This window comes from Nicotiana attenuata, chromosome 7, assembly GCF_001879085.1.
Source record: "Nicotiana attenuata strain UT chromosome 7, NIATTr2, whole genome shotgun sequence".
Taxonomy (NCBI): Eukaryota; Viridiplantae; Streptophyta; class Magnoliopsida; order Solanales; family Solanaceae; genus Nicotiana; species Nicotiana attenuata.
Genome location: NC_031995.1, coordinates 113,698,625 through 113,770,713, shown reverse-complemented (window position 1 = coordinate 113,770,713; position 72,089 = coordinate 113,698,625). Strand labels below are relative to the sequence as shown.

The 72,089-nt window shown below is 39.5% G+C and overlaps 2 protein-coding genes across 3 annotated transcripts; one reads left to right on the top strand and one right to left on the bottom strand.

Moving 5' to 3' along the window:
• Positions 42,040–45,936, top strand: LOC109229743 (protein ABSCISIC ACID-INSENSITIVE 5). Of its 2 annotated transcripts, none has more exons than XM_019395294.1 (5): positions 42,040–42,296; positions 43,808–45,004; positions 45,079–45,150; positions 45,319–45,348; positions 45,450–45,936. In XM_019395294.1, the coding sequence occupies exons 2-5, from the start codon at positions 43,886–43,888 to the stop codon at positions 45,540–45,542; spliced, it is 1,314 nt and encodes a 437-aa protein (XP_019250839.1). In that variant the 5' UTR covers positions 42,040–42,296; positions 43,808–43,885; the 3' UTR covers positions 45,543–45,936. The 2 variants fall into 2 exon arrangements, with proteins under 2 accessions (XP_019250839.1, XP_019250838.1); XM_019395293.1 differs by having other exon boundaries at positions 45,447–45,936.
• LOC109230634 (F-box protein CPR30-like) lies at positions 57,641–59,163 on the bottom strand. The gene has a single exon (XM_019396091.1). It carries the CDS (start codon positions 59,072–59,074, stop codon positions 57,944–57,946), a length of 1,131 nt encoding a protein of 376 aa, XP_019251636.1. The 5' UTR covers positions 59,075–59,163; the 3' UTR covers positions 57,641–57,943.

Genomic DNA, 72,089 nt, shown 5'->3' with positions numbered 1-72,089 from the left:
CAACAAGTTTGTTGAAGCTAAACGAGATCTGAGGGTCCATGCCAACGGAAGTTCCAAAAGTTTGCCGGTCTATTCGTTTAGAAGCCAATAAAGAAAGGGCCACAAAATTGGTCACTGTTTCGTGGAAGTACAAAATAAAGGATGTGGGGCATACGCGGCATTGACAAAGGCACGAATCCAACTGTGATTTCCTCTGATAAGCCGAACAAAGTGTTTCTAAGAAATCAAAAAAGGTCGCTAAGAAAGACTTGCTTCATGGGCAAAGCTGATAGCACCACATACACAAACTAAAAAAATGGTTTGATTTCTAAAGGAAACCGACAAAGAGAAGACTTTCTTTATAGACAAGGTTCAACAACACCTTAGACATCCGGTTACGAATCAGTCGGAGGCGACGTTAGAAAGCCAAAGTTTCCAGAACACGGTACAGAGCCTCCTAGTCGTTGGGTACCATTACTTGCAAATCAGTTCTCTAACAACGAGGTGGCCGCAGATTCAAACTGCCCAGGGCATGCAAGGCCACAAATCGACCACCATTGTTAAACTCACAAATATTTCTTTGTTTAAAGCAGGAAACAAAGCGGTGTAGAATTGAAGTTCTCAAAGGACGAATGTCACCAAAGGTAAGTTCTTCAAACTCTCAGCTTTTTCTTTCTAGATATGCCTATAATCGCATCATCATCCACCGCATTTTCCAGCATAAGGTACATCAGTCCTTAGTTGAAGTCCCATTTTGACATAGGGCACACCACTCCCTAGTCGCATGTTTAGTATAGGGTACACCAATCCCTAGCTGTATTCTCCAAATAAGGCACAACAATCTTCAGTGAGGTTCTATTTCCATACAAGGTATCCTAACCCTGATTATTCCTTCTTAGTGATATAGGGAGCCAACCCCTAGTTACATTCTTTCTCAGTGATACAGGGCGCCAACCCCTGGTAACATTCCTTCTTAGTGATATAGGGCGCCAACCCCTAGTTACATTCTTTCTCAGTGATACAGGACGCCAACCCCTGGTTATTCCTTCTTAGTGATACAGGGCGCCAACCCCTGGTTACATTCCTTCTTAGTGATATAGTGCGCCAACCCCTAGTTACATTCTTTCTCAGTGATACAGGGCGCCAACCCCTGGTTATTCCTTCTTAGTGATACAGGACGCCAACCCATGGTTACATTCCTTCTTAGTGATATAGGCCGCCAACCCCTAGTTACATTCTTTCTCAGTGATACAGGGCGCCAACCTCTGGTTATGCCTTCTTAGTGATATAGGGCGCCAACCCCTAGTTACATTCTTTCTCAGTGATACAGGGCGCCAACCCCTGGTATTCCTTCTTAGTGATATAGGGCGCCAACCCCTAGTTACATTCTTTCTCAGTGATACAGGGCGCCAACCCCTGGTTATTCCTTCTTAGTGATATAGGGCGCCAATCCCTAGTTACATTCTTTCTCAGTGATACAGGGCGCCAACCCCTGGTTATTCCTTCTTACTGATATAGGGTGCCAACCCCTAGTTACATTCTTTCTCAGTGATACAGGGCGCCAACCACTAGTTACATTCCTTCTTAGTGATATAGGGCGCCAATCCCTAGTTACATTCTTTCTCAGTGATACAGGGCGCCAACCCCTGGTTATTCCTTCTTAGTGATACAGGGCACCGGCCCCTAGTTACATTCCTTCTTAATGAATTTGGGCGCCAACCCCTAGTTACATTCCTTCTTAGTGATAGAGGGCGCCAACCCTTGGTTACATTCTCTCAAGGATACATGGTGTCAATCCCTGGTCATATTCTATCTCGGTAATACAAGGTGCCAACCCCTGATTACATTCTTTCTCACTGATACAGGGCGCCAACCCCTGGTTATTCCTTTTTAGTGATACAGGGCGCCAACCCCTGGTTATATTCCTTCTTAGTGATATAGGGCGACAACCCCTAGTTACATTCTTTCTCAGTGATACAGGGTGTCATCCCCTGGTTATTCGTTCTTAGTGATATAGGGAGCCAACCCCTAGTTACATTCTTTCTCAGTGATAGAGGTCACCAACCCCTAGTTACATTCTTTCCAAGTCTTTCAACCTCACTCGTAGGAGACGCACTTCCTAGTTTGGGCGCCAACCTTTGATTATATTCCCTCTTAGTGATACAGGGCGCCAACCCCTGGTTACATTCTTTATCATGTGATACAGGGCGCCAACCCATGGTTACCTTCTTTCTCAGTGATACAGGGCACCAACCTCTGGTTACAATCCCTTCAAGTCTTTCAACCTCACTCGCAGGAGACGCATTTCCTGGTCTAAACCTTTCAACCTCATTTGTAGGAGACGCACATCCTATTTTTGAGCCATTCTAGTAGGAGACGCACTTCCTAATCTAAACCACCAAATCCTAGGGGACGCTCTTCCTAGTACAAGTCTTGCAACCTCATTCCATTGGGAAACACACTTCCTAATCTGAACCATTAATCCTAGGGTACGCACTTCCTAGTCCAAACCTTTCGACCTCATTCGTAGGAGACACACTTCCGATCTTGAGTCAACTCTATTCAGTCTAATAGGAGACGCACTTTCTAATATGAATCATTACTCTTAGGAGATGCAATTCCTAGTTCGAGTCATTTAATCTCACAGTCATTCCAATGCTATCCATGGGAGATGCACTTCCTAGTCTGAATTTATCAATTCTACTCTTAAGAGAAGCATATTAGATTCAGAGTCTTCAGTATCACTTTTTGCATCTTTCAAATAAAATAAAGCTGATTTGGAGCTTTACCCAATAACTCAAAAAAATTTCTCAGTACCAAACTGGGGTAGAAAATTTTATTCGTTTTGTTTGTCTTTGGTGGATTTGCAGGCCCCGCCGTAGAGCACATGTTGTGACGATCAAAGCTTGAATTTTCAGTTATCATTAGAAGGAAGAAGTCTTTCGATCACAGGATAGTTGGAGTTTACTTTGACGATGTGTCAGTAACCCAGCTTCTCAAGATTCATCTTCTCAATTTCGGATCAGTAAATCAAGCAACTGAGATTGAGTCATAATCTTTTCTTTAAAAAAGAAGCAAGATCCAGTCTAAGGTCAACACAAGAGAGCAAGTCAAGAATCAAGATTTGACTCCAAAAGACACGTAGATAGGAATTTTGTACTCTTAGTTTGCAGACATATGTAGTGCTTTTCTCTTTTTCTTTCGATGTAAGAAGCAGTAACAGTAAGAGTAACAGCAACAGCAGCAGCAACAACAGTCTTAACTCCAGTGTCTGGTAGTCCCAGCTACCAAATTTTTCCAGAACTACACTGACCTAATTTTTTTACAGCCAAGGATATGTAGGCAACCTCGGAAGCAAGGTTCGGTCCCCCCTTTTTCAAAAACGCTTTCATTAGAGTCATAGGTGAGCAAAAGTTAGTCATGGCATTCACTATCTTTGCACAAAAACTCTTCATGTTCTCGAGCAAAGAGGGGCAGCTGTAAATGCCTAATTTTTGTTCTTTTCTTTTACATTGTAGTTTTGAATAATTATTTGGTGTGTATTTGGAGATTTTAGAATTAGACTTTTAGTTTAATTAATAATTAGGGGGTAAGGGATTGGGCTAGTTATTTTAATTGAAATTGAGACAAATTGGCCCAAAACTAGAGGCCCAAAGAGCCCAGATCCGGTCCCAAAAGGGGCTGCCAGGGGAGGGTCCAAACGACTTAGTTTTGTATCAAAACTATGTCGTTTTGGTTAAGTGACAAAGATCAATCTCATCCACCTATCTTGATTTGATCCAACGGTCCTAGTTTGATCTTCATCCTAGGTATTTAAAGCCTAAAACCCCCAAAATTTCCCCCAATTTTTTCCCTTATTTCCTCTCCTTCCCCTCTCATCACTCTCTCTTCTCTCTCCCCAGGCCGGCCCCACGCCGCCCCACCGCTGCCCATCGCCGCCGGCAGGAAATCGCCGCCGGCGGCGGCAACCCTCCAATCCACCCTAAAATTTCACCATCTCTTCCCCTCTTCCTCCTCTTTCTACCTATACCACTCATATCCTCGAAATCTCCACCAATCTCTGTAGATCTAAGCCTAACCGAAACCCTAGCCGCCGCCCATCACCCCAAACTCCGAAAATTTTACACCACCGGCCTCCTCTTCTCCCCCTCTTTCCATTACTCCAACTCAACCACCGCCGACAGCCACCCCCACTGTCGCCGTCCCGCCGCCGCCGTTTGGCCGTGTCACTGCCGCCCCTCACCCGCTGCCTCTCGTTTCTCTCCTCAAACCGGCCCCGATCAAGGTTGTGTCGTTGATATCATTGAAATCGGACTCGGATTCACCGGAGTTTTTGGTTTCAAGAATATCAACAATAGAAGCTTGCTAGAAGTCGTACCACTGCCTATCGTCATTTCCCAGATGCTCGTGTATATGGTAAAATCGTATTCCTCTGCCCCGTATTAATTTTCTATTTTTTTTTTTGGGTTTTAGTTAGAATTAGTTTCTGTCTTGTTCTTTATTTAATCCATTTCTGATTATGTTTATCTAGTTGGTTTTTTTTAAATCGTTTCAGCAATAGCGTGTGTTTTGTTTGGATTTAATAGTTAATTTTTGTTTGCTCATGTTGGTTCATAGTACATGTGTTGAAGTTTTAATTACATGTTTTAATACTTGGTTTAATTTGAATCAATAGGGTGATATTGGTGTTGTTAAAATCTGAAATTTAGATATTTTTGTCATAAAATAGGGTACTAGTAGCTTGCTTTTTAGTAGGGTGGCTGAAATGATATTTTGGCTCCTGCCATAGCAGATTTCAGGCTATCCTTTCACCTTTTGGACAGCCTTTAGCACACAAAGTCAGTCCCCTTTTTGGACAGATTTTTGGTGAACCAAAATCTGTCCAAAAAGGCTTTTCTTTGCCTATTTAAGGGCTGTCCATTCCTCATTTAATGGAGGGGGACTCCATCACACTTCCATAGACATTTTTAGAATTGCTTAAACACACAAAAACATAAAAAATTCAGCAGTTGAACATATGAAAAGTAAGCTGAAATGGTGAGCTTTAGGAGTGGATTTTAGAGGGCAAACTTTTAGAAAAGTATAAGTCCTCTTTAGAGTTCGTTTCTGAGTTTCTTCTTGAAGTTTTCGGGCTATTTTAACATGGATTTGCTGCTGGTTTTCTGCTGTTTTGCTGTTGTTTTTATGCTACTTTAGTTGCTGAGCTTCCATTCTTCGTTGTTTTATTTATTATTCTGCGACTCAGGTAACTCTCTAATCTTATATTGCAGATATTTTCACATTAACAAAAAGATTTGAACTCATCTTGATTGTTGGGATCATATCCATTTAAATAAATGAGTGCTTAGCTAAATTTCTTTATTGTTTAAATACATCTTGTTGTAGTTCATATGTAAAAAATAAATCCTTGGTTGATCAAACACTCTTTGTTCATGTGTTATTTGTTTTAACTATCTATTATAGTTTTGATGCATATAAAATGAGATGTTTCCAGTAGGTTGCAATGTGCTTAAAGACTCCTTTTGCACCTTTGCAATTCTGGCCAGTTTATGATAAGCTATTCTGTAAAGAAAAATAACAAATGAGTCATGCTTGAAACCTTTATTTATTGTGATAAAATTCAGATTTTACATGTGACCATCTTTGCTAGGATTTTAGATTTTTTTGGTAGAAAGTGGCTAGATCTTAAATAGGTGTTTGAAACTGCTAGTTAAAAATAAGGGTTAATGGCTTAGAACAAAAGAGGCCAGACTCGCAATTTTGCCCAGGTGGGCTGTCTTAGTAAACCAGCATTTGAAATCTATTGGGCTTTCAGCTTGCCCATTTTCGGAGCCCAATAATGGGCCAAGGCAGATTCTGTCCAATAGGCCCAATGCCTCTAAGAAGTCTATAAATATTTTGTCAATTTATTTTATAGATGTTGGCCAAATGCCATAACTAAATAAGAAAATTGGCCCACTTTCTCAATTAATAAATAGCTGGCCCATCTTCTAAAATCCATTAGCTGGCGCATTTCTCCTTTTGACAAGAAGTTGGCCTAATTCTTCAAAATAGATTGAGTTGGTTCAACATTTATTTGCATAATTTTACCAACCATAAGGCTAGAAGATAATAATAGAAATCATATTTTTGTAATTAATTAATTAACACATTTTCCTTTTATTAGTTGAAGCGCTAGGCAAATTAGTAGGCACGCTTAAATCTTTTCATTCTCGGATTCTCTTGCGTGGCGTGATATTTAACATTCAATAATTTAATTCACTAATCTCATACTATATCTATAGTTTTAGTTAAATTTCTAATCCTTTCACCATACTCGCGGATTCGCTCGCGTAGCGCGATAGTAACTTTTTAATAGCAATAGTAACCTTTTAATAAATAATTTTCTCAAAGCACAAATATAGTAATTTTTTTTTGAAAATAATAGCGTGCTAATAATCCTTTGTCATAACTGCGGATTCGCTTGCGTGGCACTGTTACGATAAAATTAATAAAATTCGTTTTGGTCGTACGTTCGCTTTCATAGCGCGGTTAGGATAATTTTATACTATTTATATCATACTTTTTTTAACAGCCTTAATAATTAAAAGCAGATAGGTAAAACATGAAAATACATTTAAATCACAGTTTGTCCAAAATTAATTCAAGCCAAGTTTTAAGTCAATAAAGCGACCGTGCTAGAACCACGGGACTCGGGGAATGCCTTATACCTTCTCCCCGGTCAACAGAATTTCTTACCCGAACTTTGTTTTCGCGGACCGATAAAAATAGAGTCGAACTTTCCTTTGACTAGGGATTCAAATAAAAGGTGACTTGGAACCTCGAAAATCAATTCCAAGTGGCAACTCTATAAATAAAATAATCCCTACTGAAATTTGTCACTTTAATTGGAAAAACTCTTTAACCCACAACAATCCATACACATAATATCCTTCGGGGGGTAAAAAGGGGTATGACAGATGCTGAAGTTATTTAGTTCATTTGTAGAAACTTGAACACTAATATAGCTGAAGTTTTTTTTTGTCTTGGATTCATTAGTTTTGTCATAAAACTTTTTCAAAAACTTCAGCAGAAGATGCTGAAGTTATTTAGTTCATTTGTAAAAATGATCACGCCCAACTATGCCTTCTAAAAGACAAAGCGGTTGTTGAAAATATAATTCGGTTTTAAGTTCGGAGTTGAATCCACAGGGAACTAACCTATCTATTACAACTCTTTAGCAATGCTATTATCAACTCAACCAATTTCTAGATGCAAGATTTTTATCAATCAATCTTGGGTTTTGTTTAACTACTTCAAATAATATTGGAAATACAATATGCTAGATTAAAGATAACTCAATGGTAAAAAGGTCTAGGGCAGTGATTTCCCCAATTGCTAGTTTAGGTCTTGACTCTTTCGCTATAATCTCGCTGTAATACTCTATGAGGATTAAGAGCTATGGGTTATCGTAATTATCTCTCGATCAACTACAATAATTTACTAGAGCATTCTCTCGAACTACTCTAGCTGACAATATGTGCAGCTCTAATTTATCCCACCAAAGTTTCGTTATCTCTAAACCCACTTTTAAGTTCAAGTAATGAATCTCTTCAACTACCCAAAAGTGGTGTTGTTCAACAGCAGTCTACCCTAATATTCTTTCTCAAGCAATATGAGGTAATTAGACACGATTAATCAAGGGGCCATTCAATTAATCACCATACAAAACATAGTTGAACAGTCATATAATAAATCCGCCTCGATTATAACAAGTTCAGTCAAAACTTCAACCGACAATTGGTTCCATCAACCCCATATTTAGCTACTCATAACAAAATAAAATAAAACTACAAAGTTGTTCATAATGTATAATTGCAAGAATTAAAAGGAGATAGAAAAACTCTAATGTTTGGTTGATCTTCTCACACTTGTTCTTGCCTTCAAAGTAGTCTAAAAACAAGCTTACTTCTCTCTTGGGCGAGCTTCTAAAGTTTATAAGGGTTTGGAACAAGTTTTCCCCGAATTACACTTTGGTCCCAATTTTCTAGCAATTTGAATAGTTCACCGCGGCCGCGGCAAGACCGCGGTGAAGGCTGAACATTCTGCCTCACGTAATTGTCTGACGCGGTTCAACCGCGGTTCCACCGCGGGCGCGGTGGATTTCACCTCAGTCCATTTTTGCTTCTTTATGCTCGGGTTCTTCTTTATTGGGCGTTTTCTTCACATTATTGACTCCAAAACACTCCGTAGTGCTTCCTCACTTAGATTATTCCCTACAAAGCAAAAGAACACCGATTAGAGCATTTTGTTATCAATATTCCTATAAAACAACAATAAAGCATGGTATTATTAAGGTGTAAATATCATATCTATAGCCTAATATCAACACCACACACTTAAATCATTGCTAGTCCTCGAGCAATCCACCATACTCTATCAAAGTTCCTTCCCTGCTTTTCCCTTTAACGAATTACACCATGAACAATTCACCAAAGTTGCTCCTAGTAGTGAACAACCTTAATTTCAATAGTCGAATCTTTCATGCCATGCACTATTTGCACTTACTCAAACTACTCTATACAGAAGTCAAGACTTACCTTTCCTTTGTGAATCACATGCCCTCACATCACACAAAAGAGTAGTTCCACAATTTATATGATTAAAAACAATTAGGAACTCAGATGGACAAAATTCACTCACTCTCCAAAAGAACATTCACATGCCACAAAGATGCACCATAGGCTTGCCCGTAGTGTAATACTCTACTAATCGAGCCTATCCAGTCTAAGATCAATTAGGACTTCATTTGGTTGTAATGTAGGCTAAGAGATGGGTAGGATATATTTGAATATAGTGACTAACCTCCCTAAGCACTTTTAATACAAAACACATTAACATTCCTTATCATTCTTATGTCAACCAGACATTCCCCACAACTTATTTATAAAATCTCATTCCTTTAGGTGCATTTGTATCAAGTTACCACTTATCAACTACTACATGTATTCACAATTTTTTTTTCGTGGCGCTTCTTCTTTTATTCTTCAAAACTGCACATTTCCTCTATTTCATTGGCTCTACTCAAAACCAAACCACCACCCCACACTTTAAGTTTTGCATATGTCAAGGCCATTCAAGTGCTCATGGGAGGTAAAGAGGTTCAAACAGAAGGCTATTCAAACAATTGGGTAAGGTTCGCAATGTGGTTGCCAAAGAAACAGGCTTATAGGCTCAACGGGGTTAACTACGATGTATTACGGCCAGGTGGGTTTATGTTATATATCTGGCTTAACAAAGAAATGCCTATATCACTTCTAAGACTAAATGAAGCTACTATTTCGCTTTGCAAACACACAGGGCAAGTTTTAGGCATCAAATGTAAAGCATAGAATATAGTATAGCTCACACACACATGGCATATGAATCGCTCTAGATTGATTTATCAAGACATTCTCTTTTGAGTGTTCAAGTCAGCTACAAACATACAACTTTAAGGCACTTTAGCAAGAGTCAACCATTGAGACTAGGCGTTACACTCTAGTGTCGATTGTGTTCATCGCCAAGGGATTCTCTTTCTATTTCAGCTCGTAGCCCATAAATTCTAACTAAAACTAAAAACAAAATAAACAAAAACTACCTACACCAGGTTCAAGCTAAACCCTTGGAAAAGAACCGTGGCCCAAAGAAAAACAGAGGAGAGTTACTACACTACCTAAAAATAAAAAAAAATATTATATTCTATTTTTTTTAGTTGTTCGACCCATGTCCCTCAAGAGACCTGTCGAAAGGTATCCGTCTTTGGGCCAAGTCGAAGTTAATTACATGACCCTACCATACCAATCAAACAAAAATAAAGCAACATCATACAAAGTTGCACAATCTATTTACAACAACATCATACAACAACAGCCATCCCCCACCCCACACTTAAAAATATGGCATATCCCCATGTCAACAAATAAAGAGCAGAGTAAGGAAAGGGGACTTCCCTGAAGATCAATCCTGATCAAAGACGGTGCCAAGATCGAAGTGACATGCTCGTCCTAGCGCTCGAAGCCATCCCATAATATTTTTCACCGACTTTGCCTGTTGAGTGGTCAGAGTGTCAACTCTGGCGCCCAACTCAGTGATAGAAGTGCAGAGACCAGCCATTTCCTGCTCTGGGCTGTCAGGCGGGTACTACGGTGCGGCTGTGATGTGCTCGCCTCATCAACTCTCGTAGGTGGTGGGACCTCAGCTACCTCAGCATCATCATCATCAGATTCATCATCCGATTCATCAACACGCACCACCGGCTCTATCCCAATTCTGATTTTTCTTGCCAGGAACGGGGCTTTCAGTGGCAATTTCCCATCAACTCTTAGGTTTTCAGGGACTCTAACAGCACGGCACAGTTTAGTAACCAGAGAGGGGAAGTAGAAACCTTTTAAGTATCTTAGGTGAGCGAATGAACATCTCTTCATGAATGAGTTGGGCCACATCAAAATCCCAGTGGGCCATGAAATAGTAGATTGATGCCGTTCGTGGTTGATTGACATCAGTCGTATTGCTGGAGGGCAACAGCCGACTATTGATAATTGTGAGCCAACACTTAGCCTCCCAATTGAGAGACTAGGAGTTAAGTGTGATTCGGTGCTTTATCCATATGTATTCTCTGTCTGGCACACAAATAGTCTCAAGAAGAGTTGCCCACAAGGCACTTGATCGGCTATAAGTACGATAATAATCAGCTTCCCCCTGAACACTGGCAGCCTGTACACCCTGCGGATGGCCTCGATGGATGCATTTACCCGGGTATTGCGTACAGTGACAACCCCATTCTCATGTTCTGGGCAGTTTGCATAGAATTCCCTTACCATCTGAACATTAGCCTCCTCCATTTCCTCAAAGAAGATGTCCAGCTGACACCTCCTCAACTCATTGAAGATATTTGGGCATTCCACCTCTAAGGTTGCTCGGTCAATATTCACCTCATGTAACAATTTCTTAGCCTCCTTTGCATTGTACCTATCCTCTACCGGTTTGGAGACAAACCTAGAACAGCCAAACTGAGTCGCACTAGCTTGACCTCTAGCTCTTGAGGAGCTGCCCGGTCCACTAGCAGAGGATCCTGTGTTGCGTCGCTTCCTAGATGGATGCATTTTACCTGTCAAACAAAGAAACGCCTATCAGTGAGGGTGTGAGATGTGTGAACTATGGGTGGTTACTCAGACTTCACCACAGCCATATTCACATTAGCCCTTATTGTGAGCACGTGATTTTGCCCTATATGAATTATTCCCAGAAATTCAAACAAAATGATTTCTTTCATTATTTTGCAATTTGGTGGAATTTTGTGACATGTTGTAGTAATTGTTTGCATTTTATTTGTGCATGATAATTCATATTAAAAAGTACAAAAATATGCATTTGCATTTAGGAGTTTAATTTCACATTTTTTAGGTATTAATTTGTTTTAGAACGAAACATGAAAATCACAAAAATAGTTCACTTTTGCATGTTATTGTTTAATTGAAAAATGGGCACAAAATAGTTTTAAAGTAATTTTAGGCATTAATTAGTTTAGCTTAATTTTTATTTTTATTTTTTTGCATCTTTATAAAATCAAAATAACACAAAAATACAAGGGGAAAAAAATACAAAAAAAAAAGAAAGGGAAAATTAGATAAAAGAAATAAAAGAAAAAACAATCTAAGAGAGGGTACTTTAATAATACTCAGTTTTGGGCCGTTTGGTTACATTTTTACCAGCCCAAAAGAATCCCAATCAGCCCAAAAAACCCCTCAAAACCGGACCAAGCCACTGGCCCAAACGCCCTGCCCGGTCCAATTGCCCCATACTCAAAACGACGTCGTTTTGACGTTGTTTAATCATGACCGTCCGTTCCCCCAAATCCAATGGCCACGATTGATCCTCAAATTTAAATAAAACTGTCCGAAAATTATACAAAAAAACAAAAACACAATCCATCTTCCTCGTACTCCCTGTAACGCCATCGACACCCCACCGTCCGCCACCGTCTTCCGCCCTAGCGCCGCCGGCCGGAAATCGCCGCCGCCGGCGGCGATGCTCCGATGACCACCAAAATTATACTCTAGAACCACTGTTCTCCCCTCTTTCCAACCATGCCCTCAGCTCCCCTCGAATCATAGCCAATCTTGTCGAATATTCCATCTAAACTTTTCCGGCCATGACACCACTTCTCCCAAACCGGTCCAAATTAACACCCTAGGTCCCTTTCCCCTCCACCTATCTAAATCCCCCGGTTGGTTTTTCTCGAATCTGCCTCGAATTGGTCGAATCTCAGTCTGAATATTTTCCGGCCAAGACCCAAAGTATGCCAAATAGTCTCAAATTAACACCCTAGGTTCATCTGAGTCTCCTCTACCCAACCCTCATAGCCACTTGTCTCAAATCTGCCCGGAGCATTACAAATTTTAAATCCCAAAGTCCGGCAGAACCCTAACTCAGAAATCTTGGGGATTTTGGACCGTAATTTCCCTAATCACGTGTTTTCTTTTGAAAATACACGATTAGGGATGTTACATGTCAGGAATCCCGGAGGATTCAAACAACATTAGCTGGTCAGAGTTCGCCCCCATAGTCAGTCGAATGCTCAAAATTAGTAAGTTCTGTTCGATTCTGTTTTGATGCTGTTCAGTATGCTCTTGTTTAAATCTGTTTGGATAGTCTTTAATTCTTTAGGGCACTTTGATTTCAATTTTTTCTCCAGTATTTGATCTTTTACTGTTATTAGTGGTTAGTGGTAAGTAATTAGTTTAGTTTAGTTTAATTCAGTAATTGCATTAGTAATTCCATGTTCAGGATCTAGCTTAAGTTTTGTTCTTTATGTCAACATTGTTCCCAGTAGTCATATACGTTTTAAGTGGTCTGATTTTAGGTTCAGTTAGTCGACTCATAATTGTTTACTGCAATTTGATTTTAATTGTTCCAACCTCTTGATTAGCTGATTTGTCTATTGGTTATAGCTGATGGACTAGTTTAACTTGGTCAGTAATTTCAGGGGATGCTAAGGGTAGTTAAGGCATGGAAAAGGGTAGTTTAATCAGATTTGGTAATTGTTGAAGTAAAGTAAGGATAGAATAGGAATTGTAATGGGCATAGAACCTTCTAGGATGGACTATAGTGCAGATTTCAGTAAACTTAGGGTAGTTACTTGTGTGACACGTCAGAAAATAAAGGATAAAAATAGAATTTAAATAGGGACTAATGGGTAAAGGGGAAAATCTGAAATTGGACCCTAAGTTCACCTATAAATAGGCATTCATTTGCCTTGATTCACAAGTTTTGGAGGCCTAAAATCCCCCCCCCCCAAAGTGTTCTACAAGTTTTTACGGATCTGAAGTCTGAAATTCAAAAATTCAAAAAAAAAAACAACAACAAAAATAGTAGAAAAATCCATAAAAATACTGCTCTATTGGAACTCTCTTAGATTAAGTTTGAATTTCATTTGTAGATCAAGTTTCAATTCAACAGAGGGTAAAAAATGGTTTGAGTATCTTTTAGATCTTGTTTGGTTCAAGTTCAGGGACTTCTGGTTGAATTCGAGTGTATTTTGGTCCAATCATATCTGGTTTCATCTGCTTTTGAGTGTTTAATCTGCTGCTAGTCATTCCTGGGTTTGCTGTGGTATTTTGGATTTGAAAGTGATCTAGCTGTTTTGAATTTGGGCTGCTGTTCGTTACTGCTTTAGCTGACTTCCCTCTTCTTCACTTTTGTTCTAATTTCCAGGTATATTCTTAGGCTCAAGTGATGTGGAAGCTTGTATTAACATGCATGAACACAATTTGAAGTTGAATGATGAAGCTTTGCCTATTTGCACATATACTTTCCACTGTTGTTGTTTAGCTTAAGAAATCCAGTTTAAGTGAGTCCTTTGAACGATATTTTAAAGTGTATTAATTAGGACTTTATAGACCGTACTGAACTGCTGCGTTTTTGTCGAATTCTATGGTTACCCTGTTGAATAATATTAGATGCGATTAGTTCTAGTTTATTGCCATGTTTGAGATTTACGTTCAGGGTGTAACAGTGGCTTAATAGTGATGGTTTAGTGTTATTAAAAACATTAGAACATATTGCCTTGACTTGAATCTGGAAACAGCTTGTGTGTCTCTCACTGAAATTCAAAGTGTCATTTGTGACCATAAGGATTGATTACCTTAGTGTGCTTGTCATATTGATTAATTGAAATCAGAAATGAACATTGGAAATACATTCAGGTTTAGACCGTGACAAATTTGTGTTGAAAAGTACTAACCAGGGTTAAATGACTGCCAAAATCAGGAATTAATGGTATGCAAACAATTTTGAAATTTACGTTGAGTTTTGAATTCAAAACTGTTTATCTGTTAGCAAGTTGTGATTGAAATTAGAATCCAAAGGGCCCAATGAAGCTTCGTATTGGATCTGGACTCACTTATGAGCCAAATCTGACGGCCCCTACTCGGACCAGACTTGGGCCTGGAATTTGCTTGTACAGGGCCCATGTTTGGCAACTTTGTTCTTATGAGTACGACTGAATTTGTTTAGGGCCAGCTTTGAGGCCCAAGACACTGAAAGTACATCAATACTAATTAATTAGGGTCGTTTAGAGACAAGACTTAATAGAAGAATCATAGTTTCTTTAGGTTTGCCTTTTAATTAATAAAGTGAGATGAGCCTCGCCAATAAAATGTAAAATCACGGGGCCCTCAATAGATGTTATAAAATACTTAGAATTCGGGTGAATCATTTAGCGAATTTCATGGTTTTCCCCAAAGATAACAAAAGTGTAGTTGCTTTAGGCGCGTATTTCAATAATATTACCTTCCTTAATGCGGGTGCACATTTATGTGACCCAAATCTAAATCTCAACGAAGTTGGAATGCATCAAAAGCCACGGGCGCACTGGTGTGACGTGGTTCGAGACACATTTTCACGACGTTGCAATTCTTATTAAAAGACATAAAGTAAAAGCGGTTTAAATAAAGGCACATAGGTTAGAATATGTCTTAAAATCAGATAAAAAGCAAATACAACAGTTGAGCGACCGTGCTAGAACCACGGAATCCGGGAGTGCCTAATACCTTCTCCCGGGTTAACAGAATTCCTTACCCGGAGTTCTGGTTCGCGGACTGTTAACAGAGTCATAATTTCCTCGGATCGGGATTCGACCGGTGACTTGGGACACCATTAATCTCCCAAGTGGCGACTCTAAACATTGATAATAAATCCCGTTCCGACCGTCCTTTAATTGGAAAAACTCCTTTACACCCTCACAGGTGTAGAAAAAAGGAGGTGTGACAGCTCTGGCGACTCTGCTGGGGACAGAACCCGGAACTTTGGTTCAGGGTTCAGAATTTGAGCTTAGATATATTGTTGTATTTGGCTTTATCTGATTTTTCTTCATGTTTTATGCTAAATGTGCAAAATGTTGCTTTTTACCGCTTTGATATTATCTGGATTGTATATAAACTGTGGCGAAACCCTTCTCTTCTCACCTCCGGGGATGTGCTTACTGGTTGAGACTCCCTATTCTGTTAGTGTCAATACCCCGAAATAAGAAAGAGGCCGGACAAGTTACTAAGCCGGATGGCCTTTTGGTTCCCGGTACGTAGCCCCCTCCTCGACTCGAGTTGTCCGCTCGGGTACACAGTCTAGAACACATACCCAGGTTTTGAACCTAGAATAACTTGACTTCAGGCCGGATCCCTAGTAGGAACGTTTATTTGCATCACGTGCATTTTGACTTAGGGGACTCAACACAGGGGTTGGGTCCGTCTAGGACAGGTGTACCCGAAATAATGGACCATCCTGATGCATCCTACTTGTGCATTTATCTGTTTGGGACTCGCATGCTGACCGGTTTTGAATATCTGGAAAAATTGGAAAAAACCAAAAGAGAAAATAGCAGTGGAGAGAGTTAATTTTCTATATTAGAAAAACCAATGTCCAAGTAGTGCCGAAATGCTGCCGAATTTTTGAGAAAAATGAAAAATAGAAGAAAAGTTCTTTTTAGTTCGCCAATAAAAAAAAACAAAAAGAATTTTATTTTCACAATTAGTTTATTTTATTTGCCACTGAAAAAGAAGATATATAAAAAAAAATCTTGCTTTCAGAAATAGTGAATTCGCCAACAAAAAAAAAGTCTTGTTTTCAAAAAATAGTTAGATTTATCTGCCCGAACTACGCTGGTTTGATTCTCACCGGACGTGAGATACGTAGGCAACCCTCATCGGGTCCAACCTCCCCTTTTGCAAAAATAGCCAAAAATGCCAAAATTTTTAACTTCGTCATGAATAAGTCGGGTGACGCCATTCCTGTCAAAAATAAGCCAAGTGTCCCCAAAAGGGCGCCGGAAGGCTGTTTTTGCAAGAACAGCCACCCTGAGTCATTTTCTAAACGGTTAGCAGGCACAGCCTTAAAATCTTCTTTACGAAATGCTGAAAGGCCGTATCCGCAATGCCGGCTGTTTGTTTAAATTGGCAATTTGAACAGGGATTGTGCCATTTTTCTCTTTTAGGTCAAAATGAGTGATTAAAATCACCTTAATAAATGTGCAGGATGAGCACGACTCAAAATGAATTATGTTCAATCATAAAGTCCCTTTGGAGTTACGTTTGTGGTGGAACGATTTAGGCGGAGAAGGGCAAGATGCAGTCAAGAAACATTTGAAAGGGCTTACCGGTTTGCTCGATATTGCGCCCCGGGGAGATATTATTAGAGCACTGGTTACATGTTGGGACCCAGCACATAATGTGTTCCAATTTTCGGACTTTGAGCTTACCCCGACATTAGAGGAAATAGCTGGCTACATTGGAAAGGATGAGGTTCCGTTGAGGCACAGATATTTGGTTGCCCCCAGAGTTGTAGCCGTGCACAGATTTCTAGACTCTTTGAAGATAGTCAGAACCGTCCATAACACAGATCTGGCAAATGGCTTTTGTACTCTGAGTTTCATATATCATCGATATGGCCATATCGGGGGGTTCAACAACCCAGAAAGTAAGATACGTAGCAAAGGAAACCGCCAAAAGTGGGAAGAGCATCGACGTTTCGCCTTTATGGTAGCTTTCCTGGGGCTCCTGGTATTTCCAAGGAAGGATGGGAACATTGACATAAAAATAGCTAGGGTCGTCAGCACATTAATTACTCAAGCCAAAAGTACACTGGCACCTCTGATATTAGCCGACATCTTCCGTGCTCTTACAGCTTGCAAGGCCGGGAAAGCTTTCTTCGAAGGGTGCAGTCTATTGTTACAAATGTGGATGATCGAGCATCTGTGTCATCGCCCTCAGTTTTTGAGCTATGGGTCTCCAGAAAAAACATGCATAGAAGAGTTTTACACAAGGATTAAAGGGGCCGAATTGCCAGAAGGAGTCACGGGTTGGACAACATATTTTCGGTCCCTCACTGCTAGCCAAATTGAGTGGACACTGGGATGGTTACCCGTTGATGAAATCGTATACATGCCGGCAGCCCGACCGCATTTCCTTCTGATGGGTCTTAGAAGCATTCAGCCTTACGCACCGTATCGAGTGTTGAGACAGCTGGGGAGATGCCAGATAATACCTAAGGATGATGATCTCAGTTTGCAAGTGGTTGAGATTGGCCTTGATGGCCAGTTTCCTGAAGCAATGGTCCGCCAGGTCTGGAGCGAATGTCAATATTTGATGGCAAACACTTGTGTTAGAGATCGAGCCAAAGGAGAAGTGTCGCCTGACTATCAGGCTTGGTACAGAAGGGACGTTGCATTCGGAAGACCGGCCAAACGACCTCATATCCAGGAATTTGTTGAATCATCACGAGAACAGTGGGCTTGGTTAACTAAAGAAAATGAGTATAGGGCCCGCATAGGAGCATTGGAAAAACAGGTCCAAGACCTCCGATTTGAAAATAGCTTGCAAGCCGCGGCTGATGAAGGTGAGAAAAACCAATTGGCCAAAGAGAATGAAGCCTTGCGAGCCCGAATCCAAAAAATGAAGTTAGAGGCCGATAATCCTGTCAGGAGTGCCAAAGATGCAAAGCTTATAGCAAATCTAAGGCAAAAGGTGAACGACTACAGTTTTGACCGCAACAAGGCAGAAAAGGAATTAGCTGGGGTCCGAAAACAATTGGCTAAAAATGCAGAAGAACGGGCCCGCATGGTTAACCAGTTAAAGGAAGAACATGACAATGAGGTCACACGATTAAAGAAAAAGGTTATTGCCACAGAAAACCGTATGATCAGGCAGGCAAAAGAATTCAAAGTCGAAAGAGAACATTGTTACATGGCATTGGCACAGTTAGAAATGGACTTGCAACAACTCCGAAAACAAAGCCAAGCGGATGAGCGAACTTTGGAGGCCAGGGCCCAACAGATAGGGCGATTGCTTCAAGAGAAAGGAAGAATCCGAGAAAGAATCTTAACCGTTGCTCATTCCATTACTAGGAAATGTCAAATGTGCGAGAACATGACTCGTACCAGTGATGACATTTGTGAAGCAGATAATGAACGACCTAGACAGACTTCAAGGGAAACTTGCATATAGGCCCGCGGCGAGACCGAACGATGTCCCGCGGGCACCAGGAGCTTTAATGTATTCGTAATTGTCTTTGAGTCTACACTCTTTCTTCTACTAAAAAAAATTTTGTCTTCCGAGTCTGTATTTCTTTTTGGAGTTAGGTCATCTGGGTTTATATTTCTTTTTACCAGAGTCAGTGGATTGAGTCTGTATTTTGAATTAGAATAGGAGTTCTTAGAGTCTGTTAGTTGTTTTGAGCCTTTGTAATAGACAAGTTTGCTATCAATAAAATTGAAATTGCCAAAAATATCATGCTCCTACTTTGCATTTATTTTTCACGAACTACGCTTGGTCTGATTCACGCAGGGTCATGATACGTAGGCAGTCTCCATAGGATTCGACCATTTCCAAATTATAAAAACTAGAAAGGAATGATACAAACAGGGGAAAAAACCAAATGAAAGAAAACCAAAAGAGGGAGAGCAAAACAAAGTGAAAGGATGAGAGTGGGAACTAATTAGGCAAGAAAAGAAATGAAAGCCGGAATGACGCATATGAATGAATAGAGGCATAATAGAGGCGTTTGACTGCTTAGGTACATCCACCCATCAATGTGCGGTTATCTATTTGTTAATGCCCTAATCGCTAACCAAGTTGTTGTTGATGAGTCTAGATAGGTGTTTAAGCTGACTGGCATTCTGGCAACCCATCCTTACAACACCCGTTCCAAGGACAAGTCAAACATGGCCAATCAGGATTTGGAAGCAAGCATTATTGACCCATCCAGAGAGGAGGAGGCAGTGGACGTTAACACAATGAGAGAAGAGATGTATAAACTAAAGCAACAAATGGCCGAGATGTACCAGGCCTGGTCGAAGGGACATCCACCACCAGTCTATCCCGCCAACCCCAATTACCTCCCACCACCAGCTCAACCCCAAGATCCTCCCACAGTGAACTCATCTCCCGCTTGCCCTACTTACCAGCAGTATTACGGAACCACCTCTCAGACACCACCACCACCACCACCTAAACAAATTCCATGTCCTCCACCACCAATTGCTCCAGTATTTGTGGCGCCTCCACCTGCCACATTGCAGAGATCTTCCAGTGAGCCATTGTTTCCAACTCACGACAGCCAGTGCTACCCTCCCGAGCCTAACTTCAAAGCTCCTGAGTCGTATTCCTACACTCCTCGCTTTGAGTTCCCGGTGGAAATTGATAAGCCGCTTAAGGACCCGGAACAGGAAGAGATGTTTCGAAAAGTAAAAAGCCTGGAGAAATCCTTCAGGAACATGCAAGGATTGGGTGGCCAAGTCAGTGTGGCCTACAAAGATTTATGCTTGTTTCCCGATGTCCAGCTGCCAGCAGGGTTCAAGTTACCAAAGTTTGATTTGTATGATGGCCATGGTGATCCGGTGGCCCACCTGAGGGGATTCTGCAGCAAGATGAGGGGAGCTGGGGGAAAAGATGAGCTGTTAATGGCTTACTTTAGTGAAAGCTTAAGTGGAGCAGCGTTAGAATGGTATACACGACNATGTTCAGGATCTAGCTTAAGTTTTGTTCTTTATGTCAACATTGTTCCCAGTAGTCATATACGTTTTAAGTGGTCTGATTTTAGGTTCAGTTAGTCGACTCATAATTGTTTACTGCAATTTGATTTTAATTGTTCCAACCTCTTGATTAGTTGATTTGTCTAGTTTGATTAGCCCTAGAAATAGATTGTTTGGTTATAGCTGATGGAATAGTTTAACTTGGTCAGTAATTTCAGGGGATGCTAAGGGTAGTTTAGGCATGGAAAAGGGTAGTTTAATCAGATTTGGTAATTGTTGAAGTAAAGTAAGGATAGAATAGGAATTGTAATGGGCATAGAACCTTCTAGGATAGACTATAGTGCAGATTTCAGTAAACTTAGGGTAGTTACTTGTGTGACAAGTCAGAAAATAAAGGATAAAAATAGAATTTAAATAGGGACTAATGGGTAAAGGGGAAAATCTGAAATTGGACCCTAAGTTCACCTATAAATAGGCATTCATTTGCCTTGATTCACAAGTTTTGGAGGCCTAAAATCCCCCCCCCCACCCCGTAAAGTGTTCTAACTAAGGTTTTACGGATCTGAAGTCTAGAAATTACAAAAATTAACAAAAAAAAACCAACAAACAAAATAAGTAAGAAAGTAGAAAAATCCATAAAAATACTGCTCTATTGGAACTCTCTAGATTAAGTTTGAATTTCATTTGTAGATCAAGTTTCAATTCAACAGAGGGTAAAAAATGGTTTGAGTATCTTTTAGATCTTGTTTGGTTCAAGTTCAGGGACTTCTGGTTGAATTCGAGTGTATTTTGGTCCAATCATATCTGGTTTCATCTGCTTTTGAGTGTTTAATCTGCTGCTAGTCATTCCTGGGTTTGCTGTGGTATTTTGGATTTGAAAGTGAATCTTAGCTGTTTTGAATTTGGGCTGCTGTTCGTTACTGCTTTAGCTGACTTCCCTCTCTCTTCACTTTGTTCTAATTTCCAGGTATATTCTAAGGCTCAAGTGATGTGGAAGCTTGTATTAACATGCATGAACACAATTTGAAGTTGAATGATGAAGCTTTGCCTATTTGCACATATACTTTCCACTGTTGTTGTTTAGCTTAAGAAATCCAGTTTAAGATGACTTTGAACGATATTTTAAAGTGTATTAATTAGGACTTTATAGACCGTACTGAACTGCTGCATTTTTGTCGAATTCTATGGTTACCCTGTTGAATAATATTAGATGTGATTAGCTTAATAGTGATGGTTTAGTGTTATTAAAAACATTAGAACCTATTACCTTGACTTGAATCTGGAAACAGCTTGTGTGTCTCTCACTGAAATTCAAAGTGTCATTTGTGACCATAAGGATTGATTACCTTAGTGTGCTTGTCATATTGATTAATTGAAATCAGAAATGAACATTGGAAATACATTCAGGTTTAGACCATGAACTAATTTGTGTTGAAAAGTACTGACCAGGGTTAAATGACTGCCAAAATCAGGAATTAATGGTATGCAAACAATTTTGAAATTTACGTTGAGTTTTGAATTCAAAACTGTTTAACTGTTAGCAAGTTGTGATTGAAATTAGAATCCAAAGGGCCCAATGAAGCTTCGTATTGGATCTGGACTCACTTATGAGTCAAATCTGACGGCCCCTACTCGGACCAGACTTGGGCCTGGAATTTGCTTGTACAGGGCCCATGTTTGGGCAACTTTGTTCGTATGAGTACAGCTGCATTTGTTTAGGGCCAGCTTTGAGGCCCAAGACACTGAAGGTACATCAATACTAATTAATTAGGGTCGTTTAGAGACAAGACTTAATAGAAGAATCATAGTTTCTTTAGGTTTGCCTTTTAATTAATAAAGTGAGATGAGCCTCGCCAATAAAATGTAAAATCACGGGGCCCTCAATAGATGTTATAAAATACTTAGAATTCAGGTGAATCATTTAGCGAATTTCATGGTTTTCCCCAAAGATAACAAAAGCGTAGTTGCTTTAGGCGCGTATTTCAATAATATTACCTTCCTTAATGCGGGTGCACATTTATGTGACCCAAATCTAAATCTCAACGAAGTTGGAATGCGTCAAAAGCCACGGGCGCACTGGTGTGACGTGGTTCGAGACACATTTTCACGACGTTGCAATTCTTATTAAAAGACATAAAGTAAAAGCGGTTTAAATAAAGGCACATAGGTTAGAATATGTTTTAAAATCAGATAAAAAGCAAATACAACAGCTGAGCGACCGTGCTAGAACCACGGAATCCGGGAGTGCCTAATACCTTCTCCCGGGTTAACAGAATTCCTTACCCGGAGTTCTGGTTCGCGGACTGTTAACAGAGTCATAATTTCCTCGGATCGGGATTCGACCGGTGACTTGGGACACCATTAATCTCCCAAGTGGCGACTCTGAACATTGATAATAAATCCCGTTCCGACCGTCCTTTAATTGGAAAAACTCCTTTACACCCTCACAGGTGTAGAAAAAAGGAGGTGTGACACTTATAACTTCATTGGGGCAATTCCACAAACACCTTGTGGGCAAGACAATTCCTCACACATAAAACCCATATGGATATTTCAATGTTTCCCCCAAAACACAAGTTGTACTACACCATTACACCCCACAACAATTAGTTCAACACCCACAAACATACACCTCTCCACCACATTATATACATAACCCCTTCACAAGTGACTACAAAAACTAAATTACAAGAAAAAAGAAGAAAAATAACAAAAATCTACTAAATTACTACACAATTACAAACCTTCAGCTAGCATACAACTACAACAAAATACAAAAGAAAATGTAGGGGGGAAGTTACATACCTTGATGGAAGAAGGAGTGAGAGGAATGGAGATGGGGGGAAGTATTATGAGCGAAAAAGAAGAAGAAGAAGAAGAAGAAGAAGAAGAAGAAGAAGAAGAAGAAGAGAGAAGGAGGAGCGCTTGGTTAGGTTTAGAGAGAGAGAGGGATTAGGAAAGTGAGGGGGTAGGCGGGTGGGTTTAGTTTTTGTAATTAGGGATTAGAATTGTTAAATAAAAGAAGAATAAAGAAAGAAAAAAAATATTAAATAAAAAATACTTACCTGGTACCCACCGCGGTCGACCGCGGTCCCACCGCGGTTGCGGTGGGTTGGACAATTTCGAGGCAGAATCCTCGCCTCTCACCGCGGTCCTGCCGCGGTCGCGCCGCAGTCGCGGTCCTGCCCATTTTTTTTATAATAACAAGTTACATAAGAAACACAAACTATAACATTCGTGGGTTGCCTCCCACGCAGCGCCTGATTTAACGTCGCGGGCACGACGCAGGCTTAGAGCATCACTCCTCATTCACGTACTGGGGCTCTTCCAACATTATTATCTCTCTGTCCCATTTCTCATTTGCCATTCCAAGGTAATATTTCAACCTCTGACCATTTACAGTGAACTTATTTGTCCTATCCTCTGATTCAATCTCAAAAGCTCCACTCGAGAATATTTGCACCACTCTGAAGGGTCCTGACCATTGGGATTTCAACTTACCCGGAAACAATCTCAATCTGGAATTGTATAACAACACTAGCTCTCCGAATTTGAAGTTTCAGTCCACGATGTGCTTGTCATGCATCAGTTTTATCCGTTCTTTGTACAATCTAGCACTCTCGAATGCCTGGAACCTGAATTCTTCTAGCTCATGTAACCCAGTGACTCTGTTAGTGCCTGCTGTCTCCATGTCCAAGTTCAACTGCCGCAATGCCCAAAGTGCTTTGTGCTCAAGTTCTACCGGGAGGTGGCATGCCTTTCCAAATACCAACTTGTACGGTGACATACCAATTGGAGTTTTGAAGGCTGTGCGGTATGCCCACAATGCATCATCCAGCTTCCTTGCCCAATCAGTCCTTGTTGCATTCACTATTTTAGTAAGGACACTTTTAATCTCCCTGTTGGACACTTCAACTTGCCCGCTTGATTGTGGGTGGTACGGGGTGGTCACCTTGTAACGAACTCCGTACTTCTCCAACAACCTTGCGAACGCTATTGCAGAAATGTGTTCCGCCATCACTGAGTATAGCTCTTGGGGTGCCAAACTGTGTGAAAATGTTCTTCTTCAGAAAGCCTATTACCCCTTTAGCATCATTGGTCGGGAGAGCCACTGATTCAACCCACTTGGAGACATAGTCAACTGCTACCAATATGTACTTGTTACCATACGAGCTGACAAATGGCCCCATGAACTCAATCCCCCACATATCAAAAACCTCCACCTCTTGAATTGTGGTCATTGGCATCTCGTGTCTGCGAGATATGTTGCTTGTCCTCTGGCATTCATCGCAGCTTTTGACCCAAGAATGGGCATCCTTGAACAGAGTTGGCCAATACAAGCCCGACTCCAACACCTTAGCTGTTGTGCGAATTCCTCCAAAGTGTCCACCATATGGTGAAGCATGGCAAGCCTGCAAAATAGAATTTTGATCTTTCTCGGGGATACACCGCCGGATCATGTTATCTACACAGATTTTAAACAATAGAGGTTCATCCCAATAGTAAGATCGACAATCACGAAAGAACTTTTTCTTTTGTATTGAGAAGAGTTCATAAGGTACAATACCACTTGCTAAATAATTAGCAATGTCTGCATACCACGGTGCCTCCTCTATTGTCATTGCTAGTAACTGTTCATCCGGGAATGTCTTTGTTATATCCTCAACCTCTACCTTCTTTTCAGCTCCTTCCAACCTTGAGAGGTGGTCAGCCACTTGGTTCTCTATCCCTTTTCTGTCACGTATCTCCATATCGAATTCTTGTAACAGAAGAACCCAACGAATCAAGCGTGGCTTTGACTCCTTTTTTCTATCAGGTACCTAATTGCTGCATGGTTAGTGTAAACAATAACTTTTGAGCCAATCAAGTATATCCTGAATTTGTCGAATGCAAAAACGACAGCCAACATCTCCTTTTCCGTCACGGTGTAATTGAGTTGAGCACCGCTTAGCTTTCTGCTTGCATAGTAAATCGGGTGCATCAGTTTATCTTTTCGCTGCCCCAAGACTGCTCCTATAGCATAATCGCTTGAATCGCACATGAGCTCAAACGGTTGCTCCCAGTTGGGTGCAACAATGATGGGCGTAGTCACCAATCTCTTCTTCAACTCCTCAAATGCCAACCTGCAATCATTAGCAAACACAAAGGGGTGATCCTTTTCAAGGAGTTTACATAACGGGTTAGCAATTTTAGAGAAATCTTTTATGAATCGCCTGTAGAACCCGGCGTGCCCAAGGAAACTTCTCACAGCCTTGACTGAAGTAGGCGGTGGCAACTTCTCAATCACGTCAACCTCAATTCCCTTACTGGACACTCGATGCCCCAGGACTATCCCTTCTTGTACCATAAAATGGCACTTCTCCCAGTTCAGCACTAAATTTGTCTCCACATATCTTTTAAGCACTCTTCTTAAGCTGTGAAGACAGTCCTCGAATGAATCCCCTACCACAGAGAAATCATCCATAAAAACCTCCATAATGTCCTCCACCATGTCTGTGAAAATGGCTAACATGCACAGTCGTCCGTGCATTGCAAAGTCCAAAGGGCATTCTCCGAAAGGCGAAGATGCCATACAGACAAGTGAATGATGTTTTCTCTCTGTCTTCGGGGGATATTGAGATCTGATTGTACCCCGAATATCCATCCAAGAAACAAAAGTGCGATCGCCCGGCTAGCCTGTCCAACATTTGGTCAATGAATGGTAGGGGGAAGTGGTCCTTCCGGGTGGCTGTGTTCAATTTCCGGTAATCCATGCAAACCCGCCATCCCGTGACTGTACGAGTCGAGATCAACTCGTTGTTCACATTTTGTACAACCGTCATTCCCCCCCTTTTCGGCACACATTGGACGGGGCTGACCCAATTGCTGTCAGAGATGGGGAAGATGATTCTCGTATCTAACCATTTAATCACTTCCTTCTTCACCACCTCTTTCATATTCAGGTTCAGCTTTCGTTGATGTTCTCTGGAAGGTTTGTGCCCTTCTTCCAAGAGAATCTTGTGCATACAGAAGGCTGGGCTGATACCCTTTATGTCTGCCATGGTCCAACCAATGGCAGTCTTACATTCCTATAGTACCTGTAGGAGCTGCTCTACCTGCACATCTAGCAAACCGGATGATATAATGACAGGCAAAGTAGAATCAGGGCCTAAGAAAGCATACCCGAGGTGAGCTGGGAGCGATTTCAACTCCAGCTTGGGTGGTTCCTCTACTGATGGCTTTGTTGGAGGTGTAGCCCTTTTTTCTAACTCAAGGGACTCGAACTGAGGTTCCCTTTTCCCGAATCCTTGGCCTTCAAGTTCCATGACCCACTCAGCTAACCCTTCACCATCCATCTCCTCTAAATTTGTCAGGCAGGCCTCCAATGGATCTTTAGCAGTCAGGGTCATATCATCTTCATGCAGGATTACATCCACTGCCTCCACTAAGGGTGTGCATTCGAATCGATTTTATCGATAAATCGAATCGATTATTTGTTATCGGTTTATCGATTTATCGATTTCAATTTCAATTTCGAAATTTTCCTTATCAAGTTATCGATTTCGATTTCGATTTTGTCCTCTTTGATTATCGGTTTATCGATAAACCGATAAGATATACTAAAAAGACAAATATACCCTTATTCTATGATACCCTTTCCTTTACCTAAGTCCCTAACCCTATTATTTCCTCTACCCATTCTTCATCGCCGACCTTTCTCCCTCTCTCCCGGGAACTACAAACCCAGCAGAGAAAGTGAAGTCCGACGAGTTCCGGCGAACTCCGGTGAACTCCGGCGAACTCCCCTAGTTGTACAGGCTGCAACACTCATAGTTATGAAAATCTTGATGCAAGAGGAAGGGCTGGACTATTGTTGTGCTTTTACTGAACGTTTTCTGGCAGTGATACAAGCCTTGAGTCGATAGTTGAAAAACTTTCCGTAAACCCTTGTTTACAGCTGCTATAATATGTTGTTCAATGTTATCTAAGTCTTTCGCAAGTATCAAGGTTAGGCGAGTAAAACTTTTTGTCCCTGCTGATGGTTATTTCATCTCTAATTATCCATTGTATTTTATGCGAATTATTGTTTGATCTTCTTTGTAATACAGGGTATGTGATGTATTGAGATACAATTTTCCTCCGCAGCTAATTGACAACACTTTTCACATTCTTCTTCGTGTGAGTCCATCAGCTTCTTTCCTCCACACACTTTTCTCTCTCCGTGCCTTTGTTACAATTTCAAGTATCAGTAGATTTCACCTCCGTATCCATTCCAAGAGACCTTCTCTCTCTGTCATTGACCTCTCTTCAGGTACCCTTTTTTCTTTAATGTAGAAACGGGTATTTTTCTTTATTTGCGTATTCTTTTGTAGTCATCATATATGCTTCTTCAACTCCATTTTGTCCATATTAGTTAGGCGTGTTTATAGCGATATTCTTTCCGTGGAATCCCACAAATTTTCTTGTTGGTGTAATTGATAACCGAATAGAGAAGCCCCAAAAATAGATAAATCGAAATCGAAAAAATCAAAACCTTGTTGAAACGATAACGATAAGCATATGTACAAATCGATAATCGATAAGTAATTATCGATAAGGGTTAAAATCGAATCGATAAATTGAATGCACACCCCTAGCCTCCACTAGGGAGCAATTAGAATATTCACTGGGTCTCCTCATGGATTGCTGAACGTTGAATATGACTTCTTCATTGTTCAGCCTCATTTTTAATTCCCCGGTTCCACAATCGATCAGTGCTCTCCCAATGGCTAAGAATGGCCTCCCTAAAATGATAGGTATCTCCTCATCTACCTGACAATCAAGAATAACAAAGTCTGTAGGGAACACAAACTTCCCCACTTGTACCAACACATCATCAAGAATCCTAGTTGGCCTTTTAACCGTGCGGTCAGCCAGTTGCAACAGCATCGAAGTCGGTCTAGCTCTGCCAATGCCCAGTTTGGTGTATATAGCCAGAGGCATCAAATTTATGCTGGCTCCTAAGTCACATAATGCCTTTGCAAATGCATAACTCCCAATAGTACATGGAATAGTAAAGCTACCTGGGTCACATTCTCATGATGAACCCATTACCTTCAATGGCACAAGCTTTCTCCTTACTCATTCAAGATGAGAAGCAACGAGAAATGAAACCTTCAAATCATTTAGCTGCAGAATCTGTTTCCCTTCATGTCAATGCTTCAGGAAATGCCAACAACTTTAGAAACAATAATTTCAGAACCAATTATGCTCCCAATGCTAACTTTCCAAACACTAACAGGACTAGGCCATTCTGTGATTATTGCAAGCGCCTAGGTCACACTAAGGATAAATGCTTGAAGCTTCATGATTACCCTCAGGCTCCAGGCCAAAACCAGAACTTCAAGTACAATAAAAATAAAAGGGTGCTGGCTAATACACATATCACTTCTCCTGATGAAACATGTGCTAAGGCAGATGAATTTGGACCCAAAGATGAAAGCCAGAATCTGAACTTGTCCAAGGAGCAAAATGGTCAATTACTCAGTATCCTGCAACACTTTCATGGCAATAGTGGAGGAGAAAGCTCAAAGAGTACAAATCATGGGGCTGGTGCTGTGAACCTTGCTGCAGGAGTCATGCCTTTTGCAGGTTTGATCACTTGTACATCCTCAATTGATTTTGGAAAACTATCTCGTAAATGTTTCGGAACTTGGATTGACACATGGATTTTAGATTCTGGTGTATCCCATCATATGACTTTCAATAGATCTTCCTTGCTAGATATTAGTGTATTACCCTATCCTTTGTTGGTTACTCTCCCAAATGGTTACAGAGTTAGGGTGACGGAAATTGGTAGTGTGTCACTTGCTCCTCAAATCACCTTGCATAGGGTCATGTTTATCCCATCTTTCAAATTTAATCTCATATCCATCTCTTCGTTAACTGTCCAACTCAAGTCTTTAATAGCTTTCACTGATACTAGTTGTCTTCTGCAGGCCCCTCCAATGAAGAGGCCTTTGGAGATTGGTAAGATCAGAGATGGACTGTACCTTCTTTGTTCTATCTGCTTGAAGAATGCTAGGAATGTTTCAGCATCTACTTTTTCTGTTTCTTGTGTTCCATCCCACACATGTGATAATAGATCTATCTGCAATAAGCCATCTATGTTCTGTGATAAGGACTCTTCACAGTGTGATTCCCTCTCAAGTGTACATAAATCCATTCATAATAAAACTCATATTTGTGTTCCCTTTTCTTTCTTGTCTCATGGCAATGATGTGAATCTATTGTGGCATAACAGATTGAGACATGTTCCTTTTGCTAAAATGAAGAACATTACCACCATCCTTGTTACCTTCTCTAACAAACAACCTTTTATGTGTTCTATTTGCCCAATGGCCAGACAGACCAGGTTGTCCTTTCCTCAAAGGACCAGCAACACCAAACAGATATTTGATTTGTTACATATTGATCTGTGGGGACCCTATCATATACCTACATATGAAAATTATAAATACTTTCTTACCATGGTAGATAACCACAACAGAACCACTTGGACTTACCTCCTATCCAGTAAGAGTAATGCCTTGCAAGTTCTCAAAGCCTTTGTTTCTTTTGTTAGAAACCAATTTCATACAACCATAAAGTCAATCAGATCAGACAATGGGTTAGAATTCACTAGTGTGGAAGCAATCTCTTTCTTTCAAGATCAAGGCATTGTCCACCAAAGAACTTGTCCATACACACCACAACCAAATGGTGTGGTTGAAAGGAAGCATAGGTATCTTTTAGAGACAGCAAGGGCACTCTTGTTTCAGTCAAAGTTACCTGTGAGGTATTGGGGAGAATGCATTCTAACAGCTACATATCTAATAAACAGATTACCTACTTCCTATCTCAAGAACAAATGCCCTTTTGAACTTCTATACAAGAAGAAGCCAAACTACTCTCACCTTAGGAGTTTTGGCTGCTTGTGTTTTCCTACCATACCAAAAGTACATAGGGAAAAGTTTGAGCCCAGAACTGTACCACATGTTTTTGTTGGATATCCTTTTGACACCAAAGGCTATAAAGTGTTAAATCTGGAATCCAAAAGAATCCACATATCTAGAGATGTAATCTTTCATGAAGATGTTTTTCCCTTTTGCTATTTCTCCTACTACTGGTTCCTTTCCTTCAACCATCCATTCAATTCCTTTCATCACTAACCTACATGATGATGCTCCTCAATCCACAACAGACAGTCCATAACACTACATCTGATGAGTTTATCCTTGATCACTCTGCAGGTTCTCTTTCAGAACCACAACCTTCTAGTTCTCCTATTGTCACCTCACAAGACTTACCTGACAACACTTTACAAAATCCTTCACCAACTCTAGAACCTAGGAGATCTGGGAGACAACACAAGCTTCCTACTCACTTGCAAGATTATGTTTATACAATACCTCAATTAAAATCCACTCCTACTTCTGTAGCTAATGATCAGTCAACTTCATCCACCTCTCTTAATGTCTTGTTTTCCATAAACAGTCATATCTCACCTACATTCTTAATCTATGATGGTCAATTGCTTGTGATAAATGTTTGCAATGACTGTGAACCATATTCATATGAGGAAGCTACACTTAATCCAGTATGGAAAGCAGCAATGACTCAGGAGTATGAGGCCTTACATGCTAATCATACATGGGATGTTGTACCCCTGCCAGGTGGCAAGCAAACCATTGGCTGCAGATGGGTCTATAAGATAAAACATAAAGCTGATGGGACAGTGGAAAGAATCAAAGCTAGGTTGGTAGTGAAGGGGTATACTCAACAAGCAGGCATAGACTACACTAAGACCTTCAGCCCTGTTGTAAATATGACAACAGTGAGGGCTCTTATAGCCATAACAGTAAAGAATCAATGGCAAATTTTTCAGTTGGATGTAAATAATGCTTTCCTCCATGGGGATCTCCATGAGGAGGTGATATGCAAATGCCACCAGGGCTAGAAACTGATACTTCAGGCCTAGTATGCAAGTTGAACAAGTCACTGTATGGCCTTAAACAGGCAAGCAAGCAACGGTACTCTAAGCTGACTGAAGCTCTATGCTCAAGGGGATATGTGTACTCCCTGAATGACTATTCCCTTTTTCTACAAGAAGACAGAGCACTCCACAGTTTATATAGCTATGTATGTAGATGACGTCATTGTCACTGGAACAGATCTTTCAGAGATTGTTCAGCTCAAACATTTCTTGCATGATCAGTTTAAGATCAAGGATCTGATGATGACTACATTATTTCCTTGGCCTGGAGGTTTTGTATGCAGCTGATGGTGTGATCATTTCACAAAGAAAGTTTGCCCTGGACATGCTTAAGGAATATGACTACCTCTCCTACAGTAATCTTTCCACTCCTCTTGATCCTAATGAGAAGCTGATGGCCAAAGAGGGAAGACTATTGTCAGATCCTACATTTTATAGAAAACTTGTAGGAAAGTTAAACTTCCTTACAAACACCAGATTAGACATAGCCTTCAATGTACAATATCTCAGTCAATTCATGCAGGATCCCAGAGAACCACATTTGAAGGTTGCCTTTCACCTGCTTAGGTATTTGAAGAGTGATCCCACTCTAGGAATTTTTCTGTCTAATGACTCTGACTATAGTCTGAAGGGTTACTGTGACTCAGATTGGGCAGCTTGCCCAAATTCTAAGAGATCAGTTACTGGATACATAGTCCTACTCGGGAACAGTCCAATTGTTGGAAGTCCAAGAAACAAGAAACAATTTCCTTGTCATCTGTGGAAGCAGAATACAGGTCCTTGAGAAAAGTTGTAGGGGAACTAACTTGGTTGTGCAGACTCTTTGATGAACTTACCATCTCTTATCCTAAGCCAGTCTCAGTTTTTGGTGACAACCAATCTGCTCTGCACATAGCCAGAAATCCTATTTTTCATGAAAGAACTAAGTATATCAAAGTCGATTGTCATTTTGTGAGAGACAAACTTCATGAGGGCCTCATTTCTTCATATCACATTACTGCTGGTGCTCAACTAGCAGATGTCCTTACCAAAGCCCTCACTGGTGTCAAACATTCTGCTCTCTTAAACAAGTTGGGTGTGAAACCTTCACCTCCAACATGAGGGGGGTATTGAGCTGTATTTATGTTTTATGCTTCTATGTCTAGATTTTACTATCTTGTACCTTTAGCATTACATGTTGTACAATTAGTTACATTTAGTTAGTGGCTCAGCTTAGCTGTCAATTAGCTATTAGTTAGAGTTAGTTGATCTTGTCTTGTACTCCTGTGTATATACACTGTTACAGAGCAAAACCAACATACAGTTCATTCTCTCATTTCTAAAATCAGACTTCTCCCTCTCTCTCACGCGAAGCTTCTAGAGCTCTTCAATGGAGTGCAATCGAGGAACAAATCACTCATTCATGGTGTAAATTGACACCCTTTAGTCGCATAAGTGATGATATTTTGCAACAATTATAGTAGCTACAAAAGTCTAATAGGTCATACCTAAAATAATTACTTCGCGGCGTAATTATTTATGTATTGTAGCTACTTTAGTGCCACTCAATGTTGGTTATGTCTCTACTAAAATTTTAGGTCGACAAAGTCATTATTCATTCGGCGACCTACATAAAATATATTTTCATGTGATAGCCATAATACATAGGAATATCATAAACATCATTTGAGCCAATCAATAATCATGTAGTTTATAATTATGTTCTGACATTCTCATACAAGCTCATTCCCATGTGCTTTTATACGCAAAATCGTTTAGTCATTTGTGCACTTGAAAACATTCAAAACGTGTGGACGTATCAACAAGTCCTCATGAGTGTATTCTGTCAAAATCGGGCTTGCCTAATTTTGTATGGCTAATCGAAACCGGGGTGGCAGATCAAGTCTCGTCCCCGCGTTGTATCGAACCTTGGCACGGAGCTGAATTGTTAAGCTCATGAATCAATGACCGATCAAGATCGAGAACAGCCGTGATCGAGACCGAAGCGAGATAGAGACCGAATGAGATCGAAGGAAGCCTACTAAATCGAATAATAGAAAGCTGAGATATCCGTGATCGGGCAAGGATCGTGGCGAAAATCTCGGCACGTATCGAGTCAAGATCGGACATTTAGCCAATCGTGAGATTTCCTTGTGTATTTAGAATTGTACCATAAGTAGAATTCCTCTACTACATAAAGGGGGTTCTAATCATTTTATAATCATCATATTCACGCACAACAAAGCAATACATTACATTTTCTCTCTTAATCTCTGTTGTTCAGTTCATACTTTTTATTAGCACACTCTGTTGGTTCGAAGACGATCTAGCTCGAAGGCCATAACTGCTTTTATATTGGTTTGCTTTATTTTACAGTTAATTTCTAACACTAATTCTCATATCTCTCAGTTTGTGCCAAGTGAAATCACATATCCTTAAAACCACTTATAAGTTTAATTGTTATCCAATTCTAAGGGTAAACAATTTGGCGCACACCGTGAGGCTAAGGATAATAGTGATTGCTTGGTACAAATTTTTCATAACACACACTATTTTACGCTTGTTCTTTGAAGTGTCTTTGATTACAAGATTAAAAGATGTCAAGCTCTCAGTCAGCACCTCAACACATTGACAATGATCTTAGCCACCACAGCGAGAATGAGGCACCAGGAAACGTTGCTGCCTCTACTGGCCTCGATGGAGTTTCGGCTGTAGACCCAATCGACGTCAGTTCACATATAATCATCAGTAGTACACGATCAGCTTCTCAGAATGCGCATGGTGGTGAAGATGGCGGGATCAGCCTGCGGGTAATCTTCGAAATGCAGCAAGCCCAACAAGCAGCAATAGCTCAGCTCCAAAATCTGAACCGCACGCCGAGCAGGGTCGAACTCAAGCCGTCCCAAGAAGTTGTGCACAGGATCGAATCGACTTCGAGAAAATCGAATGAGAAGGAATCGAGACAAATCCCGCTATCCTAAAAATGCTCAAATAGTTGACGAAGCGAATCGAGACAGGAGAAAATAAGATCAACGAAAATGATAAGAAGGTGGAAACATATAACTCCAGGGTCAACCAAATCCCGGGGGCACCACCAATATTGAAAGGTCCAGATTGCAAAAAGTTTGTACAAAAACTTCCCCCCCCCCCCCCGAGCGCAGCTCCAAAGCCGATCCCCAAGAAGTTCCATATGCCCGAGATTCCTAAATATAACGGGACGACCGATCCAAATGAACACGTTACCTCCTACACGTGTACTATCAAAGGAAATGACTTGGAAGACGACGAGATCGAATCCGTCTTGTTGAAAAAAATTCGGGGAAACTTTATCGAAGGGTGCTATGATAAGGTATCATAATTTACCGCCTAATTTTATTAACTCGTTTGTCATGCTTGCAAATTCATTTGTAAAGGCACACGTCGGGGCCATTAAGGTCGCAACAAGAAAGTCGGACCTTTTCAAGGTAAGGCAGAAGGACAACGAGATTCTCAGGGAATTCGTATCTCGATTTCAAATAGAACGAATGGATTTGCCACTGATCACCGACGATTAGGCCGTTCAAGCTTTCACTCAAGGTCTTAACGTTCGAAGTTCAGTAGCTTCCCAGCAGTTGAAGCAGAATCTGATCGAATACCCAGCTGTCACTTGGGCCGATGTACACAATCTGTATCAATCAAAGATCAGGGTCGAGGATGATCAACTGGGGGCTCCTTCTGGGTCCGTTTATCATAACTGGCCCGTGGATAGAATCAAGAGAGATATCGACCAAGAACCGAGGTCCAAAAGAGATCGATATCAACTGTATAATGGGGACCGCAGAAATAGCGGGTCTGGGCGAAATTCTACACAAAATGAGAGGAGAAATGATCGAGGTCAATGTTCACGGGGACATGGTACTGAGAAAGGTCACATTAAACATCCAAAATCCAAATGAAGGTATGACCCCATTTCAATTCTTTCTATTTTTCGACTAACACTTGCAGGTTATCGACAAGGAGTGGCACGAAGCTTTGGATCATAAAGTATGCATTGCACTCTTTTTCCATTGAATTGTTTTTGTCCCTGTTGGGTTTTTCGGCAAGGTTTTTAATGAGGCAACCGCGGATCATGCTAACTTAGACTCGAAGGCCGACCATGAATCGGTGTCAAAGACAGCATTTAATAGTATCCGAGGTTCCCTACAATAACCTCGAATATTAGGGGGCATTGCCTTTGGATCTCAACTTTATTGCAAGGAAATTACCTCATAATGACGGGGTATCGATAAGACCAAACGGTCGAACGAACCGTGCCCACATAGGTTGTTCGAGCCCTGGCTCAAAACATGTATGCATGTGTAATCATTTTTCTCAAGAATAAAGAGAAGTATTTTTCCTTGCAATGATCTCATGTCTTAAAAAACGTTTTTCTACTTTACAATTCCATGCTTTCAATCTATTATGGTAACGAGCTTAAGGGCCGATCTTAACCAAAGTTCGGATATTCACCCCTACACTCGGGGACTGTCGCCCGAAAAATAAAACTCAAACATATTGAACTATTGAGCGTCAATGGCATAAGACCTTTTAGGCAACCCTCGAATTTTAAAAAATTGCGGCCATTCCCACTTGGGGACTGTTATCTTAGGTACGCCTGGATAACTCGGGGAAGCAAGCTCACTAGGCTACACTTTAACACGGCTTGGAGACATCCGAAACTCATAACAAAATGGCCTCAAAAAAGACACAAAAGAAAGCAAAAATACGAAGGCCCTAGAGTTATTTTTACTTCGAGTTCGAGAAATCATTCTCACTCGACTACAAAGCCCAAGGGCTATCTTAACCCGAGTTCGAGCAAATTCTCACTCAGGGACTATATATCGAGCCCAAAGGCCACCTTATCTCAAGTTCGAGCAAGTCCTCACTCGACCATAAAGCCTAAGGGCTAGTTTGCTTCGAGTTCGGGCAAGTCCTCACTCAACTACAAAGCCCAAGGGCTACCTCAACCCGAGTTCGAGCAAATTCTCACTCGGGGACTATTTATCAAGCCCAAGGGCTACCTTATCTCGAGTTCGAGCAAGTCCTCACTCGACCATAAAGCCTAAGGGCTACTTTTACTTTAAGTTCGAGCAAGTCTTCACTTGACTACAAAGCCCAAGGGCTACCTTAACCCGAGTTCGAGCAAATGCTCACTCGGGGACTATCTATCGAGCCTAAGGGCCACCTTATTTTGAGTTAGAGCAAGTCCTCACTCGACTATAAAGCCTAAGGGCTACTTTTACTTCGAGTTCGAGCAAGTCCTCACTCAATCGTAAAAGCCTAAGGGCTACCCTCACTTCGAGTTCGAGCAAGTCCTCACTCGACTACAAAGCCCAAGGGCTAGCTTAACCCGAGTTCGAGCAAATTCTCACTCAGGGACTACCTATCAGGCCCAAGGGCTATCTTATCTTGAGTTCGAGCAAGTCCTCACTCGACCATAAAGCCTAAGGGCTACCTTCACTTCGAGTTCGAGCAAATCCTCACTCGACTGTTAAGACTAAGAGCTACTCAAACTCAAGTTCAAATGGTCATTCGGGGTCCATCGATCAAAAACAGTCGAGGGAAGTACTTATTATCGGTCCTTATCGTCTCAAACTTTGGACCTTAAAAAACAACTTCTTAATTTTATGCTAAGGCGCTTTGACCCGTACAAAAAGATAACAGATTCAGAAGCCATGGAAAGGAAAAAGTTTTATGTATTCATCAAAACCTTTTTACAAGGGCAACACGGACCGATGGAAGTTCTTTACTAAAGGCCAAAGTGGCCTCGACATAAATACAAAAACTAACTAAAAGCCTAAGTGGCCTGGTCACTCCGGGAGTGGCGTCTCCGCCCTCAAGGTCTTCTGCACTTTAAGATTCTCTCAAGCTTTCGGATTCATCGTCATCATCGAGATAAGCTAATTTCTCAGCCTCAGCTTCAAGCTTCTTAGCGCCCTCAATCTCGGTCGAAAGATCAAAGCCCCGAGCATGGATTTCTTCAAGGGTCTCCCTCCGAGACTAACACTTGGCGCGCTCGGCAATCCTCTCTGCTCGAATCTGAGCAGCCTTGGCAACCTCCTTTTCCCGAACCTGAGCAGCTTCAGCGTCAACCCGGTAGATAGCCACCACTGCATCAGCATTGGCCTTGGTCATTTCAACCTCTGATTTGGCCACTTCGAGCTCTGTGACCAGCTTCTCTCGATCAGAAATTGTATAACCCAACTAATACTGGAGCTCCTCGATTTTCTTGGCTTGCGCCAAAGTTTTTTCCTTTATATTTTGGAACTGAACTGCAGTCGAGGCCAGCTGGGCCCGGGCAGTCTCCTTTTCTGAGGCTAAGCGATCCATGTTCTTTTTCCATACTTCAGCCTCAATCCTTACAGTCTCTACCTCTTCACGGAGCTGCCCGTTTATGTCAATCTTTTGGTGGACTTGCGGGTTCAGATCGTTAGTCACAGCACCCGATTCATCTTCAGTAACTTCAAAGATTCTGTTTACCTGCTCAACCAGATCGGCATGTTCTTTTTGGGCCACCTCTAAAGCAGCTCGAAGGCTCTTAGCGTCCATTTCTCTTTACTCACTAAGAAGTTTGAAGGCATCCTTCTTCTCGGTGAGCCTCCGGATCTCGGCCTCATACCGGCTCAGCTCCCCTCGAAATCGAAGGAAAGCCTCGTGATGAAGCACCGAAGCCTGCAAACATAGAATGGAAAGTTATAAAAAGGAGAAAAATCTAAGTATGAAAATTGACAGGGAAATCAGGGATTACTCGGTTTAGAGCCTGTTGGGCTTCGTTGAAAAGACAAGGCGCTCCCACCTCGTCCATCTGGGCTCGGTCTTCTTTTGTGACCAAACACCGGAGGTAGCTGGCCACTCCTACGGAGGCAGCAAGAACCCTGGCATCCTCCGAGACCGTGATAACGATTGTTCGCTTGCACCCGGGATCGGCACAGGGGGGGGGCGAAAACTGATTGGTCAGTTTAAAACTCGAGGAAGCCTCGCCCGAGCTTTTCTTCGAAAACTCCAAGTCAATCATACCGGTGACATCTTCTACCCCAACAAAATAACCACGTAAAAGATCTTCCTCTCTGTAGGATCCTTCCCCGTGACAAGTTTCCGTGGCCTGAGCGTCGCGTATTATCGAATCGAAAACTGAAGGAAACAAAGGGGAATCCCCGATCTCTATTGCCCCAAGTGGGTCCTTTGAGGCATTGCCTCCATCTTGGGGAGCCTCAAGCCCGATTTCTGCACCAATGTCCACCGCCTCTTCAACGGTCTCTTTGCCCCGAGGTAAAGCATCTTCGGTTCCTCTTGGCTCGGGGACTTGGGCCGAAGTCTCCTCCTCGACCTCATCAAGCCTAGGCAGAGCAGTATCAACTCCCACCGGTTCCAAGGTTCTCCGAACCTCGGTGCCTCGCGCACGAGCCACCAGCCCAGAATCATCTTCATTCTCTTATTCTTCATCCTCTTCGGGCTCATCCAGTAGCTGACGGACTGAGTCCATTGTTAGAGGGATAACATTTCCCTTGCGATTTCGCCTATTTTTGGGCTTCTGCTCATCCGACTTCGTGGAGCTCAGAGACCCTCTCCTCTTCCGCTCTTTCTTCTGCTTCGGAGCAGATGTTTGGGGAAGGTTATCTTCATCGTCGGATGGGGGCTTTATTGGCACGTCCTTTCCGAGACCTTCAAAAGAAAGACGAGTAAGATCGAGAAAAAATTCGAACAATGGTCAAAATTGTCGAGTCATACGAAAATTTACCATGGTTTTGGGCCTACCATCGACCCTTCGCCAAATCACACCATGCGCGCTCAGCGTGTGTCAACTTCGATACTAGACTCCTGACCTAGTTCTCGAGTTGGGGAATTGCACCCGGCATCCAGGCAACGACTGCACCAAATAAAACACCGATAAGAAAGGATGAAAAAATAAAGACAATAAGCAGAAATTAAAGATGGATTTTTACTTAAGTCTCATATTCCATTTCTCCGGAAATGGCATACCTTCGGCCGGGATCAAGTCCGAGGTCTTCACTCGGACAAATCGGCCCATCCAGCCCCGGTCCTTGTCCTTATCTATGCTCGAGAAAGGTGCCTTGGAGGCCCGACGTTGAAGCTTTATTAGTCCCCCTCGATAAAGTCGGGGGCTATATAAGCGTATGAGGTGATCGAGGGTGAAGGGAAGCCCATCAACTTGGCTCACAAAGAGGCGGAGCAATATCACTATTCTCCAGAAGGAGAGGTGAATGTGACCGAGGGTCACTTGGTACTTCTTGCAGAAGTCTATAATGACTGGGTCCAGACACTTATAAACCCCTCCACATGTGTAGTAATTGACTCCTCAGGCGAGGGCACCGCCACGTGCCTGTCAACCCAGTTGCAGTCCTCTTTAACTTGGTCGAGGAGGTCACTGGTGATCGTGCATATGTACCTCGACATTGGCTCTCATCGACCCGTAACCGAGGGGATCTTTTCAACCTTGAAGTCGGAGTCAAGGACGCACCCCCCGGGAACGAATTCTTCAGGGCGAGGCTCCGGCGCTAGTTGCTCGCGGGCCGGCCGGGACGAGGAAGCAGCTTCCTTTTGCGGAACAGTTTTAGATTTTTTTGGCCATTTTGTTTTTGTAAGAAAAGAAGAATAGAGATTGGAATATTTGGTGTTTTGGGAAGAACAAACAAAGAAACTCAAAGACCTGGAGATAGGAAGCTCTGAAGAATGCAAAGAACTATGAAGATTAGAATGAAAGAGATTGAAAGTAAAGTTTGGGCAAAAGAAGAAAGATACATTTATAGGTTGAAGACGACGGTACAGAACCAGTAGTGGCCGACAACAACTGACAGGCATTTAATGCCTCGCCATCCGAACCAACAGGACGTTTCAGTGCCCACTTGTCACTGACGTCATGGTCGGGCTTGTTGCTTACGTCATGGTAAACCGAGGGGAAGCCCGAAGATTCAATTCGTTTCTTGTCATTATACTCCAAAAAATGAGGGGACTATCTGTATACGGTCAAAATCGGGCTTGCCTAATTTTGTATGGCTAATCGAAACCGGAGTGGCAGACAAAGGCTCGGCCCCGCGTTATATCGAACCATGGCACGGAGATGGATTGTTAAGCTCATGAATCAATGACCGACCAAGATCGAGACCAGTCGTGATCGAGATCGAAGCGAGATAGAGACCGAACAGGATCGAAGGAAGCCTGCTAAACCGAATAACAGAAAGCCGAGATATCCGTGGTCGGGCAAGGATCGAGGCAGAAATCTCGGCACGTATCGAGTCAAGACCGGACATTTAGCCAATCATGAGATTTCCTTGTGTATTTAGAATTGTACCGTATGTAAAATTCCTCTACTATATAAAGTGGGTTCTAATCATTTTGTAATCATCATATTCACGCATAACAAAGCAATACATTACATTTCTCTCTTAAGCTCTGTTGTTCAATTCATACTTTTTATTAGCACACTCTGTTGGTTCGAAGGCGATCTTAGCTCGAAGGCCGTAACTGCTCTTTATATTGGTTTCTAACTCTAATTCTCATATTTCTCAGTTTGTGCCAAGTGAAATAACATATCCTTAAAACCACTTATAAGTTTAATTGTTACCCAATTTTAAGGGTAAAACGGATTGATACTCAACTCACTATTTTATTACTTATGCATAGTACTTTATTACTTATCGACTATGTATACTTACATAATTAAAATCAAACGAAAAGTTCAAAAAATTAACGTCCCTTTTTTAAGTATCGTGTTTAGTGGCGGAATTAGATTGAGGGATGGGAAGCTGGGAATCGTTGAAAATGATTGCATAAATAGGCCAACAATAATTATTTTAATTGTATATCTTGATGTGGTTGTGACTAACAAGCTTTCTAGGTTGCGCAGCCAAGAGGAAGAATAAGCATTATATTTGTGCTTCGGAAGAGATCTTTGAGCCTTAGACGAGACCAATATATATTCAGTATTTGAACTTATTGCCGTCTTTTGACTGCAAGCCAGTTTTGTGTTTATTCTTAGTTGTGGCTTTCGAACCATCCAATTGCTTTCAAATGTTTAAATCATCAGATTTTAGCTTTCCAATGTTCTCTTTTGGTTACAGGTTATAGTATTGCTGCATACTGCTCTATGCCTCTACAAATTATAATAGATGATCTGATCTTGCTTTATTAAAAAGAAAATCAATTTTTTTATCCCTTTATATAAGTATTCTCGACTCCATTTGTTAGAGCCCAGTCAAGTATATCATTATATCCAAAGATAGTGAGCATATAGTAACTAATCTGAAGCCAGTAGATTTAGTCCGATTCAACCACCTTAATAATTTAGTTCAAACCATATTTTTATAATAAAAAATTCACTAAATATAAAAAAATTAAACTCAAAATCTCATTATTAATATCTAATATTACTAGCCTAAAATATAAAACTAACTGCGAATCCACCTTTAAAGCTAATAATTAATAACCCTAATAAAGCATGCATTTTGTGAGCAGAAAATAGGAAGGCAGAAGTAGGAGCTATATCCAGATAAGGACATTACCTACGTGAAATAATGAGGACATTCATTGGACGAATAAGGATTGTAGTACAGTGGTAAGTACTCATTCGTTCTTATGTAAAAATTTTGAATTTTGAGTATAGAGTAATTTTTATTACGGAACACTTCACCTTTTAATATGAAACTTTCCGACGCGAATTTAAATTTAATCGGACCTCAGTACGATTATTGAACGCTGAGAAACCTAAACAAAAAGACATGCATAGTACTAGAGAAAGTACGCAACAATTTTTAACCCAGAAAAACGAAAGGAAACAAAAGAAACAATGACTGACGCGTGGCACAACAGGGAGGGAAGAGCCAAAAGAGAGCGATTGTCAAGTCAACACCTGTCAAATACGTGTCGATACATGCATTGCCCAAGTTTCCTATCTTAGTATTGGGTTTGAACTTCTCATATTTCTATTCTAGCCTTTGTTTCAGTCCTTTTGCTTACATCTTCCAAATGGACCCCACCTTAAACCCCCCCCCCCCCTCTCCCCACCCCCTAGTCCTTTCTAATGCAGACACAAAACAAAAACCTCGTCTTTGAATAAATGTCACACACACATATATATATATTTCTTGGTTGTGTTCTTTGTTCTTCTTCTTACACAAATCTTGTCTTTCTCAACTTATGTGTATATATAAGTAATGGCTACTATGGTTTTTTAGCTGCTTTTATTTCTACTTCTTCATTTGACATCTTCGTAAAGAGTCTGAAATTAGCTTGGTGAAGCTTAGCTAGCTGAAAAATAATCAAGAAAAGGTATTGTCTATTTTCTTGATTTTATTGAGCTTTGTAATTTTTTTTTCCTTACTTTAATTTTTCCATTAGTTGAGCTAAGATCTGAAACTCCCAACACCATGTTTGATACTCTATGTTGTGTGTGTGTTTTTGGTGGGGTGGGGGTTTTTTTTGGGGGGGGAGGGGGGGGTGGGGTGTTGCTCTGTGTTAAGAGTGAAAGGAATATTTATAGGGTTTTGCTTGAGTTGCAAGATTGTGAACTAATATCATGCCTCTTGTCACTTTCATTGTAATACTAACAATTCATTTATATTATTTTCTGACTTATGTTCTCTCTCTTTTTGTCCCTCTATCTATATTTATTTTATATTTTTTTCCCTTTTAGGGTAGGGTAGATTCTCTCTGTCTATCTGTCTTCCTCTTTACATCTTGTTTATTAGTGTATGAATTAGTTATGACTAATTCATTAGTTTATGTTTAGATCTGCCCAATAAAAATTCGTTAAACAAAAGTGGAAAGTTTCCAAGCTAAGGCATTCTAAGCCCACATGCCAAGAAATATGCTCCTATTTTAGTAGTACCTTTTGCTTAGATCCACAAAGTCCATGTGTTGCTTTTGAGTGTAACAATCCCTTTTTGTTTTAAGCTATTTCTTTCATAATCTTGATTGAAATTCTAGTCAACAACAATAACAAACAAGTTGGGGTCGGTTAGATGAATCCGTTGTATAGTATTTTTGTCCCGTCTTTGTCGTCAGTATGCTAAAGACATAAGGGTCTATCGTATGCAGCCTTATCCTGCATTTCTGCAAGAGGTTATTTTCACGGCTCGAAACCGTGACTTTATGGTCACATGGCAGTATGGTAAAGGCACTTGGTAAAATATATGCGTAACATAGTTTTCAATTGTATCACTCTGTACAATTTTATCTTTTGAAAATGTTTTTTTTTTTCTTTTTTAGGTGACGTGATAATTTAAAGAAGATTATACTATAGTTGTCCTCCTTAGTGTTATTGTAATCGGTACAGTATCAGTGTATAGAAGTTAAACCAGTAACGACAATTGTCGAGCTTCCGTCGACCTATATTTATGTTATCTTTGGAATCTTCTGTTTTCTTAATGAGAGAGTGTGTGTGGGCGCGCGCGCGTGCTTGTTTGTGTATATTTTGTTTGGACATAGAAGTTTGTCTTTGCTTTATTGAAGCTTTAACCTTTGAACATAGGGGCCTCTTAGGCTCCTTATGTTATTTATTTTTTGGGGAGGGAGTTGGAGTAGGGGCCTGATGTTCAAAACCTTGGATCTATAAAGGCAATGAGAAATGAATTATTGTTAATTTTCTATTCACAATCGTGAATAAATGGACTATGTATAATCGAGTTTTTCTTCAATTATTGGAGGGTATATGCAAAATTATAGAGTAATAACCTTTCTCAAACTTTGTATTATTTGAGTTTGATATATGAGTACTTGATTTGAAGCTTTCCAATTTTATAAGTATTGGCATTTCTGAATTTCAAGAGTTGACATTTCAGGTTTTAGTTAATCACGGCGTAAAGGCATCTTGAACAAGTGAAAAGGACCAACTCTAACTAGGAAAAGAATTCAAAAAAATGGGCGTACCAGAATCGGAGATGGTGTCACAAGGTGAGGTTGAATCACCATTGCAACCAGATCAAAACCAGCACAAGAACTATCAGTTCCCGTCCCTCGGTAGACAAGCATCGATCTACTCCCTCACTCTCGACGAATTCCAACACACCCTATGTGAAAGTGGCAAGAATTTCGGGTCGATGAATATGGATGAATTCCTTAACAGCATTTGGACTGCTGAAGAAAACCAAGCCCACGCTCACGCGCACGCCCATGCCCATGCCGCGCACGGGCATGGGCACGCGCATTCTCATGCTCATAGCCAGGCACCAAGTACAGGGGAAGCCACTAGCACACCACATTTTGCGATAGGACAGAGCAATGTTTCATTGGAGAAAGCTATTGCCAAGCAGCCAAGCTTGCCGAGACAGGGTTCTCTTACGCTTCCGGAACCTTTGTGTCGAAAAACTGTGGATGAAGTTTGGTCAGAAATTCATAAGAGCCAAAAAGAGCAACATCAGAATAACGGGAGCAGTGTCCCGGACATGGGTAATTCCGCTCAACGACAGGTTACATTTGGTGAAATGACACTTGAGGATTTCTTGGTGAAAGCAGGGGTAGTACGCGAACAGGAGAATGCAACTGCCCCTGCACCTCCTCAACAGCAACCATATATGATGTATCAAAACAGCAACAATCCCACTATGGCCACTATGGCTCGACCTATTATTGGCTTAGGTGGAGTCACCTGCAGCGTTGGAGTTGGCATTCCTAGCTATCCACCACTTCCGCAGACCGGGGTGGTCGAGGCCCCAATATACCCGGTAAGTATGAAAAGGGGTGCCGGATTCCCACAACAGCCAACGGCTGTTTACGGCGGGAGAATGGGGAATGGTGGCGGGGTCGGGTATGGGCAAGTACAAGGAGTGGCCGGGATGGGATCGCCACTAAGTCCAGTGTCGTCGGATGGAATATGCGTTAATCAAGTCGATAGCGGGGGGCAATATGGGTTGGAAATGGGAATGAGAGGAGGAAGAAAACGCATAATAGACGGTCCGGTAGAGAAAGTGGTGGAAAGGAGGCAAAGGCGAATGATCAAGAATAGAGAATCAGCAGCAAGATCAAGAGCAAGAAAGCAGGTAAAATTCTTTCCCTTAATTTCGCTCGCTGCGTATCCGTTTGTCTATTTGACTATTAATTTTTGTTGCTGCAGGCTTACACAGTAGAACTTGAGGCAGAACTAAACCAGCTAAAAGAAGAGAATGCACACCTAAAACAGGCCCTGGTAGTAAATATAATAGCAGAAATGTCCTTAATTTTTGAGTATGGTTTATTGTCCATTCAAACTGAATTATAGTAACATATATATCTTTGTTTATATAGAGTGCTAGCATTATATCATGGAACTTATATAAAAGTTCTCTTGTTTTTCTTTTTCCTTTTGAACCTGCAGGCGGAGCTCGAGAGGAAAAGGAAACAACAGGTAATTCCAACTAATCGCACGTTATAATAGGTTTAGTCCCGAATAAGATGTTAATTTTGCTTTGTCAAATTTATTAACTTCAAAACTGGTTATGGTAGCAGTACTTTGATGAAATGAAAATGAAAGTGCAAACGAAAGCGCAAAAGGCGACAGACAAATTGAGAGGTATGAGGAGAAGTTTGAGTTGCCCTTGATGTGTGGATGATCGAAGACAGAAGTATCTCATCGGTAGATATGAACACGAGATATAGTAGAATGGCCGGCGAAGAGCAAATATCCGTTCTCTTTTGCTCGCGACAGATCAATCAATGGCGTCAAGGTAAGGCGGAAAGGTACGTGCACACGGAGAAGCTTGCAAGACCAGATGTTGTAGTCTTTTGACTTGCAAATGTTTGATTTTGAGCAGATTTAGTACTGAGTAGTTAGTAGCTAAATATTGAGTGACTGTGTAGTTAGTGAGTTTTAAGCTTTCTTGAGTTACAGATTATGTATACAAATTCACTTGAGCTAAAACACAACTGTAACAATCAAGAAGAGGTACTATGGTAGATAAGGCAACTACTACTAGTTTTATTTATTTGCGCGTTACTGCTTATAAGTCTCGAGGATTAAAGGTTAAAGCTTGTAACATAACTTATCGACCGTTTGCGTTTACGAGTACTAGATGGGAGGATATAGTGTCTTATATACACAATGTCTGCTTGAGTGATGTTGATTTCAGTTTTTCAATTGATTATGTAAGGTGGCGCGCACATATTGCGACACCTCAGGCGGGCGAATTTAACATCCATAAAACATAGTAGGAGAGTTGCTGACTTTAAATAAGTCTTAGACCTTAGTGGTGCGTTTTAGAATTGCGTGGTTGACAATATCAGTTTCGCTTAGATAAGTTTTAGACCTTAGTGGTGCGTTTTAGAACTGCGTGGTTGACAATATCAGTTCCGCATTAATCTTGAACGATGGTGGGTGAACTTCACGTCGATAAACCACGAGAAATATGTCGGGTATATAAGTAAACAAGCAGCCTTAGACTTTAGTGATGCGTTTTAAAATCTTGCGCGCCTAGGCCTAAAATATTATTTGTGGATTGGGCTGTTAAATATAGTATCAGTCATTTCGCGTGCAACTTTGAAGATGGTGGGGTGAACTATACATCGATAAAATATGAGAAAGATATTAGGTATATAAGTGAAAAATCAGCCTTACTGTTACGTAAAGTAAATTTCTTCTACTTGTTCTTTTTTTTTTTTTTTTTTGGGTTAAAGAGGAAAGTTCATGCCGCTTTGGTTGGCTAATATATTGTACAACTCTAACTTCACCTGTATCTATCACTTACATGTCATATAATCCATTTTTTTAAGGAAAAAAAAACTGACTCTTGGATAGAACTATGACACTATATCATGAACACTTCAAATTATTATATAGATTATCTAAAAGTCTTTATATGTATAGACTATTAATATAATGCCAAATATTTTTATAATTCGGTAGCTTTTAAATGATGCCATACATAAAATGTTATATTGAAACCCAAAGTTTTATAAATAAAACTATTTACCATGACGTTTTCTTGAATAAATAAAGAAGAAAAAATAAATCAAAAAATAAAAATAAAAAAGTGGTGAAGTGTACAATGTTAACCATCATTATCAAGAATCAACTAAATTACAAATGAATTCTTTTTCAAAGAAACTAAGCTTTCTTTGTAAGCAAAGGCTTGCAAAAAGTAGCCATTTTTTTGGTGGCCAAGAATTCTGTTTTTCTTTGGACAAGAATCAAATATGTCCAATTGCCATGTACTAACTTCAAGAAAAATTTCCCCTTTATTTCCATAACCAATTGACCTCTTGATATTACAAAAAGGGCCAATTCTTACCTTTTTAGTCCAATAGCCTTTTTTCTCCATTACCCATATGTCAATACTTGTTTCTCTACCAATAATTATTGGCTCATAAATATACATAGCAATGAAATCATTGAACAATGCTAAATCCCCTTGTTTGGATATAAATGACTTTGGTGTTTGAATTTCTTGAATTGTGTCATTGCTCATATCAAAAGCAAAGATTTTATCATTTTTACATGCCTTCCAATAGTAAAATCCATTCAAGTATGTGTTACCACTTGATTTAACCATGTCACGACTAAAAATATTGAATTCCTCGAAATTTCTCGAAGAGTTCGTACTCAGCGTATAAACCGAAATAATTGTAGGAGAGTACCAGTTTTCAGAATAATCGTCCCAGTAATCTCTTATCCAGATAACTTTATAGTCACCACTCGAGGGTTCGATTCCGAACCCAAATTTATATGAAGACAAATGAAATGAAGGGGAATTTAAGGGTTGACATATTGGAAAAGGCTTAAAGTCTTTAGTAGAAGGGTTCCATAGTGCTACTTCTTCTTGATCATTATAAAGCAAAAATATACCATTTAAAGGACCAAGAATTTCCCACAAATATGTAGATGTGTTTAAAACATCTTGGTACAAATGGGATTTAGCTAATAATTGGTTTTGTTCATAAAATAAAGTGAAACCAGATTTCATTGTATCAAGAAAATAATGATGAACAAAATAATTTGTAGGATTATTGGGATGGTTAAGGTGTTTTTGAATAAAACTAGGATTTTCAATGAGGGCATACCAGTCTTTTTTGACACTCTTGGATTGCAAAAGACATTTCACAGGCAATCGTGAGAAAATTTCCATCACTAAATCTTCTGGTAAGTCACTAAAGTTTGTTGTTTGCACCATTTTTGTTTCTTCCAAGAAATGGAATTGTTTCCAAAAATAGAAGGAAAAAGAAAAAAATAAGTAATTTGGTATAGAGAGTTATTTTGAAGGGGTGGGTATGTGTGTGTATTTATATATAAAAAAAAAAAACACCCACTCACACATATACACGTGTGTGTGTGTGAAATGAATTCAGCCATAGGTCTCTATGGTTAGCCAATTTCCTACCTACAAACTTTATATATGAGTTTAATATATGTGTATTGACGCCATAACAATAACAATAAACTCAGTGTAATTTTACAGAAGGGGTCTGAGTAGGGTAGTATATACACAGACTACTCCGACCTTAAGAAGGTAGAGAGACTGTTTCCGTTAGACCCTCGACTTAAAAAATGATGAAAATATAAGCAATAACAAATAACTTAAATCCATTTTTTTTATACATAAGGGGTGGGTATGTGTGTGTATTTTTATATAGTTACTACATATATAACTTAAATCCTTTTTTTTTTGGGTAACTAAAAGAAAATTATGTGTGCGTGTGTCCATATATCAGCCATGAGCCTCAAGGTTAGTTAACTCCATCCTGTCCATATGTGTGTGTGTGTAAAATTGAACATCAGCCATAGGTCTCCAAGGTACAACAAGCCACACCCACACAGAGATGAGGTAGCTAAATTCAAGGGGGCCACATACCCCCCCCCCCCAACAACCCCCCAACCCCACCCGGCCCTCTTCATATTTATTAAGTAATCTAAGTGGGCGTTTGGCCATAAGAATTGTAAAATTTCGGAAAAAAATATATAAAAAAACATTCAAGTGAAAATGGTATTTGAAAATTAGAGTTATGTTTGGACATGAATATAATTTTGGGCTGTTTTTTAATTTTTATGAGTGATTCAAAGTGAATTTTGAAAAATAATTTTTTGGAGTTTTTCAAATTTTCGAAAAATGTGAAAATTAAAAATTTTATGGCCAAACACTGATTTTGAAAAAAAAAAATATATCGATATTTTTTATGGCCAAACGGGCCCTAAGACTTGATTATGATAAATTAGGAACGACTTTTAATTCAAATACAATTGACCTATCCATCTTGAGATTTTGAGTCGATCATGACTTGACTATTTTGTTATTTGAATTTATTTTAACCCGTCCAAATTTTAAAAATTTAAATAAAACAGAGAATAGTCTATGGCTCTTTATTAATTCATATATTCTCCATTATATTGTATAACTCTAAAACTGGCTTGTATATATGTCATATAAATATATAATCCATTTTTTGTGAGAAAATAATCAAATAAAACTATGGCATCGTATCATGAACACTTCAAATTATTTAATACTGTCGCTTATAGTGATCTAACACTTTAATATATATTATCTAAAAAGTCTTTATATGTATAGACTATTATGGCCAAATATTTTTGTAATTCAGTAACTTTTAAATGATGCCATGACATAGAATATTATATTGCAACGCAAAGTTTTATAAATAAACTATTTACCATGACGTTTTCTTGAATAAATAAAGGGGAACAAATAAATCAAAAAATAAAAATAAATAAGTGGTGGACAAAATTGAAAATGTTAGCCATCTTGATCACGATCAAACTAAACTACAATTTTTTTTTTTTTCAAAAAGTAGCCATTGGATCAAATATGTTCAATGCCATGTGCTTTCTTCAAGAAAAATTTCCCCTTTGTTTCCCCGAGTGACCACCCTTTTTCGAAAAATTACATTGTGTATATAAGTAAACTATTAGGTTTTAAAGGTATATAACATATATTGGATACCTTTTATCGGAGAATTTTTTTCACTTTTTCCAAATTTGAATACCCTTATGAAAATTTCTGGATTCGCCATTGTATATATGTGTGCCTATATATCGGCCATGGACCACAAGGTTTACTAACCCCATCTTGGTAGAAATGAAACCCTGAGAATGACATCTCTAAAAATAACTAATATCTAAATAATATCCCTGAAAATGGCTATCTATGCATTTGCCCGTTCTGTCCATAAGTTTCCGAGGTATGACAATCCAACCCCACCTATCATCTTACTGGTTTACCTATCCTAAAGGGAAGTAATGAAGAAGAGACAGCATGATTCTTACCTAACATTTCAAAATAATGACAAAACAAACATGAGTAAGTTGTATTGGAGGGGACCACATTCACAACCACCGGGGAGTACGTAGAAATTTTTGTAGGCGGTGTCGAAATTTACAAGAGAATTAAAATATAACTTTGATTATCATACCTTTAGACAAGAAATAACCTTAGTCTATTGATTTTGTTGAGTCTTAAGTTACAAAAGGTCCTGAGTATTTGCAAAAGAAAAATGTGCTAGTTGAGGTTTGAACCTTTGACCTTTTAGAGAAAAATCAAGCACATTACCAACACACCAAGACACAATTTATGTTAAGTAGTGTCATTTTTTCCTACTTATCTATTTCCGTACAGTATGAATACATATATTTAGTAAAATTTTCCAACGAAGCGGTGTCGCGTGACACCGCTTCGGTAAGCATAAATCCGCCCCTGCCCCCCCCCCCCCCTCCTTCCTTTTATATTTATTAAGTTAACTAAGACTTCGTTATCATTACCCGCTTATGATTTATGCTTGCTCTTCAGCCGAGGGTTTATCGGAAACAGTCTTTTTGTCCTACTTGAATAGGGTTAAGATCTGCGTATACATTTTCCTTCCCAAACCCCACTTGTGAAAATTTACTGGGTTTGTTGTTGTTGTTGTTGTCTACTTCGTTATCATCACATGGGGTTCAATGACGGACCCAAAATTTCATCAAGCGGGTTCAAACATACGAAGAAGTAATGTACTAATAAATAGGTTTTTCACTTAATAAAAAACAAGAAGCAAAACGTGCAGCTTAGGTATACTCCTTTCAGATTATAATTTCATTTAAAGGATAAAAAAAAGAAAAAGAAAAATGTGTAGGTTTTCGTTTCCTAATGAATATAGAAATAGTTTATATAGAAAAAGAGTTGCACTTGTTGTTGATTGGTATCGAGAATTCAGGATCTCTTAAAAAAATTGAACCCACTTTACTAATGAGGTGTGCGCTATGTTTAGATCAAGTGGGTTCTACTACTATATTTTCTCAGAGAAAGATAAAATAGACCTATATAATTTTTTGACGAAGCAGGTTCATATGAACCCGCTTAAAAAATATCTACATTATCAATTGAATTTTTCATTTACAAGAAATTGAATGTAACAAAATAAACATCTCAATATCTCAAAAGAGCTAGAAGAATAAACCTAAGATTTAGTTTAAGTCACTTATTCTATTGAGTGGACCTTACCCAAAGTAAGCTATCAATATAAGAGCTATCCAAGTATGTTGATGTGTTACATCGACACTTCAATAGAAATTGTGAAGAATATATGTTTCTGGTGGCCAGGAGCGGAGCTCGAGTTCTGGGAGCGGATTCGGCCGAATTCAGTAGCATTGATTCAAACCTTGTTTTTATCTATAAAATCCATTGAGTATGTCTAAATTATTAATTTAGAACCCAATAATTTAAAACGATTAGAATCTTGAACACGTAAATTTTAAATTTTGGCTCCACCTGACCTATAGTTGAGTAACAATCCTTATCAACTAAAGCTGAAGTCTACATTTTTGTTATCTAGCAATTCTTCTTCTATGGTCTTATACCAATACATGTACCAAAGTTCTCCACCACTGGAGCATATATAAATATTGCTCCAATTTTGAGTGGTAGCTAGCTGTGGCAGTTCTTTTCTTTTCTTTTTGAAAATATTGAGAAAATAAATCAATTACAATCTTAATATAACGAAGGTTTTGCCGTGCGTCTTGGAGCGAATAATTGCTTAAAATAAAAGCCGTTAAGGGCCGTCTGTGATCCATGGATCTCCGATCGGGAAACCATATCCAAGCTCCGTGGCTAGTCTGCGTAAACCAAAAGTTATCAGCTTCTTTCTTAAGTGCTTCAGTTCCACGTGAAAATGATCCTATAAAAATCTCATGTGTATTATGTTGCGTTTTTCATTTAAAGGGTTGGATTGCACCTCTCCATCTCACCCTTTGTCTATAAATTTAGAGGTTTGGCCTCATTTTTCAGATATGAAAAATCCGAAAACTTATCCCCTCTTTTATATATTGTTGCATTATTTTCCAAATAAATATAAGTGTCAAGTGTGATTTGCTCCGTTTGTTGAGTTCGCTGAAGTTCTATGATTTGAGGTGCCGCTATCACAGAATAGTTATTCCGTTCTATCCTAAGAGGAATTAATTCGTATACCTTGGGCAACAGTGAGGGGATTAAATTCCTTAAGGACACACAGTGCATTCAGTGGGCTCGGAATTATTTTACGATTTGTTTATCGGATTTAATTTTGTTTTCTTCCTATGCATTTCTATTTCTCTTTTACTTTTAAAAAAAAATTCTGGTTTCGAACACAGAGTACCAACATATTATCTATTGATCTCATATATTATATTTTACCGATCTTCAATAAAAGAAAATCATCTCTATAACAGCCTCGTTTGTTCCAAATATTTTTGGATGTTATAGCGAAGTGTTATTATATAGAAGATATATTATAACATAAAATAAAAATTGGTTCCAAAAAAACTTGACTTTTATAATGAAGTGTTGTTATATAGGGATGTTGTTTAGAGAAGTCTGACTGCATAACTAAAATAAGATTTGTATGGACCGTAATGAATTCCCCTTGAACACTGGAGATGGATCCTTATAGAAATGGATTAGAGGGGTGATTTTTAAAAATAGCCAGATTTACAACTAGTCGTTCAAAAATAGCCCAATTTCAAAAGTAATCGAAATTTAGCCACTTTTTATGTGAAGATAAATCTGAGCGAAAACACTGTTCAAAACCCGAAAAATACTCCAGTATATTATGCTAGAGTTCCAGCATAAGTATACTTGAACTCCAGCATATTATACTGGAGTTCCAGGATAGTATGTTGGAACTCCAGCATAATATGATGGAGTTCCAGCATAAATACACTAGAACTCCAGCATAATATATCGGAGTTCCAGCAAGTATAATGGTCCAGTATAATATACTGGAGTTTGGAGCACCAGTGCTCCAGTCTCCAGTATATTATACTGGAGCCAGCAAAGTATACCGGTCTAGCATAATATGCTGGAGTTCATACATATGTGCACCGAAACTCCAGTATATTATGCTGGATCGGTCTCTATTGCAGCAAAACGGTGGCTATTTTTTATTGACTTGGTAAACGCTGGCTATTTCTGATTGACCAGTCCGAAAACTGGCTATACCGTGAAATTTTGTCGGATTAGAGAGACAAATCGAAGGAAAACAAGAATTTGCGAAAAAGAATTGCTTTTGCAGAAGAAGCAACCAGCGTTTTAAAAGGCAGGTACGTGAGACTTTTCCTTGTAAGGAATAAACACCGAGACATATTGTATAAGCCCTATGGATCTTTAAATTTATGAATTAATAAAATAATATAATAAATATACAAAAATTTATAAAATACATTAAAAGTTTAATAAATTAAGCTTTTGCTCACTGAATCCCTTCCTCGACCTGCTTGTAAATTCTGAGTGTAATACTTGCTCGTAAATGATTGGTGCAACGTCAAAAGCTAGTGAAAATCGGGTCTAACGGGCTGTTGTCTTGTGGACCAACTTATTAATTTTGGGCCTTGTGTCTTAAGGGTTTAGCCCAGTCTCCTCCCTTTTGTGGGTGAAATTCAAAAATAGCCAGATTTACAAGTGGTCGTTTAAAAATAGCCCAGTTTCAAAAGTAATCGAAATTTAGCCACTTTTCACGTAAAGATAAATCTGAACGAAAACACTGTTCAAAATCCGGAAAAATACTCCAGCATAATATACTGGAGTTCTAGTATAATATACCGGTCCAGCATAATATACTAGAGTTTGGAGCACCGGTGCTCCAGCCTCCAGTATATTATACTGGAGCTAGCAAAGTATACCGGTCCAGCATAATATGCTGGAAGTTCATACACAGGTGCACCGAACTCCAGTATATTATGCTGGACCGGTCTCTGTTGCAGCAAAATAGTGGCTATTTTTCATTGACTTGGTAAACGTTGGCTATTTTTGAATGACTAATCCAAAAACTGGCTAGACCGTGCAATTTTGTCCCCTTTTGTTGAATTTTGGACTCTTTCCAAGACGGGGAAGGCCCAATATTCTACAAAATAGGTTGTTACCTCTAGACCAACTTATTGGGCTTTTATCTTGGCAAAACGGGATAAAGTAGAACGGGACATTCACGAGTAATAGCCTGTTTAGCCAAGTCGAAAGCAGTTTTTTTCAATGTTGAGGTGTTTGACTAAGCTTTTGAGGAGAAGCAGAAGCTGTTTGTGAGAAACTGTAAAAAGTAGCTTCTTCAAATACTTTTCTGAAAAGCATTTTTCAAAAATACACTTGTAGACCGTTTGGCCAAGTTTCTTTTGAGCCAAAAGTTAAAACATTTGGCCAAGCTTTTAGAAGGAAAAAAGTGATTTTGAGTAGAGACATATATAGTTTTGAGAAGCAGAAAAAAATATCTTCTTCCGAAAAGTACTTTTTTAAAAGGTACTTTTGAAAAAAATACACTTAAATACTTTTTAAAAGCTTGACCAAATACTAATTATTGCTCAAAAGTATTTTTCAAATTAATTAGCCAAACACAAAATACTTCTTACCAAAAGTACTTCTTTGAAAAGAACTTTCCAAATAAGCTGATTTTGAAGGTTGACCAAATAGGCTATTAAAAACACATTCTGAAAACTTGGTTAACTATTAATTGCTGCTCAAAAATGCTTTTCTAATTGATTAGCCAAATATAATATACTTCTCACCAAAAGTATTTTTCTGAAAAGCAATTTTAAAAAAAATACTTTTTTGAAAATAAGCTGATTTTAAAAACACTGCCATACAAGCTATAGATCATTTGATGAATCATTCCAGTTAGGAAAGTTATACAAAATAACAAAGTTCAATAGAAGTCCTAGAGATTAAATAATATCATAAGGCTGATTTTGTAATTCGAATAAGAGATTTTGATCAAAATGCACCTTATTAAAAGTGGGGAAATTACCTAGCTATACTATAATAGAAACTTATTTACCACTTTTCTTTAGATTTTATAAAAATTATATTTTCTATCTATATTTACTATTTATATACAAAACCATAATAAAGATAGCATCATTAAAACTAGGATGTAACTGATACGACCCTTCCCTCTCCCCTCTCCCCCACGTCAGCCCCCGTCCCCCTCTCACTCTCATGTTTTCAGTTATACAAAGTCCCTAAAATCAAGTTTTCATCCCATTTTCAAAAAGATTTTGAAATATTTCTCTCTTTCATACAAATTAATCCAAATCTCATCCTCTTCACAAAAATTCATCGACATCATCTCAAAAATTGCAGTAGCAGAGAGTTCTCCATTGACAACCATTAAAAAACTTTGAATTCAATATATGAGTTTTACGAATTTTTGATTTGTTTGGATTGAGTGCTCTTGCAAACGGTTGAGAATATAACTTGGAGTTTATATCTCAATTTTGAGGGAGATTGGTTAAGTTTAGAGTTATTTTTAAGTAAAATTTGATATTGAAACTCGAAGAAGAAAAGTTTCTGAATTGTATCACGATTGTATGATAATTGTATCATAACTGTATCACAATTGTATCAAAGTTTGTATTTGACTTGTATCTGATATATCAATACCTAAAATAATACCTAATACAAAACTAATACAATTATAATACAATATTGTATCAGAATTTAAGTTTAGAGTTGTGATTGAAACTTGAAGAAGATCGGAATTGTATCATGATTGTATCATAATTATTGCAGAAATTGTATCACAAATGTATGATAATTGTATATGGTGATGGGCAATTCTAAGTTTGTGACCAATTTCACATTTGGATTGTGTATGAGCCATTATACTATTAGTAATAATTTTGCTAGAGTTTAATGATTTTTGAATTGTTGAAGAAACTTTTTAGCAACTAATTTTTTTTTTGTCATCGCATGACATTCTTTGCCGTGTGTATAGATTTTTAACTGCAAAGAAAAATGTTTCTTTTTGGTTGCTATTATGGAAAGCAATTTTGTGTTATTGGATTTGTTAGATTAGGTATCACTTTCCTGACATTATAAGGATAATACAAACATAGAATATGTTGTATGGCATTATATCTTGTATTTGAAGGTTCCAACCAATATCATTCAACAACTGAAGCAAAACTACTAGCTTCTTGTTGAAGACGTGCAACTATCAAAGATAGAGAGAAGAGGAGATCTGCATATTGAAAAAATTAGGACGCGTGAAGTTAGGAGAAGTGTGAAAAAAAAGAATATATTTGAATCCCTTAATTGAAGGCATTAATAATGAGATGAGAAATTTTTAAGGGAGGAATGTATACAATTTGTAAGAAAAACCTAAATACTTTTTGAAAATTATAAAACCTAAAGAAAATAAAATAATAAGTTCCTATCATAATATATATAGGAAAAAAATCCATTAAAAGTGAACCAGACCTATTTTGTGGGTATAATTTGTCTTGAAAATTGAAACAAATGAATTTTGAAACAAAAAATATGTGTAACAATAGATGCTTAGCCCATGTTCATTGCAGGCTGACTATAAAAATGTTTATTGATATTGGGAAGCACATCGTAGAAACTGATGTTTGAATCTGTGTATTTAATAGATACACGTGTTGTGTTTACATAAGCTTCCAATAATTATGTTTTTACAACCTGTATTTAAAAATAAGAAGAGGATCCATTTTTCTTTTGATCATGAAATTATGCAATAATCTAAACTATTGGGATCAATAAAATAAATTTGGTATAATAGTAAGAGCGCAACGTTATATGTGGGTTAGACATACATCACAAGTTCAGCACCATATAATTATCTGTCGTTAGTTACACCTAGAAACAACATCAACAACAACAACGACCCAGTGAAATTCCACTAGTGGAGTCTGAGAAGGGTAGTGTGTACGCGGACCTTACCCCTACTCCGAGTCGGTAGAGAGACTGTTTCCGAAAGACCCTCGGCTCAAGAAAACGAAAAATATATTAGGTGTTGTCCTGATTTTCTTACCATATTTGATTTTTCTATCTGTTGAAGGAAAGAGTAACATATTTACCATAATTGAATTTTCGTTCTTGTAGAAGGAAATTATAAATCTCCCATATTTAGCTAGTCCCTTTTCTTGTAGGAAAAGGTTTGGAGTTCGATAAGTTGAAGATATGTCCTTCTCATTCAGTAGCATCCACAATGTAGCCATATGGGGCTTGAGAGTCGTGTTTAGGGGGAGAACTTTACAGGACAAGTGTTAGTGTGTCACGTGTGTTTGCCTCTTCGTGAGGTTGTTCTCTCGATATTTTGTACTCTCTTTTTTATAGTGGATTGCTCATCTCCGCCCGCGGACGTAGGTCGATTGACCGAACCACGTTAAATGTTTGTGTCTCTTTTGGTATATTTCTCTTTTGTTATCTGATTTATCGTAGTTCAAGATTTGTTTTACTAGCTTCCGTATGACACCTGATTTTTTCGGTCCTAACAAAATACACCTAGAAACAACCATACATAAAAAGGACACTTGGCATCCCGCTTCACGCAGGATCTCGAGAAGGTTCGCACCCCAAGGGGTGTAAGGTAGACAATCTATCCTCATATACAAGCATTAGTGGTTGTTTCTACGGCTCAAACCCGTTACCTATAGGTCATACAAAAACAACTTCACCATTACTACAAGACTCCCCTTCAGAAATAACCATAACAGTAAATAGAGGTAAAACAAAAGAAGATTACAAGAAAATACCAGAAGTTTATAATTTTCCCAAGTAACCACTACTCAATTTCTTGATTGAAACTAAGCTCTTTTTGTAAACAAGAACTTGCAAAGGGTAGCCATTTTCCCATGGTCCAATACACTTAATAATCTCTTGTGTTGTTGGATCAATCATAGCAAGATTTGAAGTTGCAGTTTCAACAAAAATCTCACCATTAACACCATATCCAATTGGTCTCTTAACAATCAAATTTGATTCAATAACCAATCTTTTTGTCCAAAATCCAAACTTTTCCATCACCCAAATCTCAATACATGTCTTGCCTTGAACAACAAAATGAAAGAACATAGAAACAAAACCATCATATAAACCAAGTGTTCCTAAATTTGAATTGAACAAATTAGGAGTTTTAATCACTTGAAAAACTTCATTTGTCAAATCAAATGCAAGAATATCACATTTTCGTCCGCCGTTAATACACTGAGTATGTTGTTGTTGTTCGCTGGTAATCATCTGCCAGTAATAAAATCCGTCCAAATATGTACCAAAATAAGACATAACTATATGACTACTCCAAAATGTATTATCCTCAAAATGTTTCCAAGAATTAGTACTTAGTGTATAAACTGAAATAATAGCTGATTTATTCCTTGTAAATGTTTCTTCTTTCCAATAATCTCTTATCCATATAACTTTATAATCTTTACTCAAAGGGTCAATTCCAAATCCAAAATGATGAGCATATGACTTAAAATAAGGATAAAAAGGTGGACTTTGTATTATTATTTTCTTGATTTCTTTTGTTGCTGGATTCCATATAGCCATTTCATTCATATCAAGATTGTACACAAAAAATAAGCCATTTAAGGGGCCAATTACTGGCTTTAAAGATGTGGATTTATGAATATAAATATCTTGGAATAAAGGGTATTCATTATTTGAGAAAGATAATTGTTTTTTGTCTAAGAAATAGAGATGAATAAATGGAATTGCATGATTTGTTTTGTGGGAAAAATGTTTGGTAATAAAAGTAGGAGTTTGAATTAGTATGTACCAGAATTTGCAAACAGATTTGAGTTTCAGTAGAGATTTCACAGGCAATCTTGAGAATATTTCCATGATTATATCTTCTGGAATTTGATCAAAATTTGAAGAAAATCCCTCCATTTTGCTTGCAAGTAAACCAGAAGAAATGTTTCGGCTGGAAAATGAATTGTCTTATTGTGATCTCATAGTTGCTTCAAGTCTTCTATATATATCAAGAAAGATTGCGGTGAATTGGTAACTACTTCTTCATACTTAACTAGATGTCTCGAGTTCGAGCCCTAGGTTTGGAGTCGCCTTTGTTAAGGAGCGCCCAATTTGAAACTTCTCAACCCGAATCGGAAGTTAGTCGGGCCTCAATATAATTACTGGACACTGGGGTGAAACCAAAAGAAAAGTCTTCTAAAAATTTATTACACTGGATGTTTACGTCATTAATCCTATAAATACATAACACGTGTCATTTATACACATTCAGGGACGGATCCAGTGTTTCGGCACTAGATTTATCCGAAATCAATATTTTCGACACGATACAAAAATATTCAGTATATATTTTAGACAATGAGTTCAATGCTAAGAATGTTAAAGGTCGAAGCAATTGATGAAGTCATGGATTCACCTTTGTACTTAATCATAGTTAATTAATATGTATTTTGTATCTATATATCATGATAAATTAATATAGTTATAGTTAATATAAAAACTGTACGTGATAAAGATTTTTCGGGTCCGTCCCACGCTTCCATCTCACAACAACCAAAAATCAAGAAACATGTCTTTGTTATACAACGAGTTTAGGTTGCAATTTATGTCTAAGTTGACTCACGGAGGCGGATTCAGAATTTGAGGCTTATGAGTTACTATCGTAATTTCAAATTAATATGCAATAATAACTAAGTCCACAGTTAAATATTACAAATACTTAATAAATTTTTTAATATAAATATAGGGTCTACGTATGAGTTACTGGGTTTCCAAGAACTCGTATTCAATGTTCTAGGTCCGCCCATGAAGTTGAGAAAACATTTTAACATTGATATGTTGAGAAAATATTGATATACGCCAGGATGCATATAGAAAAATAATAAGAAAAATATTTTAGTCACGAAAAAAATTTGAAGATCTTTAAAAGACAGTCAATGATGCATTTGAAAGTCAAAATATATGTGCGGTAATCTCTATCTTAATTTTTATTATATTCCCTTTAGGAATCTATTTTTCAGCTAAGTATTCTTTGTGTTTATCTTAGCTATGGAACAATTCTGTTAAAAACAAATATTGGATCTGTTTAATTGACTATAAAAATAAAAGATTCTGAAAGATTCTTTTTTTTAATCAGGGAAAAAAAATGATATTTTCAGAATATTTTTCTAGTCAATGAAACAGTTTTGTCATTTTGTTTTCTTTTGTCTTTATCATTCATTCACACACACCTACCTCTATCTCACCAACAATTCCATTCACAATCTACTTTGATGGCTTACGCAAACAAAGCACCCAAAAAACTAAAAGTAATTTAGAAGATACTTTAGCTAAAGTGGACAATAAGGTCCCATATCGTAGGGAAAATAACACGGGCTAGCCAGTTTTCGGATTTGTAATTGAAAAATAGCCAATGTTTGTAAAGTCATTGAAAAATAGTCACTATTTTGCTGTAACAAGGAAAGTTCCAACATAATATACTGGAGATTGGTACACCTGTGTATGAACTTCCAGCATATTATGTTGGAACTCCAGTACACGGAAAATTCCAGCATATGGAGACTGGAGCACATGTGTTTGAACTTCCAGTATATTATGCTGGAACTCCGGTATATTATGCTAGAACTCCAGTATATTATGCTGAAATATTTTTCGAATTTTGAACAGTGTTTTCGTTCAGATTTATCTTTACATGAAAAGTCGCTAAATTCTGATTATTTTTGAAACTGTGACTATTTTTTAATTACCGCTTGTAAATTTGACTATTTTTGAATTTAACCCCATATTGTAATGGCCGAGCCCATTAGTGATATTGTCCGCTTTGAGTCAAAACTTATACGGTTTTAAAATGCGTCACTAAGGTCTAAGACTTATTTACTTATATATCCAACATCTCCTCCATGTTTTGTTTATGTGGGATGATGTTCGGCCAAAAGCATGTATTTTTGTATATGAATCACCTCACAATTTGCTCTATTCTTTGTTGTTCTAATGTGTAATGTCATTGAGTTAAGCTAATTCTTTGATATTTATATGTGTAGGAGTCAATTGGAAGTGATTTGGGGAGTTTGCACGCAAATTGACATCAAAAAGGGAAGAATTTGGAGGAAGTATAAGTTTGGTGCCCAAGTTGGCGCTAGGCACCAACGAAAACGCCGTTGAGAGCATGCTAAAATATTCACTGTCCTGGTTGGTGCTAGGCACCAACCAAAACGCCAAAGACAGAAGACCATAAAGTTTGTTGTTCTGGTTGGCGCCAGGCGCCAGGCATGACGCCAAAGGGCGGATTTTGTCCTAATTAGACTGGGACTTAGTGATTTCAACCCTACACGCCTCCAACATATATAAAAGGAGTTATAAACCAATTTTTTGGGAGATCGAACATACATTGAAGGAGAATTCACGTGGGGGAACACACACCACACTTGGAGGAGGCTTTTAACTAGTTTCTCTTCTCTTCTCTTCTCTTAATTTCATAGTTCATTAGGTCTAGACTTTTGGGTGCTATATGAACGTTGTAGTTTGAAACTTGAATTGTTCTTATTATTTTATCGTATTGGTTTACCTATTAAATCTTGCGCTTAATTAATTGATTGATTGATCACCAATTGAATACTATCTACGAATCCAGAATTGAACTCGGGAGAGGGAATTCTATATTGCATATAAGATTGAGTATAGCAAGATCTTGAACTCGAGTATCGGGAACGGATTTGCGGTTAGGATAGGAATATACCTAATCTCCTTGCTTAGTTATTATACGGGAATTATAAATGCGTTCTTGTTAATCCTAATTCCATAGGTATATAGGCGTTAGGTTAGCTTGAATAGGCGAGTTGTACTTCGGGAGAAGGCTACGAGCAGTATTAACCCCGTCAATCAATAAACTAGATAAATTAATTAGACAATTTAGGTAGAAAACTCAACGGGATTGTTAGCCAACCCATAGCTCTAGAATATTCTCTCCCATTGAATTCGTCTTTAAGCTTGTCGTTGTTTTCTTTAATCTCTTAGTTTGTTACGGTAGATTAGTTTGAGTTAATTATTCATACTTTAGGATTTGCTTGAATAGATTAATTGTTTGGGTTTAATTTAGTTGATAGTTAATCAGAAGTCCCTGTGGGTACTATATCTGGACTTACAATCCTATATTACTTGTCGACCACGTATGCTTGCGTGTGCGTTTGGGAGCAACAAGTTTTTGGCGTCATTGCCAGGGACTTTAAAATTGATTGTTTTGCTAGATTAGACGTTTATTTTTCTTTTCTATTCAAGTTTTTAATTTTAGTTTAGTGTAGTTAGTATTATAATTTTTTTACATGGCATCTTGGAATGAGAATTGGTCGGACATTGGTTATTTTTATTATGGTTATCAGACAGGACATGACGCGGCTCCAGATTTTCGAGGACATGGCTCTAGATAGGAAGGTGTGGAGGTCGAGCATTAGGGTTGAAAGTTAAGGGGTAGTCGAGCATTAGGGTTTTAGGTTAAGGGTTGTAGGTTAAGGGGTAGTCGGGCGGTCGATTTATGTTGTGTTTCACACTTTTGTATAATATTTGTGGTACTGCTTTTCCATCTATTTGCTGTCTCTCACGTTGCTGATATTATTTTTTCGGGTTTTGTTGTCATAGATCTATTGTATCTGAGCCGAGGGTCTCCCGAAAATAGCCTCTCTACCCCCTCCGGGTAGGGGTAAGGTCTGCGTACACTTTAATCTCCCCAGACCCCACTGAGTGGGATGTTACTAGGTGGTTGTTGTTGTTGTTGTTGTTGTTGTTGTTGTTGTTGTTGTTATCCTTGTCCATATTATGGAGGACCGCACTTGTGACAAAATTGTGAATCTCAATCTTATGAGTGAAATTTATGTAATGTGTGCGGTGGTCAAGGTGGCCATTGGGATGGTTGTCCTAATTCTTATTATCCTTCTTAGAACTCATATTATGACGTTTCTAATAATGTTTATGAGTTTGATAGGAGCAATGAAGTGGAGGACGAGGAACGTGTTGCCCGTATTATGGAGATGATGAGGCAAGTAGCCGAGCAACAAGATGAAAATCAAAAGGCTATACAAAAAATCAGTGCAGCAATCATGAGAATGAAGGCCGAGGCGGACGAAGTGGCTAAAGAGAGCGAGTTCCCACTAGAAAATAATTTTGAAGAACCAGATATAGTGAGCCCATCTTGGCTAGAGGAACAAGCTCAACTAATAAAATCTCATGAGTTTCTTCGTGATGGTCTTTCAAATATGACAGAACTACTTATAGAAGGAAGAACTGAGCTGAGACAAGAAATAAACACAATTTGGCTCAGATATCCATGACCTGCAGGCTAAATTGAATAAAAAGGTTGAGGCGTCTGATGCCCTACAATCAATTGTTGTGGATACTGGTCAGCTTGTGGAGCAAAAAGAGGAATTTCAACTATTCAACCAAATTATTAATGATGTCAAGGTTGACTAAGTGCGCAAAAGTGAGGATGTCAAAAGTGAAGCGATTCTAGAGTTGGAGCGCATTGGACCTTATTCTAACCATTTTTCAACAGTGTGCTTGGTTGGTGACATGAGAATCGATCCATTCGAGCCTATGGAGGAGTCAAGGAATGGGGAACAAAGTGCTTATATTCTGAAATTTGTGATTCAAGGAGACAAAACGACATCCCTCACTTAAAGGCCAAGAAGTGCAAGATGCGATATCTATTGCTTGGTTCCTTCATTTTTACACCACCGCTCCAGGAACACGACAGAAAAATTGATGCAAAGCTGGGGGCGAATTCATATCCTCAAAGTGGAAGGAAAAGTGGTGAAAGTGATGGCGTCGTGCCACGACATTAAATCAAGCGCTTGTTGGGAGGCAACCCAATTCTATTTTTTTCTTTTTCTTTTTGTTTATTTTTTATTTTGTTGTGTTATTTGTTTTTTTTTGTAGTATTATTTTTGTGTTTTGTAGGAATAGGAGCATGGAGTCAAAGTAAATAGGCATGTGCAAAAGCGAGCAGGTGGTTGAAACTAAGTGTGAGGTACCCACACAAAAGACCATATCTGGGGGAATTATGAGTACGCGTGAGCCGCTTTTTCTTCGGCCTTTGGCCTACCAGGGAGTCTCTTTTACCCTCTTATTATTTATAGTGTGCATTGAGTACATTGCACAATTGTAAGTGTGGGATGAGGAGATTGTCTGGGTGATTTTCTGTGCGATCTTAGCTTAGTTGTAGTACTCGTTCCTAGTGTCATAGTTTTTGGTAAAGAAAACTCCAAAAAATGAAAAAAAGAAAGAAAAAATCAGAAAACCCGGACTTTTCTCAACGATGGATCTCCGAGACAGTTTTCTTGAGGGATTTAAGTCTAAAGAAAAAAAGGACAAAAAGATTTTCTTTGTAGGTAGTGTAGCAATTTCCCCTTGGTTTTTCTTTGTGCCGCGGTACTTTTCCAAGGATTTTTGTTTGAACCGGGTGTAGTTAGTGTTATTTTTTTTAGGAGTAGGAACCATTGTGCTATGAATTGAATTCAAATAATATCTCTTGACTTTGTTATGCCTTGAGAATAGTGAGTACTTTGGTTGTGACGCTTAGGCTCGGGTTTTAACTCTTGTATAAGTACCTTAAATTGTATGATTGTAACTACGCTTAACTGTTTTGACTAGAGTGTCTTCATGAATCCAATCCTGAGTGAGTTATGTGCCATGTGTGTGTGAGGTTTGTGTGTTATTCTGTGCATTGCATTTGATGTCTAGAACTTGCCCCATGTGTTTGCAAAATGAAATAGTAGTTTTATTCAGTCTTGAAAGTGATATAGGCATTTCTTTGTATATAGTTTACCCGCCTAATTGTTGTGTAACGTAGTTAACCCCTTTGAGCATGTAATCATGTTTCTTTGACAATCACATTACAAGCCTTACCCATTTGTTTGAATTAACCATCTATTTGAACCTTTTCACCTCCCATGAGCACTTGAATTATTATGAACTTTGTAAAAGTTGAAGTGTGGGATGACTGGTTTGACTTTTGAGTGGAACTAATGAAGTAAGGAGAAAGGTGCACTTTTTTGAAAAAGTAAGAGCCACTTGAATTGAAAAATAAAGAAAAAATAGTTGTATTGTTGCGAAAAATATTTCTTGATAGTGGTGACTCTTGATGTAATTGTGCTTTAAGAAGTATGGAGTTAATATACATTTATGTGAAAGTGGAGTTAAGGATTGACATAAGTATGGGGTTTGAATGTTAACGTGTATGTATTAAAGTGCTTAGGGAGGTGTAGTCACTCTTATATCCAAATGTATGCTACTAGTCCCCCAGCCTACATTACAACCAATTTAAGTCCTATTTGATCCTAGACTGAATAAGCTCGATTAGTAGAGTAGTACACTACGGGCAAGTCTATGGTGCTTCTCTTGTGACATATGAATGTTATTTCTGAGAGTGAGTGAATTTTTTCTATCTTGAGTTCCTAGTTGTGCTTAAATTTTATTGTGTGTGGAACTACTCTCTTTTGTTGTGTGAGGACACTTGATTTATGAAGGAAAGGTAATGTCATTGACCTTTATGTTAGAGTAAGTGGGTGAGTTGTGAATAATGTGTGGTACTTGTGAGTCAAATCTTGAGGTGAAGATGTTACACTCTTGTGCTTAGTCTATTCTAAATATTCTTGGTGTGATGAGTTAGGAGAATTGTTTAATAAGGCCGTGTCTATATAGAGTGTAGTTAGGTTGCTCGAGGACGAGCAACAGTCTAAGTGTGGGGTGTTGATGTTCGGCCAAAAGCATGTATTTTAGTATATGAATCACCTCACATTGCTCTATTCTTTGTTGTTCTAATGTGTAATTTCAATGAGTTAAGCTAACTCTTTGATATTTATATGTGTAGGAGTCAGTTGGAAGTGATTTGGAGAGTTTGCGTGCAAATTGACGTCAAAAAGGGAAGTATTTGGAGGAAGTATAAGTTTGGTGCCCAGGTTGGCGCTAGGCACCAACGAAAACGCCGTTGAGATCATGCTAAAATATTTACTATCCAGGTTAGTGCTTGATGTGTGGCTATAATTCATGGTTTAGCACATTATGTGCCTTGCATTTTACATGCTTTAATGATAAACTACACTTTATTTGCGCGTAATGGAGTCTAATTTATGTGCTGGTGAATTGGAGATAAAAGTAGAGCAAAAGGGATACTTAAACGTTGAAAGTGTGCTCGAGACCAGTGAAAAGGAGAGGCTAGGCTGAACCAGGCTTTAGCCTGGCGAGGCCAGCCAAAGTCCAGGCTGAGGCTAGCGTTAGGTTGGCGACGCTAGGCCTGGGGCCAGGTCCAGTACGAGTTTTGAAGACTTAATTTGTTTCCCGGCTTGACTAGGATTTGACCTACACGTTTAGGTCTTGTCCTAAACATATAAATAGACCCAAAAATGCCACTTTGAAAGACTTTTAGACCTAGGGAGACGGAGGATTGGACAGATTTGAGAGGGATTCGACCTAAGGAGGCAAGAACACACTAGGAGCAAGGCGGAGAATTCTTCTACGAGTTTTTCACTCCCTTCTTCCTATTTTCATTATTGGTTATGAATTCTAGTATTGTAGTTATCCATACTATTATGAATAGCTAATTTGTTATCTAGGGTTTTGATGGAACCTATTGGAGGATGATTTTCCTGTTACGTTAATATAGATTTGCTGTAGCTTTTTCTCTAATTGTTCGACTACGTTTATATTGTGGTTGGTTGAAGAGCTCTCAATCGATTATTCCTATTTAGTGTGTATTACTTGGGAGAGAGTGCATATTTATGTAGTTGTTGAACAACATCACTCCTAACGTATATGAGGGATCAACACGGAGGTGGGATTAGGGATAACAAAACCTTGGTGCGATCCGAGTGAGTCGTACTTAATGCCAGCTAGTGTAATTCGGGAGAATATGTCTGGTAAATTGTGGTAATTGATCGGAGAGAGTTACGACAGTCAGAGTGCTCATGATCGGTAGAGAAGACTTAGGCAAATTTATAGAAAATGTAGCGGAAAGGATTCCGACAATAGGGAAAATCATAACTCTAGACCTCCTTAATCTTATCTCTAACCCTTTGTCACGACCCCAGTTCGCCCTCCGTGAACATGTCGTGATGGCACCTAGTCCATATAACTAGGTAAGCCTAACAATGCGAAAAAAACAACCTACTTGCGGAATAATTAATTAAAACTGAACAAGTTAAAAATAATAACTGCGTATAAGGGCCGCTCGGCCTATACAACTCAAAACAAACACGGAAGTCTACAACACCATCCCAAAACCCGGAAACTCACGGGAAAACACAGGCTAACAGAAATGTAATACACTGCTCTAACTCCAGAATGTCAAACAACTGTAAGAAAAAGGATAGACTGTCTACTAAAGCTGGAATAAGATAGAGACTCCAGGTCTGCGGATGCGGCAGATATACCTCGAAGTCACCGCTAGATCTCTCCGCCTCGAGGATAGTGCGCCTGAGTGGAGGTACCTGGATCTGCACATGAAAAACATGCGCAAGAAAGGGCATGAGTACACCACAGCGGTACTCAGTGAGTGCCAAGCCTAACCTCGGTTGAGTAGTGACGAGGAAGGTCAGGCCCCTACTGAGATAAAAATATAATAATAATCTTGAAACAGCATGAAATAAATAGAAATAACTAATGAAATTACGAAGTAAGACAAGTTATACGAAGCAACAATAACACGCAGAGAATAAGGTAACACAGAGTGAAACAGCTCAATATCAGTACCAACAACGAGGATCTCCCAGGATACCGTCCTGTAGTCCATTTCATCAACTGTCCGAGGAGCTCCCGGGATACCGTCCCGTAGTCCATCATATTAGTATATCCGAAGGATCTCCTGGGATACCGTCCCGTAGTCCAACTATCAATGTGCAGGGGGATCTATCGGGAATCTAACCCGCAGTCCCAAAGTAAATATGCAGGGGGATCTATCGGGAATCTAACCCGCAGTCCCAAAGTAAATATGCAGGGGGATCTATCGGGAATCGAACCCGCAGTCCCAAAGTAAATATGCAGGGGGATCTATCGGGAATCGAACCCGCAGTCCCAAAGTGAACATACAAGGGGGGGGGGGGGGAGCCTACCGGAAATCCCACACCCGCGTAGTCCCGTTAATGTAAACTACGCTAGTCACAACAAGAAGATATTCAGAAATGAAGTTCAAAAATACAAGGCAAACAGGTAGTTCTAGCCTAACATGCTTCACGTAGTACAAACAAAGCAACTTAAGCAAATAGGCAATTTAGATCAACTAAACATGCTTTTCTAAACTAACACATGCTATAATTGCAAATGGAATAAAGTAGGTAAGAAAGAAACTCAGTCTAAATATTTAAGTAAAATCGGATTTTCAACAATTAGCTCAAGTACGCGCTCGTCACCTCACGTACAAGGCATTCAATTACCATTTATCATATCCTAAGGGGAAGGTCCCCCACACAAGGTTAGACAAGCCACTTACCTCGAACCAGCACAAAATCAACTAGGAACCACGCCTTTGCCACGAGTATCTGACTCCAAATGGCCCAAATCTATTCAATTCCATTACATATCATAAATAACATCGCAAACAACTGATTCTACTATTAAATTCAAAGCTAAGGCGTGAAATTAGGTAAAATGACCAAAATGCCCTTCAGGCCAACATCTCAAAATCGGATAATTTTCACATTTTCAAAACCCTCGTACTCTCACGAGTCTAACCATATAAAAATCTCCCAAATCGGAGGTCAAACACCCACTCAAAACACAATAGTTTGGTCTATGAAGTTTTCCCCATTTTTCATTCAAAAATCCAAAATTAAGGATGAATTCGTGATTAGATTAGTGGGTTTTAAGCATAAGAGAGTGGAGAATCGTTACCCAATCGCTGCCCTCAAAAACCCCTCGAAATTGCTCCCAAATCCGAGCTCCCAAACTTGTATTTTGATAAAAATGGCTAACCCTCGTTTTTGAAATGTTAAATACTGTCCAGAACTTTAATGCATCGCGAACGCGGAGGTGAGCTCGCGTTCGCGAAGAAGAAAATTTGAAGATGCCAAAATTACCCTTCGCGATCGCGATGGGTAGATTGCGAACGCGAAGGCCTGGGGACATGAAGCTTCGCGAACGCGACACCTGTGTGCGAACGCGATGAAGGAAAATGTAAAGTACAGAAGTTGCTCTATGCAAACGCGAAGCAGCCTGCGCGAACGCGATGGGGAATTAGGTGAGGCTACGCGAACGCGGGGAGGGTATGCGAACTCGTATAAGCAACTGGCCCCCCTCCAGGATTACACTACGCGAACGCGTGAGAGGGTCCGTGAACGCGAATAAGAAGAAAATCAAAGCTACGCGAACGCGATGGGTGGTTCGCGAACGCGAAGAAGAATCTGGGACCTGCAACTGCTGAAGGATTTCTGCAATATTTACAACTCCAAAATGCTCCGTTGAGCATCCGAAACACACCCGAGGCCCCCGGGACGTCAACCAAACCTACGGACGTATCCCATAACACCATTCAAACTTGTACCAATCCTTAAACCACCTAAAACAATGCCGGAAACTCGAATTAAACAAGGATTTGAGCCTAAGAACTTCAAATTTCATCAAAACACGCTTTCGATCAAACACCTAATCAAAACACGTCCGAATGACCTGAAATTTTGCACACACATCCCCAATGACATGACGGAGCTACTGAAACTTCCGGAACTCCAATCCGACCCTTGTATTAAAAAATCACTATCGGACCGGAAACTTCAAAAATTCAAACTTCGGCATTTCAAGCTTAAATTAGCTACGAACCTCCAAAATACATTCCGAACACGCTCCCAACCCCGAAATCACCTAACGGAGATAACGGAACCATCGGATTTCTGTTCCGAGGTCGTCTTCACACTGTTCCAACTACGGACCACTTTTCAACACTTAAGCTCTCATTTAGGGACTAAGTGTCCCAAGACTCTCCGAAACTCAACACCGAACGTCCCGGCAAACCAAAATAGCAGAAATGAACTTAGGGGAAGCAGTTAATAGGGGATCGGGGCGTTAATTCTTAAGACGACCGGCCGAGTTGTCACATCCTCCTACACTTAAACATTCGTTCGTCCTCAAACGAGCATAGGGACATAGCTGAAGTAGTGAAAAGATGAGGGTAACTGTTGCGCATATCCTGCTCGATCTCCCAGGCCGCCTCCTCGGCCGGCTGACCCCGCCACTGAACCATTACTTAAGCAATGTTCTTTGACCTCAACTTTCTGATCTGCCCATCCAATATAACCACTTGCTCCTCAACATAGGACAGATCCTTGTCCAACTGGACTGAACTGAAATCCAACACGTGCGACGGGTCACCGCGATATCTCCGGAGCATCGAAACATGAAATACTGGATGAACTCCTGCCAAGCTGGGAGGTAAGGCAAGCTCATAGGCAACCTCCCCAACACGCCTCAATACCTCAAATGGGCTAATAAATCTCGGACTCAACTTCCCTTTCTTCCCAAACCTCATAACGCCCTTCATAGGCAAAACCCGAAGCAGAACCCGCTCTCCAACCATATACGAAACATCACGAACCTTCCTGTCCGTGTAGCTCTTCTGTCTGGACTGGGCTGTACGGAGTCTATCCTGAATCACCTTAACCTTCTCCAATGCGTCCTGAACCAACTCTATGCCTAATAGCCTGGCCTCACCCCGCTCAAACCAACCCACCGGAGATCTACACCTCCTACCATATAAAGCCTCATACGGCGCCATCTGAATGCTGGACTGATAACTGTTGTTGTAAGCAAACTCCGCCAACGGCAAGAGCTGATCCCAAGACCCTCCAAAGTCAATCACACACGCACGGAGCATATCCTCAAGAATCTGAATAGTGCGCTCGGTCTGTCCGTCCGTCTGGGGGTGAAATATTGTGCTCAACTCTACCCGAGTACCTAACTCCTGCTGCACGGCTCTCCAGAACCGCGATGTAAACTGAGTACCTCTGACTGTAATAATAGAAACTAGAATACCATGCAAACGAACGATCTCCCGGATATAAATCTCTGCCAACCGCTCTGATGAATAAGTGGTACACACAGGAATGAAATGGGCGGACTTGGTCAGCCGATCTACAATAACCCAAATGGCATCAAACTTCTTCAAGGTCCGTGGGAGTCCAGATACAAAGTCCATGGTGATGCGCTTCCATTTCCACTCCGGAATCCCTATCTGCTGAAGCAACCCACCCGGTCTCTGGTGCTCATACTTCACCGGCTGGCAGTTGAGGCATCTAGATACATATCCAACTATATCTTTCTTCATCTGCCTCCACCAATAGTGCTGCCTCAAGTCCTGATACATCTTTGCGGCACCTGGATGAATGGAATACCGCGAACCGTGGCCTCCTCTAAAATCAACTCCCTAAGCCCATCGACATTGGGTACACAAACTCGACCCTGCATCCTCAATACGCTGTCATCACCAATGGTCACATCTCGAGCATCGCCATGCAACACCTTGTCCTTGAGGACAAGCAAATGAGGTTCATCATATTGTCGCTCCCTGATACGATCAAACAAGGAAGACCGAGAGACCACACAAGCTAGAACCCGGCTGGGCTCCGAAAGATCCAATCTCACAAACTGGCAAGCTAGGGCCTGAACATCCATCGCCATAGGCCTCTCTGCTGCTGGTAAATAAGCCAAACTCCCCAAACTCTCTGTCCGGCGGCTCAAAGCATCGGCCACCACATTGGCCTTGCCCGGGTGATACAAGATAGTGATGTCATAATCCTTCAACAACTCCAACCATCTCCTCTGACGCAAATTAAGGTCCTTCTGCTTGAACAGTTTCTGCAAACTCCGGTGATCAGTATAGATCTCACAAGGCACACCGTACAAGTAATGAGGCCAAATCTTCAAGGCTTGAACAATGGCAGCTAACTCACGATCATGGACA

Coding starts and splice junctions, on each gene's coding strand:
- LOC109229743 (XM_019395293.1), top strand. CDS start 43,886: ATGGGCGTACCAGAATCGGAGATGGTGTCACAAGGTGAGGTTGAATCA. Junction 45,005..45,078: donor GATCAAGAGCAAGAAAGCAG/GTAAAATTCTTT, acceptor TTGTTGCTGCAG/GCTTACACAGTAGAACTTGA. Junction 45,349..45,446: donor AGAGGAAAAGGAAACAACAG/GTAATTCCAACT, acceptor TGGTTATGGTAG/CAGTACTTTGATGAAATGAA.
- LOC109230634 (XM_019396091.1), bottom strand. CDS start 59,074: ATGGAGGGATTTTCTTCAAATTTTGATCAAATTCCAGAAGATATAATC.